We start from the raw sequence: 72,089 nt of genomic DNA, 5'->3' as shown, positions 1-72,089 counted from the left end.
GAATATCACCAAGAAAATGCAAATTCTGAGCACTCCAATCCATGGAGATATGCTTCTAAACCACAAGATGAGCAAGAGAATCATATGTAATATTTCCCACCACTACAAAATGATTCAAGTCATTAGTCTAATGGTGGTTGGGAGTATCACCAAGAATTGAAAGAGTATGAACACCTCCCAGAGCCACAAGATGACTCGTACTGCTATAACAACCACTCACATTGTGACTGGGAGGGGCAAAATCAAAGGGATCTTGATGATCCATACTTTTTTCATCAAGAAACATCATCACTGGAGTGTGCTTTCAATAAATTCATGCAAGATTGTCCCCCAATACAACAAGATGAACCATACTGTGATGAATTCCACAATTTTTCAAGTTGTAATTGGGAGGATCAAAATCAGAGAGCACTCAATATGTCATACTCCATGAATCAAGAGCCATAATCACTTGAGCAAAATTTCAATTTATTCATGCAAAATTGTCCAACCTCGCCTCCCAGTTTCTCATATAAAAATCCTTTATCACTTGATGATGCCTCAACACAAAGTTTCCTCCACGATCCATACCAACCACAAAATTCATTCCACAATTCACAAAATTCATTCACTACCACTCAAAACATCACCACAACACATCCATGCCCACAAAATTTCCTTTAACCTTCATCCCTTGAGCTAGCATTTGAACAATACCTACAAACATCCATAGACTCTTGGAAAGAACAAGAAGTTCTCCTTCAAAAGATGGATGAGCACTTAGAGAAAATAAAAAAACACTCAGAACTGCTAAGCAAGGAAGATGAAGACCAATTGGTGGATGTGAAGGAGGAAGCAGAAGAGCAAGATGAAGAAGTCTCTGTGTCAAGCAAATTTTCAATGAAGAATGAGGTGGTGGAGGTATTTGAACCTAAAAATGCACTTGAGATGACAAGAGAACATGAAAACTCACAACCCTCACAAACTTTCCTAAACCAAAACGTCTCAACACTTGAATCCATGATTGAAAGATATGAAGAGGAGATGAAGAAATCTTGGGAAGATCAATAAACCTCCTCCATGAAAGTACTATTAAGTCAAATATTGAGTGCAAAAGAGGAAGTAGAAGAGCAAGAAAGTGAGGAAGTCAATCAAGAGAATTCATACTCAAGTGAGGCAAAAAGCTACATAGAAGAAGGGCTCATTGAACCACCAATACAAGAAGCTTTTGATAAAGATAATACTCCAACAATCACATAGCAACCATGTCTTGATATCAAGGAAGTGACGGCAACCGAAAACAACACCGAAGAGAGGATTGTGACCCAGCTACCATTGAACATATCAAGAAAGAAGAGGGGTCAACCACAAGCAATCCCACCCCTGGACCACCAGCAAGAAAGCTCAATCAAGCAATTAAAAAAAGGAAGCTTGCTGGGAAAAGGCCAAGAAAGGGGGCATTGACTGGATCCTCTTTACCATTGAGGTCATTCCTCTTAACAAACTGGAAGATGAGGAAGAAAGTCATCAGCTACAGGTTAGTAGCTTTTCCTTTCTTAGATTATTTCAATAAAAGAATTAAGTAGATTTCTCTGTATTGCAAAGAGCTAAGTTTGGTTTTGCACACCAAAATAAATAAGGGGTGAATGTTTGATTCTAAGTTTGGTGTTCCACCAAAAATTTCATTAATGACACATTGCACCCTCAGCATGACTAATATCGGCTCCAAGCAATAAGAGAAACTACTTAATAATTGTCATATTTCTGGTTTCTAGTTTATTTTTTAGTTTATATATGTTTTCTAGTTCATGGTTTGATTTCTAGTTCATAGTTTATTTTCTTAATAAAAAGTACTTGACGTTTCATGCATGTATCCATTCTGCATATAGAAGTAGGTAAGGAACTAAGTTTTCTGTTCCCACACTAACTTAGGTTCAGAGAATTACAAGCATACATGCATGCTAACTGTTTCTCAAGTGCTTGGGGAACAAGCAACTTTCAATATCTTTTGTAGGAAGTCATTCAATCTCTTGGGGGGAAAGATACATCATCATGGACAAAGGAAGGACATGGAACATAACAATGATGATAGCACACAGAAAACAAATGGACTCCAAGAGGTTGTATTGTTCCCTGACTGACATTAGCTTAAATGTGCTAATTGAATGTGCAAATGTCCCCTGTTGATTAATGTCCTTTTAGATTTAGTTACTGTCTGTTTGTTTTCATGCTATTATGGCTTGCTAGTTTAAGTTCTTGATTCATTTTCATCTTACTTGAATTATATTCTTTGCCCCTCATGATTGAATAAAAGAAAAATAACTGTGAAATAGAGAAAGAGTAAAAGTCTGGTATGATATGAGACAGAATGAGGTTATGTGGTGGTATGTGCTGGTTCATTAGTTGATTTATAAATAAGGCTGAATGTTGGCATGACTTTGTGATATGAACTTGAGTTGCATTTCATGAGACTTGATAAATGAAAAAAGGTCCAAAATAAAAGAAAGAAAATGCAAGAGAAAGAAACAAAAAGAAATAAACAAGGCTGGGCACCAATGGCTGGAAACTTGGATAAATGCCTGTGATGTTCTTGTACAAAGATAAGCTTGGATAACTAGGTTCTAAAGGGTGCTTCATCACCCGGAAACTTAGGTTAACTAACCCGAGATTGCCAACTAAAAGTCCACCATCAAGAGCCACTTTGAGACAAAGCATTTAGTGACCCAAAGAGGTGCTGGGCATCAATTTCCAAAGGACAAAATAAAGCTAAATGCCTGTGATGTGTGTGTGCTAAGGAGAGGCTTGAGCAAGCAAGCCCATAGGGGTGTTTCAACACCTAGCATCTTGAACTAACTGGGGCGGGAACGCTGGGTGAAAGCTTACTCTAAAAAGCCGCCTTATCACATAACATTAAGCCTCAGCTAAACAATAAATCTCAATCAAAAGAAAGAGAGCAAGAAAAACTAAGGGCCAAGTAATAACAAGTCTCATTTTTTGTGTAATTCAAGTAAGGATCCAAAGGAGTGTTGATGTCTCAGCCACAGAATAAAAATCTCTAAGATACCATGCATGAAAACCCCATTAACCAGTATTGAATGTTTTGCAAATAAAGACTTATACTCTTCTCTGTCTTCATTCATTCTTATTCTGTTTTGCTACTTGCTTGGGGACAAGCAAGATTTAAGTTTGGTATTGTGATGACAAGTCATCTTAGGCTAGTTTCACAAGCCTATTTCATTAGTTTTCACTTGGTTTTCATGCATTTTTAGGCAAAAAGTAAGTGTTTGAGTGATAATTTCATGTTTGTCTTGATTCAATCAAACATTGGTAATTTTATGCATTTTCATTAGATTTCTTGCAAGATTTAGTTGATAATATGAATGATGCAAGATTTGATGATTATGCCAATGATTTGATGTATTTGTTTGGTTGATGATAGGTGAAACGATGAAGGAGAAGGAGCAATAAAAGAACTAAAAAAAGAATCACAACCCTAAGGTGGCAAAAGAGTGGAAACAGACTCAAGGAGGAGCAAAGGGGATTTGCAACCCTGACCTCTTTACACTCCAACAAGAATAACTTGAGCTAAAAAACTCCAAATGAGGTGATTCTAGTGGCATTGGAAAGTAGGAATCTAGAGCTTTCCAAGCATATATGGCACTGTATGGTGGACACTAAATCTAAGGGAGAAAACTTATCCCGAAAGTGAAAAAATGAACATAGTATCAACCTCCAGTAAGGCCAGCTGACCTCTTCCCCTTCCAACGAGGATAACTTGAGCTGTAGAGCCTTAAATGATGCGCTCTCAAATGAATTGGAAAGTAGACATCCAAGGCTATTAAACGATATATAATAGTATGGGGTGAACATTAAGTTTGGGCCTCAAAATCTGGTGTTAACTTTGGCCTCCAATGCAGCGTTCACTAAGTAAACGCCATGTTCACTAAATTGAACATTTTCGGCCTCCAAAATAGTGTGACCATGCCTCTTTCAAAGGACCATAACTTGAGCTACAGATGTCCAATTGATGCACTTCCAGTTGCATTAGAAAGCTAACATTCGGAGCTTTCCAACGATATATAGAAATCTATATTTAGCATGAAATTGAAGCACAAGTGATAGGCATCTTTAAGGACTAAGAACCACACTCAGCAACACTTTTGGAGTAACGTTCACTTCCAAAGTGAATGCTACGTTCACATTGTGACCTTTATTGTGGGTTTCAGCCTTGGGGAGGAAGCTCCTTGCCAAATGCACCACAGACACAAAGGGTAGCGCTCAAAAGCTTGAACGTAACATTCACTTTTGTGAACTTTATCGGGCACATTAGGCAAGGGAGCAAGGCGCACAAGTAAAGCACACAAAGGAAGCAACCAAAGGAAGCAAGGCGCAGCACTCAGCTAGGTAGCGTTCAAGGTTTTGAATGTAGTGCTCGAAGAGGGAGCACTAATGGGGCCACACACCAGCCACGTTCAAAGAGTGAACGTAGCGTTCACTACAACAACGCTATAGGAAGGCAATTGTGGCACGTGAGGAAGCATGCTTGGAGCAGTGAACGTAGCGTTCACTTAAGTGAACGGAACGCTTCCCTGGGAGGGAACAAAATGCACCCTGACCCATGCCACTTGAACCAAGCCATCCAGATCCACTCTCATTCAAAACCAAAGCAAGCAAAGTCCATTAACATGACTCAAAGGCACAAAGAGAAGCTAGATTAGGAATTTCATTTAAATTGTAATTTGTTTTCAATTTCATTTTCATTTTCATTTTGTAAAGCCTATATAAAGGCATCAATTTCATTTCATAAAGAAGGCTAGCTCTGCTAGAGAGCAATAGGAGTAGGAGTAGGATAGAATAGAAAGCTCTCTTTGATACACTTTTATTTTCTGCACTCTCTCCATATTTCATAATTCAATTCAGCTTTATGCAATTTCCATTTCTTACACCTCTCTGCTGCAATTTCCTCTTCTACAATTTTTCAATTCAGTTTACATTGAGCTTGAGTTTAAATTTTTTGTTCCCATTGCTTCCAATTTACTTTCATGCAATTTTAATCTTCTGCAATTGCTCTGAGATCTGATTTACTGCTTTCATTTAATTTTTCAGCACCCAGCCCTACTTTACATTTGATGCAATTTACATTCCTTGTTCTTTAAGGTTCTGTCAATTACTTCCTGCAAGTTAGATCTGATGCAAATTTACCTTTCTTGTCATTTAAGATTTTGCCAATTTACGTTTCTTGCAATTTAAATTCCCTGCAATTTACTTTCTGTTGCTTCAATTTCATCCAATTCAACACTGTTAGCTTAACTAGACTGATTACTCACTAAAGTTGTTTGATCCATCAATCCCTGTGGGATCGACCTCACTCTTGTGAGTTATTACTACTTTATGCGACCCGGTACACTTGCTGGTGAGTTTTGTGTGAAAATCTAATTTTCACCCATCAACTGCTCCCCCCTCCCCCCAGGTTTCCTTGTATCCACCCCTACATTTCAATTTTATTCTTCTGTTCCATTTAGTTGGCTAGTTAATTTGAATTCTATTAGCATTGGGATAGTTAAAGATGCATGTTCATAGTGGATTTTAGGTGGTTAGGTAGCTAGGATGTGGTTAGTGGATTTAGGTCTGATAAATGCTTCGTTTTTACTATCTGAAATAGTTAATTCCTCTCTATTTATGATGATAATTTAACCCTGTGCTATACTACTTTGCTTGATGCTGTTATATGGGTTTCAATTGTTATTCATGCTCTGTTAATGTTCCATTAATTTATTTTGGTGCTAGACTGGTTTATTGATGCTGTTGAGTCTCATCTGAAATTGTTGAGTTCTTACCTTCATTAATTTGGTTCCTTGATAGTGGATTCTTGATGTCTGATTTTAATGAAATTCAAATTTGAATTGCTATTGCTGTTGAAATCTCATTGCGATTTGATCTTCATTATTGATTCAGTAATCGTTAATTCTTTGAATCCATATTCTTTACTTATGATCGATTGTTGAATTTACTAAGAGAAAGCTGGCTGCATTATAGAATCATTGCTTATCGCTATTTTATTGACTCACTCACTTAATTCCTATGAATTTACACATGGTTATAGTATTTTTAATTGATAATAACTTCTTAGAAAATCCAAACTGTTTGATTGAGTTTAGGACTAGCCAACTGCTTTGCTTTGCTTTCTGCTACCTGATTTGTTTGATTTCTTGTTCTTCATGCTGCCTGACACTTACAGAATTCATATGGCTTGTTGATTCTGCTGTTTGTTTTTCCAGGAACGTTCCTTTTACTACCGGAATGCTGCCCAATTTTTCTGAAAACTATTTTACTTAACTTTCACTCATGAATTGACTTTAGTGCTTTTGAAATTGTGATTTATTTGGTTTAAACAAAAACCAATTCATGAGATGCTGGGCTAGCATTCCCATTCCTTTTGGTTCCCTTTCTACTTGAAATGCATTGTTAATGATTTTTATTCTTCTTATTGCTTCTTTCCTTACATGTTTTATCATCAATGATTTGCATTGTCTGCTTGAATGTGAGTTGTTTGTTCCTCAATCTTGTGAAATTCTTTTAGCTAGGAACTACAGTATCATGCCACTAATTTTAACTTACCTTTCTAACTCTTGACTTCATTGACTTCCTAACTTTTCTCTTAGTTTTACATTAACTCTTTTCAACCCCTTTCAAGGCATGTTTATCGTTGTTTCTTGACAAAAAAGCATTCTGAATTTCTTTAAATAGATTATTGGATTGTGATTTCTGATTGATTTCTTTGAATCCTACCTTGCATTCAGTCCAAAATTCTATATCTTTACGACTCACTTCTTGTTTTAGCTTTCATTCCTCTTTTGCCTATCCACTGCTTGTTATACTAGCCCATTAATTGCCTAGTTGTTTCCCCGCTTTATTTGTTAATCTGTATCCTAGAATTTCTATTTTTCAGGATGTCTGATCCAAAAGGAAAAGGAAAGGCTAAGGCCAGTTCTGGTAAGAGAAAAAGAGGACAGTCATCTGTCGCTCTGTCAGATATTCTAGGGGATGAATCCTGGCATGAGAAGAACTTCACTCTACAGGAAAAAGAAGATCAACTAGTGCCTGCGAGTGACCCAATCAAATTTGTAAATCGCTGCTGTAAACTAAAATTTTTGGTCTTTGCGGAAAAGAGGCACCTCTATTTGGAAAAGACTCTCAGAATACCAATTGAATTAGAGTAGTACAGTGCAAAGCAGATCAAACAGAGAGGTTGGGTCTTTCTGGAAAGGAATCTGATAGAGGTTAATGCATCCTGGGTCCGTAAATTCTACTGTAACTATTACAAGACAACCCTTGATGTTGTGCAGCTTAGAGGCAAGCAAATCTTGGTCACATAGGAACCCATAGAAGACATCCTCCACTTCTAACCTAAATCAGACGAACCAGATGGTTATCAGAAAGCTGAGGAGTCCATTAGATTTATGAGCTTTGATTGGGATGCTGTGAGGTGCACCATAGCCATTGATCCTGCTGTTCCATGGGCTATGGGTAAATCAATGGTGAATCCCAAGGGTATCAAGATTATATACCTCAATGATGAGGCTAGGCTATGGCAACAAATACTAAGTAACTATGTCATGCCTAGCACTCACGAGTCAGAGGTGCCGGCCGCTATGATTATCCTCATTTGGTGCGTTATGGAAGGAAACGAACTGTACCTTCCACGGTTCATCAGGAAGTACATGGCTCGAGTTCATGTCAGAGGTACCCTACCATTTTTGTACTTGGTCACCCAGCTGGCCCGCCGAGCTGAGGTGCCTTGGGAGCTTGCGGATGAGAAGCTACCGGTTGCCGAATGCAAAAGGATTACTCCACATGGCAAGCGGTTCGGACCCTTTGGCCACAGACCACCTTCTCTTACTACCTCTACTGATGCTACCACATCCTCTGCAGCACCTTCAGTGCCTGCCACACCTCCCACACCCACAGTACCATCATTTGCTTCCCAGCCCATCTACCTTCTTGTGCATTGCCTCTTTGAGCACCTAGATCGGATGGAGCGCCGCAACCAGCGGCGTTATGAGCGGTCTGAGCATCGCAACAAGCGACGCTATGAGCATCTGAAGCTGAAGATGAGGACAGGGCATACTGACATCCCCTCCGAGCCTGACACACCATCAGAGCACTCTGAGGATGAGGAGGAGGAGCAGGAGCAGGAGGAGGATGCCCAGGAGGAGGACCAGCTGTAGGCACATCACCAGGAGCCTCAGCTTGAGCAACCTGTAGGACCTCAAGCCCCTGTACAGCCAGAGCCCACTGAGCCAGCAGCACACCCTTCAGTAGGCGATGAACCTTCACACCCGGCTTGACTAGATCATCGAGGATGATGCTGTGATATAAGTGTGGGGAGGTCGCCATCTCTGGCGGATTCTATTTTGGTGAACTATTTCAGACTTTTTATCCTATTTTGCTTTATTTTGTATTTTGCTTTCTTTTATTTTATTTTCCTTTTAGTACTTGCACATTTTTATTTTATTGTACTTTCATTTATTTTTACTTTGTTACATTTTGCACTTGGGTCTGTATATATCTTAGATATTTAGCTTAGATTGCATTTTTAGTTTATTAGTTGTGATATGGAAAAACACGGATTATTTAGTTAGTTTATCCTCTTTAGCATATGAGAAATGGGATTAGTTGAAAAAAGGAGTAAACTAGAAATTTAGTTTTTCATAATCACAACAATCCATTTAGTATATATATATATATATATATATATATATATATATATATATATATAATAATAATAATAATAATAATAATAATAATAATAATAATAATAATAATAATAATAATAATAATAATAATAATAAATGTTAGTCAATTGATGAAAGTCTCAAGGAATATATTTATTTTTAGGAAGGGCATTTAAGATTCACATTGATTTGAGTTAAAATTTTTCTGTAACTTGCAAGATATATATAATTGGAATATGGTTTTTGAGCTAAAGAACACACAACCCGTGAGTTTTTTAGCTTAATTGCATGATTACACTATTTAACCATAATATTTTATTCTCCAAAATTATTAAAGAAAAAGTACTTGAGTAGGTGTGACAATAGATGCTAGCTCTTCTCTCCCTCTCAGGGCTACATTGAATCACAGCACCAGGTATAACAACACAAATTAATTAAGTTGGGTGTATACGTATCTATAATAAAGACATTCCAACTCCCATATATAGTCCAATAGTGGAAGTATATGTAGTGGAGAAACTCTTAAGAACCTTCCATTTTTAGTTTTTTTTTGTTATTATTTGATTAGTATAAATATTAAATTATTTTTAATAAATAAATTTTATTAATTTATGTGTATAAATTTTAAAAAAATATAGGTGCAAACAATATTAATTTATGTACGTAAAATTTTAATAAATATAAGTATAAATTATAATTTTTATGTATATTGTGTGTTTCTTCACTATGATTGCAGACTTTACTTTGTTCCATTCTATATGTCCATTGTTTAGTGTATTTATATGCATACACATGATTGAGGCCATCATTTGTTATTAGCTTACTTATCCCCAAACAGCCTACCACTTCAATCAACCTTGTTTGCCACCTTGAGCCTTTTAATCCTCATTTATTTTGTATATTACTACATCACTAACCTTAAGCGGAAAAACAATTTAATTACCCCAAATTGAATCTTTGGTTAACTTAAGTTAGAGTGTGTGTCAATTAAGTGTGGGGAACCGTGGGAACTTGGGTTGATAAAAAAGTGTTGAATTGACAAGATATCAGAAATTTGGGTGCATACTCATGTGAGACCCAAAAGACCATGTGCATTGATATGTTATGTTTATTTTTATTTCAAAAAAAAAAAGAGAACAAAAAAATTTAATAATAATTTAAATAAGGGGATAAAATAACCCCAATGTTAAGTTTCATAAAAGATCAATGCATATGTGGTGAAATTAAAGAAAAATTTGATACATGAGTATGTGATGCAAAAGTGGAAATTTTGGATAGCTAGGCATGATTTTAGAGTCATATAGAGTGTGTGTATGTTAGGTGAGAACTTGGGTTAGTCAAAGATTAAATTTACAGCTCACTTGGCCATACATATATCCTCACCTTTACCTTATCCCCATTACAACCTTGAAAAGACCTCATGATGTTTTTATTTGTGTACTTAATATTTGTTGATTGGTTAGATGAAGAACAAAGTTTTAGAAAGTGTGATTAGAGGAGATTTGAGTGTTTTAACCCCAAACACTGAGTGATTAGAGTGCATATACAAATCCAGTGAGGGTTCAATGGCTCATTTCTATATGTCCATAATTGATCATTGCTTATCTTGCAAGTTTGTGAACCCTTTTGATTAACTCAACTCAATTGTGAATGTGTTTTTATATGATTAAGTCCTCGATTGTGCATATATGATTTCATGGAAATTTGACTCAATTTGACCACATGTATGCTTATATATATATATATAGTAATTAGAATAGCATGATGCATGTAGGTAGCTCACATTTAAATAGGTTGCATTGCATAAGTTCCACCATTCTGCCTTCACTCTTTTATAATTTCTCATGAGTTTAGCATGAGGACATGCTAATGTTTAAGTGTGGGGAGATTGATAAACTACTATTTTATGGTTTATCTTGTGCTAATTTGAGTGGTTTTTATCAATCCTTTGCTCACTTATTCATATAATTTGTATGGTTTTATAAATCCTTCCTAATTATGTGATATAATTGAAAACATGTTTCCTAGGCCTTTAAACTGTTGATTTTAATTATCCTTTATTACCATTCGATGCCGTGATCTGTGTGTTGAGTATTTTCAGGCTTTATAGGGCAGGAATGGCTTAGAGGATGGAAAGAAAATATGCAAAGGTGAAAGGAACATGAGAAATGAAGTTTCGAGAAGTTAGCAGTGACGCGCACGCATGAGCGACGCGTACGCGTGCCTAGCGCAGAAGATGAGCGACGCGTACGCATGACTGACGCGTACGCGTGACTGACGCATATACGTGACAAGAAATTTCTCCAAACGACACACATGCGTGACCTACGCGTACGCATGATATGCGCCACGTGCAGAAATTGTGGAAAGCGCTAGAAGCGATTTCTGGGCTCCTTTTGGCCCAGTTCCAAGCCCGAAAAACACAGAATAGAAGCTACAGAATGGGGGAAACACAAAGAGGACGATTCACTTCTCATTCATAATTTTAGGTTTAGATGTAGTTTTCTAGGGAGAGGGGCTCTCTCCTCTCTCTAGGTTTTACGATTTTAGGTTTAGCTTTTCTTAATCTCAGATTTCTACTTTGCTTTAATTTAGTTTTCTTCTACTCTTATTTGTTCTAGTCCTTTAGTTTACTTATTTCTCTTGTTGATTTGTTTATTTCCCCAATTTGGTTTATGAACTCCATGTTAGATTCAATTTCTTATTAATGCAAGTTGAGGTATTTCATATTTATTGCTTCTTCCTTTATTTGTTATCATTGATGCTTGCAATTATTGGTTTTAGATTTTACATTCTCTATTATTTTTCTATGCTTTTATGTTGTGCCTCCCAAGTGTTTGATAAAATGCTTGGGAGAGTTTTAAGTTAGATTTTTTATATTCTTAGCTTGAATTGATTGGAGACTCTTGAATCATCAAAGTCTCTTGTTAGTTGGTGATTGAGACTTGCTAGTTGGCTTGAGCTTCACTAACGCTAGTCTTTGACTAGGACTTGTGAACTTAAGTTAAGTTTACTCACTTGACTTTCCTTCATTGTTAGAGGTTAACTAAGTGAAAGCAAAAGGCAATTACCATCACAATTGACAATGATAATGGGGATAGGAATTCCAATTATCAATCCTCGCTGAGACTTTTCTTAATTATTAGTTTATTTTCCTGTCATTTACATTCCTTGTTCAACCTTTCAAAAAACCCAAAAACATACTATCTCATAACCAATAGTAATATACTTCCCTGTAATTTCTTGAGAGACGACCCGAGGTTTAAATACTTTGGTTTAATTTTATTGGGTTTACTTTAGTGACAACCAAATTTTTGTATGAAAGGATTCTTTGTTGGTTTAGAAACTATACTAGTAACGAGAATTTATTGTGAATTCTTTACTGACAAAGGTCCGTTCACCAGTAATTAATGCATTTTTTTGTTAGGTGATGCTTGTTTATGATTGATTTTTATTTACGTCACCTAGTTCATGCATTGAGATTAAGAAATTATGAAATTGGATCGTAAGCTTACCTAGTGACATCTTTTTGAGCTTTCTAAGTTTTGTGGACCATGCATGCTATGTGATAGATTTCAACTTATATCCCTATTTTCCTAAGTTGCATAGCAACCATGCTTCCCACTTCATGTCAATTAGGTGATGCAAAATCAAATTCAAAATGTATCATTGATTAGTGTGTGAGTTTTATATTTTCTTTGTTGCATTGAATTCTCTTGCACATCAACAAATGTCCATTCAATATCCATTTCAAAATTGCTTGATTATTGCTTTAATGCTTTTATGCTTCTTTATTACTTGTTTGTTTCTCTTGACCTACAAGTCCTTTAAAGTACTTCAAGCACACTAGAATGAGTGAAGTGCATGCCTCTTTTGCGTAGTTGTGACACAGTTTTCAATGCTAGTGTGTGAGTTCTAAACCGCGCGCAACTTAGAATTCACACACTATTTTCATCCATGTCACACATTGATTTATTCACTTCATTTTAGTGACCATTACCTCATTCCAACAATCTATACTTCCTTGCTTTTACATTTAATCGTCTTACTATCTTGTTTTCTATCTTTTAGGAAGATTTTTCATAAGCAAAAATGGAAGCAAAAAAAATAACATATAACAGCCGGTTGATCCACCAGCTAAAGGTGTAGTCACCGTATGATAAACCACTATTTTATAGCTTATCTTATGCTCATTTGAGTGGTTTTTATCAATCCTTTGCTCACTTATTCACATAATTTGCATAGTTTTACAAATCCTTCCTAATTCTGTAATATATGTGAAAACATGTTTCCGAGGCTTTAAAACTGCTAATAACAAAAAGCGTGACATGCGCGATCCGCAGAAATAACAAAAAGCGCTGGGGGCAATATCTGGGCTTCTTTTCGGCCCAATTCCAAGCCCGAAAACACAGAATAGAGGCTGCAGAATGGGGGAATCACACACATTCATTCATCATTCATTCATTATTCACAATTTGAGGTTTTGATGTAGTTTTTAGAGAGAGATGCTCTCTCCTCTCTCTTAGGTTTTAGGATTAGAATTTCTTCGTCTTTTCAATTCCAGGTTCAATGTTCCTTTAATTTAACTTCTCTTCTACTTTTAATTGTTCTAGCTTTCTAGTTTATTTATTTCCTTTATTGATTACTTTATGTTACTATTTGGTTTATGAACTCTTCATGTTAGATTTGAATTTCTATTTAATGCAATTTGAGATATTTCAGATTTATGATTGTTTCTTCTATTTATATTATTGATGCTTTCAGTTTAATTTAGATTTCTCCCCTTTTGGCTTTGGTTGAGTAATTGGTGACACTTGAGTTATCAAACTCCTTTTTTGATTGATAATTGGAATTTGTTGGTTAATTTGGATCCCTCTAAAGCTAGTCTTTCCTTAAGAGTTGACTAGGACTTGAGGAATCCCATTGATTAGTCCACTTGACTTTCCTTTATTTAGTAAGGGTTAACTAAGTGGGAGCAATAAACAATTCTCATCACAATTGATAAGGATAACTAGGATGGAATTTCCAATTCTCATACCTTGCAAGGGTTTTCATGATTATTAATTTACTTTCTTGCCAATTTATTTCCTTGTTCCCTATTTCAAAAACCCAAAAAGATACTTTTCCATAACCAATAATAAATCATACTTCCCTACAATTCCTTGAGAGACGACACGAGATTTAAATACTTTGGTTATTATTTCTAGGGGTTTATTACTTGTGACAACCAAATTATTTTGTACGAAAGGATTCTTTGTTGGTTTAGAAACTATACTAGCAACGAGAATATATTTGTGAATTCTTCACCGACAGAAAATCCGGTTCGTCACTGTACCCCCTTGCTCATCTTTGAATACACCGAGGACGGTGCAACCTTTTTAAGAGTGGGGAGGTCTCCGACTAATCGGCCAATTTTTTGGTAAAAATTTCTAATCCAAACACTTTCACGTTTCATTTATTTTTCTTCTATTACTAGTTCTTTAGAATTTTTAGTTGCATTTTCTTAGTATTGCATATATATAATAAGCTTAGTCAAAATAATGAAATTTTTCAAGAAATTTATCTATAGGGCACCCCAATTGATTTGAGTAAAAAAAAGAATTTTTTTTCATTGAACTTGCTTGAACTGTATATTGTGGAACATGTTTTTGAGCTAAGAACACATAAGCTTGTGAGTTTTGAGCCTAATTGTGTGGTTACATCATATAACCACTATTTTTATTCTTGTGTGTATTATCCTCTTTCTATTATTGTAATCTTTGATTTGTTTGATTCTTTATGTCCATTATTTTGTGTATGAATGCATTTATATGATTGAGACCTTTATTTTATTTGAGCTCACTTACCCAAATAGCCTTACCCTTTTATCCACCTTTGTTAACCAATTTTAAGCCTATTTAATCCTTTTTGTTCTTTATTTTACCACATCACTACTAAGTGAAAAATAATAAATATTCTTAATTTGGATCTTTGATTAGCTCAGACTAGTGAGAGTGTCTATCAATCAAGTTTGGGAAATTTGGAGAACATTGGGTGAGATAAAAAGTGTATTTTATAGCTTTGTTGAAAATCTTAGGAATTGGGTACATACTGATACATTAAATGTTTAAACCATATGCATTGATACTTCTGTATATATTTCATTGCGAAAAGATAAAAAAAAGAAAAATGAAAAGAAGAAAAAAAAAGAAAGCAATAAAAAGGGGACAAAATACCCCAAAGTAAAGTAATAATAACAATGCATATGTGTTATGGTTAAAAAGAGAATGCATGAGTGTGTGAAAAAGTGAGAATTATGAATAGCTAGGTATTGTACTAGAATTGTATAGATTGTTATATGTGTTTGGTGAGAGATTAGGTTAATCAAAGATTCAAATTTCAAGCTCACTTAATCATATATATCCTTACCTTGGCCCTAGCCCCATTACAACCCTTGAAAAGTCCTCATGATATTTGTTTGCATACATTGAATAATTGTTGATTGTTAGATAAAAACCAAATCTTAGAAAGCATGATTAGAAGAGAATTGAGAGAATCAACCCTATACACTTGAGCGATTAGAGCGGATACACATTCGGTGAGGGTTCGATTGCTCAATTACATGTCTTCACCTATGATCATCTCTTATCTTGCAAGTTTGTAAATTTTTTTCAATAACACAATTCAATTGTGGATCTGATGTGATTGTGATTGCTTTAGCCCTTATGTTCATACAAGCTTTCTTGGAAATTGATTTATTTTGACCAAGTAGTTGCATGCATTTAGATAGATTGCATTTAGATAGTTTGCATTGAATAATTGTTGATAACCCTTTGTTGTATCTTTCTTGGTTTAGCATGAGGACATGCTTGGTTTAAGTGTGAGGAAGTTGACAAACCGCAATTTTAGGGTTTATCTTGTGTTGAATTTGGTTAATTTTATCAACTTATCCTACATTTATTCAATGAAATAGCATGGTTTTGTGATTTTATCCTAAATTTCACTTAAGAGTAAAAATATACTTTTTAGACCTTTAAATAGCTATATTTAATTCACTTTAATTCTACTTAATGTCTTGATGTATTTGTTTAGTGATTTCAGGCATAGGATGCAAGGATTGGATCAAAGAAGTAAAGAAAAAGCATGCAAGATGGAGAATTCATGAAAAATAAGGATTTGGTGAATGCAAGGCCGCGTGTACACGTGAGGAAGGAATTCGCCAAGCCACGTGTACGCGTGACATCCTACGTACGCGTAACACTTGTCACGTGACCTCATTAAAGGAACACGCTGGGGGCGATTTCTGATTTCATGGAGGCCCAAATCCAACTCAATTCTGAAGTATTTGAGGCAGAATTTAAGATGGAATAAGGGGAGAGCAATTAGGTTTAGTTTTAGAAACATGTTTTTGGTTATATTCTAGAGAGAAAAACTCTCCCTTCTCTCTAGAATTAGGATAGGTTAATATCTCTTAGATTCAAGCTTTAATTCTTGTTTTCATCTAGTTTCTTTTACCTTTCCTTGTTCTTTTGCCTTAATTTCCTTACTTTATCTTGTTAATTTCTCACTTGTGCCACTTTTTATATTCATGAATTCTTGTTACTTTTCATTTCCTTTAATGCAATTGATTACTTTTTATGTTTCTTATTGTTTAATTGAGTTGTTATTGTTATTTTCTTGCATTTCGTAGTAGTAGATTTTATTATTTTTGCAATTTAATATACTTTTCTCTTTATGCACACCAAGTGTTTAATAAAATGCTTGGGTTAGTTTTAGAGTAGATTTTGAGCATTCTTGGCTTAGAAAGAAAAGTTAGTAATCTTGAGTCATTAATACCCAATTCAGATTGGTGATCTAGAGTTGTTACTTAATCTTATTTCCATTGACATTACTTATAGATTGGGGTTAACTAGGCATATTTGACTTTCTTCCGATGCGAAGATAACGTAATAGGCTTAACTCTTGGTAATTGTTGTGTCATAATTAATTACTAGGATAGAAAACCTTGATTCTCAATCCTTGCCATGAATGCCTCTTTAGTAGTTGTCATCTTTAGTTGTTTGATTTATTTTCTTGTCATTTAGATCATTGCTTATTACCATCAACCCACCCCGTAAAACTCATAACCAATAATTAAGTATTCGATTGCAATTCCTAGAGAAAACGACCCAGGAGTAATACTCTCGGTTATTTTTATTGGGTTGAACTTGTGACAACCAAATTAAATTTTGATGGAAAATTTGTTGTTGGTCTAGACTATTCTTGCAATGAAATGATTCAATTATTTTGAGAAATTCTAGACCGGCATACATTCTATCATCAAATATCTTTTTGTAACTCCTAGAGATGGATCTCCAATAATAAACTCATGTGGATAGCTCTCAAGAACTTCCATTCTCTTGGTTTTGGTGAAGTGATCTCAAATTGGGTATGATTAGGTTCTGTACTATTGAGATTTCCAGAATTTTCTGCCTCAGTAAAAGACAAAACAGAATTTTTTTCTGCAATTTAGTCTGCAGAATCTAGAGCAACATTTTCCACAGTAGGTTCTTATTTATCTTCTCCTTGGATCCTTTCTAAATTTTGTTCAATTTCATTTCCTGCATCATTTTCTTCAATAACACCTGAAATTGTGTTTAATTCAAAAAAGGTAACATGTATGGATTCTACTGTAATTCTCTGTTTCTTGAGGTAAACTCTATATGCTTCACTAGTGGTTAAATAACCAACAAAAATACCTTCATAAGATTTTGGATCAAACTTTTTTTAGATTATCTTTTTAGTATTTAAACAAAAAATTTGCATCCAAAAACATGAAAATACTTAAGGTTGGGTGGTATTCCTTTCCAAAGCTCATTTGGGGTTTTCTTTAAGAATTTTTGAATGATGGTTTGGTTTAAAATATAACAAGCAGTGTTCACCGCTTCAGCCCAAAGAAATTTTAGAATATCATTTTCACAAAGTATTGCCCTAGCCATTTCTTAAAGGCTTCTATTTCTTCTTTCAACTACCCCATTTTGTTGAGGTGTTTTAGGACGAGAGAAATTTTGAAAAATTCCAAATTCATCACAAAATAATTCAAAATTTTGGTTTTCAAATTCTTTTCCATGGTCACTTCTTATGGAAACAATTTTTCAATCTTTTTCATTTTGGATGTTTTTGAATAGAGTTGAAAAGCTAAAAAAGCATCATTCTTATGAGCTAAGAAAAGAACCCATCCAAATCTTGTATAATCATCAACCACCACCAAGCCATTGTGTTTATCACCTAGGTTTTGAGTCCTAGTGGGACCAAAAAGATCAATATATTACATTCCAATTGTTTTTTGGTAAAGATGTCATCCTTGGGTTTAAAAGAGTTTTTAGTTTGTCTACCCAATTGACAAGCATCACAAGTGATGTCCTTGTCAAATTTGATTTTTGGAAGACCTCTAACCAAATTTTTTTTACAAGTTTAGAAATTTGAAACATGCTAGCATGTTCTAATTTCTTACGCGATAACCAATTTTCAGATTTAATGGAAGTAAAACAAGCTACATTTTGTTCTTTTAGTTCCTCCAAAGTGAGTCCATACACATTATTCGATCTTTTAGCCAGAAACAAATTTTTACTAGAATTTTCACAAACAACTAAGCATTCCAGCTTTTTGAAAATAACCAAATAACCTAAATCACAAAATTGGCTAATGTTTAGAAGATTATGTTTCAGTCTATCAATCAAGAATATATCATTAATGAAGGTAGAGAAACTCTTACCAACCTTACCTATGACTACTATCTTTTCCTTTCTGTCATCACTGAAAGTCACAAAGCCTCCATCGTACTTGTTGAGCTTGATGAAGAATGTGGACTTTTCGATCATGTGCCTAGAGCATCCACTATCCAAGTACCACATGTCTTTCTTCTTCTTGGATGCTAGGCAAAACTGCACAATACTTTTAAACGACCTTAGGTATCCAAATTATTTTGGATCCTTTAATGTTAAACCTTCTTGGTTTCCCAAGAGTATTGTATTTGTCAATCACTTTATAAACCTTATTACCAATCTTTCGTTCAAAGATGAAGCATTGAATAGGTAAATGACCAAACCGATTGCATGTATGACAAAAATTTTTGCTTGCTGATTTTTCAAAGTGATTTGAGTTTTGAAAGCTTTTGTTTTCAGACGTTTAGGCTTCATTTTCAAAATATGATTTTTTAAAAATAGATTCAGATTTTTTTATGATACCCCAACCTAGCCTTTGCAAAAAGAGGTCTTTGACTAGTTAATAATTTGTCCACATTTTCAAAAATTTGGGTAAATTTAGCTATGTCTTGATTTGAACCCTTAATCACTTTATGCAACCTTTCAAGTTTATGGCATTGGTTAAAAAAATTTCTAACTTTCTTAGTAAGATCATCAATCATTAGCTGGAGTTCTTCATTAGTGGGTTCAAGAAAGATTACCTCATCATTTTGACTATGGTCGGCCATTAAACATTTTTAAGAGTTGTGATCTGATTATTCATCCTCCTCAGTGTCGCTTTCCAAATCTTTCCAAGAAGCCATGAGCACTTCTTCTTGTCATTCCGAGACTTGTCTTCTCTCTTAAGCTTAGGAAAATCGTAATTGAAATGTCCAGCTTCTTTGTAGTTGTGGCAGATGACCTTACTGATATCCTTCTTTGGTTCTATTGAGCTACCTCCTCTGCTCCTTCATTTTAGTCTCATCAGCTTTTTAAGTTTTCTAGCAAAAAATACGATCTCTTCATGTAATAAACAGTCACTAGATTCATCATCCAATGATTCAACACAAGATTTAAGGGCCACTCCTTTCTTTTTTATGTCATTGTTCATGTGAGTGATTTCGTAAGCTAGCGACTTTCCTCTCAGCTCTTCATACGTCATTTGGTTTAGGTTACTGCTTTCAAAGATAACAGTAGGCTTGGTTTTCCACTCTTTTGTTAGGCTTATTATGACTTTTTTCACCAGCACTTGTTCGAAATAAGTAATCCCGATAGCATCCAAGCTATTTATGATGATAGGGAACCTCTCAAATATTTCATCTATTGATTCTCCTTCCTTCATAGTAAATATTTCATACTCTTTACTGAGCATACCAATCCTTGTTTCTTTTACTTGTGTGGTGCCCTCATGTGTAACGTGGAGCTTATCCCAGATTTTCTTTGCTGTTTTGTATCTAGAAACCTTCTGATATTCCTTGAAACTAATGGCGCAGTTCAATATGTTGATAACCTTGGCATTGAGTTTCACCTTTTTTTGTCGTTGTCATTCCATTTTGATTCTACTTTAGGATTAACAACTCCTTCAGTGTTTGTTTTGGTTGAAATTTGAGGACCATTCATGATTATATTCTAGAGGTTGTAATCTATTAATTGCACAAAGTTCTTCATTCTTTCTTTCCAGTAATTGTAATTTTTTTCAATGAAGAATGGAGGTCTGTTGTTGGATTTTCTTTCTATCAGAGTGTAAGCCGTTGTGTTGAATCCCATGTTGTTGGTCATCTGGATCTTTCCTCCAAGCTGTGAAGCTTGATCTCTTTGAGACCAAGCTCTGATACCAATTGATGGATATCAGTGGCTTAGAGAAGGGAGGGTTGAATCTAGGCCTCTTTTTATTTTACTTGAGTAATCTTACAACAGGATGAAACTTTTGGATTCTGTATAGTTGTCTTGAGTGAAAAGTAGGATATTCTTTTGTTTTATCTCTTCTGAAGGATGAGCCAAAACAGAAGTATGTGCAACGCATATAGCTGTGAAGTCTATTTGGATAGAATAAGTAAGAGATTATTTTGTTTTGTCTCCTAAAGTTAAAAACCAGAAACAGAGAAGAGAAACAGAAGTGGCACAGCCATATATCTTAGTTCATTTACCTAGTGCAATGTAGCCTACATCCAATCTCCATTACAATAATGAAGGAATTTCACTATCTTTTAACAAGATTACATACACTAATTTTTCCTAGGATTCACCCTAGCCTTTAATTACAAAGTGCTAGCTCAACTTGCAAGAAAATCTTCCTAGGATCATAAAAATAAAACAAAAAAATTAATAAAGGATTTTTGAAATAACATTGGCTTTTCTCCAAGTCTAACTCTCTCTGCCTTTTTTCACTCAATGACTTTTTTTTACATTCCTCATTGTAATATTTTTTACCATTGAAACAAAGAAAGATTAAACTGAAAAAACAGAATATTCAATAAGAACTATGAAGGAGAAGAGGGTAATAGCTCTGTCAGCTATGGGAATTCAAACTTTGTGTTCTCACTGATGAGCGGATAATTTATACGCTTTTTGGCATTGTTTTTAGTATGTTTTTAGTATAATCTAGTTACTTTTAGGGATGTTTTCATTAGTTTTTATGTTAAATTCACATTTCTGGACTTTACTATGAGTTTGTGTGTTTTTCTGTGATTTCAGGTATTTTCTGGCTGAAATTGAGGGACTTGAGCAAAAATCAGATTCAGAGGTTGAAGAAGGACTGCTGATGCTGTTGGATTCTGACCTCCCTGCACTCAAAATGGATTTTCTGGAGCTACAGAACTCAAAATGGCGCGCTTCCAATTGCATTGGAAAGTAGACATCCAGGGATTTCCAGCAATATATAATAGTTCATACTTTGCCCAAGTTTAGATGACGAAAACTGGCGTTCAACGCCAGCTCTCTGCCCAATTCTGGCGTCCAGCGCCAGAAACAAGTTGCAAAGTGGAGTTCAACGCCCAAACTGGCACAAAAGCTGGCGTTCAACTCCAAGAATGACCTCTCCACGTGTAGACTTCAAGCTCAGCCCAAGTACACACCAAGTGGGCCCCAGAAGTGGATTTGTGCATCAATTACTTACTTCTGTAAACCCTAGTGACTAGTTTATTATAAATAGAACTTTTTATCATTGTATTCGTAGTCTTGGTTACTCCGGTTCCCCTCTGGGGCCGAGACCAAGGAACTCCATTATCACTTATGTATTTTCAACGGTAGAGTTTCTGCACTTCATAGATTAAGGTGTGCAGCTCTGCTGTTCCTCAAAGATTAATGCAAAGTACTACTGTTTTCTATTCAATTCATCTTATTTCGCTTCTAAGATATTCATTCGCACTTCAACCTGAATGTGATGAACGTGACAATCATCATCATTCCCTATGAACGCGTGCCTGACAACCACTTCCGTTCTACAATAGATTGAATGAGTATCTCTTAGATCTCTTAATCATAATCTTCGTGGTATAAGCTAGATTGATGGCGGCATTCATGAGAGTCCGGAAAGTCTAAACCTTTTCTGTGGTATTCCGAGTAGGACTCTGGGATTGAATGACTGTGACGAACACCAAACTCGCGAGTGCTGGGCGTAGTGACAGACGCAAAAGGATAGTAAATTCTATTCCAGTATGATCGAGAACCTCCAAGATGATTAGCCATGCAGTGACAGCGCATCGGACCATTTTCACAGAGAGGAATAGGATGCAACCAACGACAAGGGTGATGCCTCCAGACGATTAGCCGTGCTGTGACAGAGTATTTGGACCATTTTCCCGAGAGGATTGAAAGTAGCCATTGGCACCGGTGACATCCTTACACAAAGCCAGCCATAGAAAGGAGTAAGACTGATTGGATGAAGACAGCAGAAAAGCGGAGGTTCAGAGGAACGAATGCATCTCCATACGCTTATCTGAAATTCTCACCAATGATTTACATAAGTATTTCTATCCTTCTTTTATTACTAAATTTCGAAAACTACATAACTATTTTATATCCGCCTGACTGAGATTTACAAGGTGACCATAGGTTGCTTCATACCAACAATCTCCGTGGGATTCGACCCTTACTCACGTAAGGTATTACTTGGACGACCCAGTGCACTTGCTGGTTAGTTATGCGAAGTTGTGAAGATATGTTTAAACCTTGGTTTTGTGCATCCGTTTTTGGTGCCATCGCCAGGGAATCAATTTCGAACAATAATTCACAACCTGAGTAACAATTTCGTATACCACTCACTCATTGAATCAATCTCTGGCTGTTCATCTCTTTAATAGAGGAGTGAAGCTTCCAAGACTTGAACCTTGGCTTGCACATGTTTGACTTCTTCTTCCCTAAAATCAATAGTAGCAGCTGCGTCACAGGTGAGAGATAGAGTAGTAGTAGTGACTGAATCATGCATACATCCATACCTTCTATTTTCTCTTTCATCCTTTTTCAAAGTGTTTTCTTGAATCTGAGTAGTGTATTTAAACTCTGGCTCTAAGTAACTTTTTATCTGTTGATTCTTTGCAAAGCTCCATGGCCTTCAATTCCTTGAGCTTTTCGATTCGGTGTATGCAGAGAGAAGATTTTTTTTCCACAAGCTTCAATGTTGCACAAAGATGAAAAGACTTTTCTGATGAGATTTTGGTTGTGATGTGTGCCTTTAGCCCTAGCTTCTTTGACTTCCTCTTCTTTCTTAGATTTAGTAACTCACTTTTTGTTCTTTGATTTCACCCTAACTCAGAGCTTCTCTTTTTTCTTGCTTTGCTTCAGAGTTTCACGTGGGTGAAGGAAAAAGAGAGGAGAGAGAAGAGAGAATTTAGGTTCAGTTGTGTGTTTTGGTTCAAATAAAAGCGAGAATCCTTTCTTTTGTTAGCTACCAACTAGAGGGCGTAAGTGCCTGGACTTTGATCACTTATTTAGACCGTATGCTTGTGTTTGGTCTGATTTTCTTTGCTTTACATCAGCCTTCCATATTTCTTTGGGCTTTAATAATTGTTGGGCCTGTTTTCTTGCTTCTTAGGCCTATTTGTATTAATTTAATTTCTTGCATACTTAAGTAAACTATTTACACACATAATTGACTTCTAAATCAATAATAATTTTTAGTCATCATCCGTAATATGTTGTTAGTTCTTCAAACTCAACAATCTATATATATAAACTATATCCTTGAGAAATTTAAAACTTATAACCATATCTATATATTTTATCATTTTTGTTCAAATCTCAGTAGGTGGGTGTAGCCTACATTTATTCACACTCTCCAACAAAATAGTTTTGTCACATGTGGGGTTGTACATATTCTAGTTAGTATAGTTAGATTATTCGCTTAAATTACTAAAATAACAACAAAAATTAAATTAAAATTTTAATTTCTAGCTAAAGTTAAATTTTATATTTGATTAGCGGATAATTTATACGCTTTTTGGCATTGTTTTTAGTATGTTTTTAATATATTTTAGTTAGTTTTTATTATGTTTTTATTAGTTTTTAAATAAAAATCACATTTCTGGACTTTACTATGAGTTTGTATGTTTTTCTGTGATTTCAAGTATTTTCTGGCTGAAATTGAGGGACCTAAGCAAAAATCTGATTCAGAGGCTGAAAAAGGACTGCAGATGCTGTTGGATTCTGACCTCCCTGCACTCGAAGTGGATTTTCTGGAGCTACAGAAGCCCAATTGGTGCGCTCTCAATTATGTTGGAAAGTAGACATCCTGGGCTTTCTAGCAATATATAATAGTCCATACTTTACCCAAGATTTGATGGCCCAAACCGGCGTTCCAAGTAAGCATAGAAATTCTGGCGTCAAAACGCCAGAACGGCCATGAAAGCTGGAGTTAAACGCCCAAACTGCCACAAAAGTTGGCGTTTAACTCCAAGAAAGGTCTCTATACGTGAAATCTTCAATGCTCAGCCCAAGCACACACCAAGTGGGCCCCGGAAGTGGAATTTTACACTAACTACTCTAGCTTACTCATTTTCTGTAACCCTATGTCACTAGTTTTATTATAAAAACTACTTTTAGTGATTCATCTTGTACCTCATTACACTCTACACGTTTTATATTGTATTTCTGATGGCATAAGTCTCTAAACCCCATGGTTGGAAGTGAGGAGCTCTGCTGTGTCTCGATGAATTAATGCAATTACTACTGTTTTCCATTCAATAACGCTTGTCTCTTCTCTAAGATATACACTTCTTCTTCAACTTGATGAATGTGATGATCCGTGACACTTATCATCATTCTCACCTATAAACACATGCCTGACAACCACTTCCATTCTACCTTAGATTGAGTGCATATCTCTTAGCCTCCTGATTCAGATCAGAGTCTTCGTGGTATAAGCTAGAATTATTGGCAGTCATTCTTGAGATCCGGAAAGTCTAAACCTTGTCTGTGGTATTCTGAGTAGGATCTGGGAAAGGATGACTGTGACGAGCTTCAAACTCACGAGTGCTGGGCGTAGTGACAGACGCAAAAGGATCAATGGATCTTATTCCAACATGAGTAAGAACCGATAGATGATTAGCTGTGCGGTGACAGCGCATTTGGACCATTTTCACTTAGAGGACGGATGGTAGCCATTGACAATGGTGATCCACCAACATACAGCTTGCCATGGAAGGAGCCTTGCGTGCGTGAAGAAGAAGACGGTAGGAAAGTAGAGATTCAGAAGACAGAGCATCTCCAAAACCTCAACCTGTTCTCCATTACTGCATAACAAGTATTTATTTCATGTTCTTTTACTTTTTACAATTAAATCTGAGAATTACTGATATCCTGACTAAGAGTTACAAGATAACCATAGCTTGCTTCAAGCCAACAATCTCCGTGGGATCGACCCTTACTCACGTAAGGTATTACTTGGACGACCCAGTGCACTTGCTGGTTAGTTGTGCGGATTTACAAAAGTGTGATTTTAATTTCGTGCACCAAGTTTTTGCCACCGTTGCTGGAGATTGTTCGAGTTTGGATAACTGACGGTTTATCTTGTTGCTTAGATTAGGAATAATTTATTTTTGTTAGTTTAGAGTCACTAAATTTGAGTCTTTTATTTGAGATTAGTTTCATATTTTAAGTTTGGTGTCAATTGCATGCTTTTATTTTCTTTTAATTTTTTGAATTTGCATGTTCTTAGTTCTTTCTTGATCTTTAAAAATTATAAGTTTGGTGTCTTCTGTGTTTTCCTTTAAATTTTCGAAAATTTGTGTTTGATTTTCTAAAAATTTTAAGTTTGGTGTGTTTTTGTGCTTTTATTTACTTAAAAAGTTTTCAAAAATTTGTTCTTGGTGTTCATCTTGATCTTCAAAGTGTTCTTGGTGTTCATCTTGACATTCAAAGTTTACTTGTTTGTTCTCTCTGTTTTGATCTAAAATTTCTAAGTTTAGTGTCATTTTGTTGTTTTTCTCTTTCCTCATTAAAATTCAAAAATTAAAAAAATATCTTTTCCTTATTTTACTCATAATTTTCGAAATTTTGCATTAAATTAGTCAAAGATTTTCAAAATCATATCTTTTTTTTAGTAAAGTCAAAATTCTAATTTCAAAAATTGATCTTTTCAAATCTTTTTCAAAAATCAAATCCTTTTAATTTCTTTAATCATATCTTTTCAATCATATTTTTTAAATTGCAATTATATCTTCTCAATCATATCTTCTTCAAAATAATTTTCAATCATATCTTTTTGATTGCTAATTCCAAAATCTTTTTAATTAATTAATTAATTTAGTTTTCAATTTGCTTTTATTTCATTTTCAAAAGTTTTATTTTATCTTCCATTTATTTTGTTTTATTTTATCTTCCATCAAAGCAAGCAGTTTTGAGCTAAATCCTCAGCTCATTATCATGGTGCAGCAAAATTGCCAGTATTCTGGTCTTCCACAGGAAGAACCTACTGAGTTTCTGGCACAGTTCTTACAAATTGCTGACACAGTACGTGATAAAGAAATGGATCAGGACGTCTACAAATTATTACTATTTCCATTTGCTGTTGGTGTGCGAAATCGTGATCATTCCTTCCTTGGTAACGGCACTAAAAACTCATTACGCACGTTCATGTTCTTAATTCTGTTTCACAACTTCGTACAACTAACCAGCAAGTGCACTGGGTCGTCCAAGTAATAAACCTTACGTGAGTAAGGGTCGATCCCACGGAGATTGTCGGCTTGAGGTAAGCTATGGTCACCTTGTAAATCTCAGTCAGGCGGATTCAACTGATTTTATGAATTGATAAGTAAAAGATAAATAAAATATAAAATAGGATAGTGGTACTTATGTAATTCATTGGTGAGAATTTCAGATAAGCGTATAGAGATGCTTTCGTCCCTCTGAACCTCTGCTTTCCTGCTGTCTTCATCCAATCCTTCCTACTCCTTTCTATGGCAAGCTGTATGTTGGGCATCACCGTTGTCAATGGCTACTTCCCGTCCTCTCATTGAAAATGGTCCAAGATGCTCTGTCACGGCATGGCTATTCATCTGTCGGTTCTCGATCATACTAGAATAGGATCCATTGATCCTTTTGCGTCTGTCACTACGCCCAACACTCGCGAGTTTGAAGCTCGTCACAACCATCCCTTCCCAGATCCTACTCGGAATACCACAGACAAGGTTTAGACTTTCCGAATCTCAAGAATGCCCATCCATGGGTTCTAACTTATACCGCAAAGACACTAATAACTTAGACTCAGTCCCCTGTATTAGATATCCAAGAGATATCCATTCAGTCTAAGGTAGAACGGAAGTGGTTGACAGGCACGCGTTCATAAGTTGAGAATGATGATGACTGTCACGATCATCACATCCATCATATTGAAGTGCGAATGAATATCTTAGAAGCGGAATAAGTTGAATTGAATAGAAAAACAGTAGTACTTTGCATTAATTCTTGAGGAACAGCAGAGCTCCACACCTTAATCTATGGTGTGTAGAAACTCTACCGTTGAAAAATACATAAGTGAAAGGTTCAGGCATGGCCGAATGGCCAGCCCCCATGATCTAAGAACTAAACGTCCCAAGATGAAAACTCAATAGTAAAAAGTCCTATTTATACTAAACTAGTTACTAGGGTTTACAGAAATGAGTAAATGATGCAGAAATCCACTTCCGGGGCCCACTTGGTGTGTGCTTGGGCTGAGCTTGAAGTTTCCACATGGAGAGGTCTTTCTTGGAGTTGAACGCCAGTTTGTAACGTGTTTCTGGCGTTGAACTCTACTTTGCAACTCGTTTCTGGCGCTGAACGCCAGACTGCAACATGGAACTGGCGTTCAACCCCAGTTTGCGTTATCTAAAATCGGGAAAAGTATAGACTATTATATATTGCTGGAAAGCCCTAGATGTCTACTTTCCAACGCAATTGAAAGCGCGCCATTTGGAGTTCTGTAGCTCCCGAAAATCCACTTTGAGTGCAGGGAGGTCAAAATCCAACAGCATCTGCAGTCCTTCTTCAACCTCTGAATCTAATTTTTGCTCAGGTCCCTCAATTTCAGCCAAAAAATATCTGAAATCACAGAAAAACACACAAACTCATATTAAAGTCCAGAAATGTGAATTTTAATTAAAAACTAATAAAAATATAATGAAAACTAATTAAATCATACTAAAAACATACTAAAAACAATGGCAAAAAAGCGTATAAATTATCCGCTTATCACAACACCAAACTTAAATTGTTGCTTGTCCCCAAGCAACTGAAAATCAAATAGGATAAAAAGAAGAGAATATACTATAAATTCTAAAATATCAATGAAACTTAGCTCCAATCAGATGAACGGGACTTGTAGCTTTTTGCCTCTTGAATAGTTTTGGCATCTCGCTTTATCCATTGAAGTTCAGAATGATTGGCATCTATAGGAACTTAGAATTCAGATAGTGTTATTGATTCTCCTATTTTAGTATGTTGATTCTTGAACACGGCTACTTTATGAGTCTTGGTCGTGGCCCTAAGCACTTTGTTTTCCAGTATTACCACCGGATACATAAATGCCACAGACACATAACTGGGTGAACCTTTTCAGATTGTGACTCAGCTTTGCTAAAGTTTCCAATTAGAGGTGTCCAGGGTTCTTAAGCACACTCTTTTTTTTGCTTTGGACCTTGACTTTAACCGCTCAGTCTCATGTTTTCACTTGACACCTTCACGCCACAAGCACATGGTTAGGGACAGCTTGGTTTAGCCGCTTAGGCCAGGATTTTATTCCTTTAGGCCCTCCTATCCACTGATTCTCAAAGCCTTGGATTCTTTTTATTACCCTTGCCTTTTGGTTTTAAGGGCTATTGGCTTTTTGCTCTTGCCTTTTGGTTTTAAGAGCTTTTGCCTTTTTCTGCTTGCTTTTTCTTTTTCTTTCTCTTTTTTTTCGCCATTTTTTTTTCTTTTTTTTCTGCAAGCTTTTTGTATTCACTGCTTTTTCTTGCTTCAAGAATTATTTTTGTGATTGTTCAGATTATCAAATAACATTTCTCCTTTTCATCATTCTTTCAAGAGCAAACATATTTAACATTCATAAACAACAACTTCAAAAGACATATGCACTGTTCAAGCATACATTCAGAAAACAAAAAGTGTTGCCACCACATCAAAATAATTAAACTAGTTTCAAGGATGAATTCGAAACCATGTACTTCTTGTTCTTTTGTAATTAAAACATTTTTCATTCAAGAGAGGTGATGGATTCATAGGACATTCATAACTTTAAGGCATAGACACTTAATTACTAGTGATCATGAAGACAAAAACATAAACAAACATAGAGCATAAAAATAAAAAAACAGGAAAATAAATAAACAAGGAGATTAAGGAATAAGTCCACCTTATTGAGGGTGGCGCCTTCCTCTTCTTGAAGAACCAATGGTGCTTTTGAGCTCCTCTATGTCTCTTCCTTGTCTTTCTTGCTCCTCCCTCATAGCTCTTTGATCTTTTCTAATTTCATCGAGGATGATGGAGTGCTCTTGATGTTCTACCCTTAATTGTCCCATGTTGGAACTTAATTCACCTAGGGAAGTGTTGATTTGTTTCCAATAGTTTTGTGGAGGAAAGTGCATCCCTTGAGGCATCTCAGGAAATTCATGGTGAAGAATTTCCTCATGCTCATGTTGAGGTCCATGCTCTCTTGTTTGCTCCATCTTTTTCTTAGTGATGGGCTTATCCTCTTCAATAAGGATGTCTCCCTATATGTCAATTCTAGCCGAATTGCAGAGGTGGCAAATGAGGTAAGGAAAGGCTAACCTTGCCAAAGTGGAGGTCTTGTCAGCCACCTTGTAGAGTTCTTGAGGTATAATCTCATGAACTTCCACTTTCTCCCCAATCATGATACTATGGATCATGATGGCCCGGTCTATAGTAACTTCAGACCGGTTGCTAGTAGGAATGATTGATCATTGAATGAACTCCAACCATCCTCTAGCTACTGGTTTGAGGTCAAGCCTTCTTAGTTGAACCGGCTTGCCCTTTGAGTCAATTTTCCATTGAGCTTCTTCCACACATATGTCCATGAGGACTTGGTCCAACCTTTGATCAAAGTTGACTCTTCTAGTGTAGGGGCATGCGTTTTCTTCCATCATTGGCAATTTGAACGCCAGCCTTACATTTTCTGGACTGAAATCTAAGTAGTTCTCCCAAACCATGGTGAGCCAAGGCTTTGGATTTGGGTTCACACTTTGATCATGGTTCCTAGTGACCCATGCGTTTGCATAGAACTCTTGAACCATTAAGATCCCGACTTGTTGAATGGGGTTGGTTAGAACTTCCCAACCTCTTCTTTGGATCTCAAGTCGGATCTCCGGATACTCATTCTTTTTGAGTTTGAAAGGAACCTCAGGGATCACTTTCTTCTTGGCCACAACTTCATAGAAGTGGTCTTGATAGACCTTAGAGATGAATCTCTCCATCTCCCATGACTCAGAGGTAGAAGCAATTGCGTTCCCTTTCATCTTTCTAGAGGTTTCTTTGGCCTTAGGTGCCATAAATGGTTATGGAAAAACAAAAAACAATGCTTTTACCACACCAAACTTAAAATGGTTACTCGTCCTCGAGCAAAAGAAAAGAGAAAGAAGTAGAAGAAGAAGAAAAATGGAGGAGATGGAGGGAGAAGGTGGATTCGGCCAAGGGGAAGAAGAGAGGGTTGTGTTGTGTGAAAATGAAGAAGGAATGAGGGGTTTATATAGGAGTGGGGAGGGGTTAGGGTTCGGCCATTTAGGGTTGGGTTTGGGAGGGTAATTATTTTGAATTTAAAGGTAGGTGGGGTTTTTGGGAAAGAGAGGATGGATGTGAGTGGTGAAGAGGTGATGGGAAAGAGTGATTGAGTTGATTGGTGAGGGGTATTTGGGGAAGAAAGTTATGAAAAGGTGTGAAGAGGAGAGAATAAGTAGGTGGGGATCCTATGGGGTCCACAGATCCTGAGGAGATCCTGTGGGGTCTACAGATCCAGTGGGGCCAAGGACTTTAATCATCCCTGCTCCAATTAGGCGTGTAAACGCCCTCTGTAGGCAATCCTGGCGTTTAACGCCAGATTGCAACATGTTTCTGGCGTTAAACGCCACTTCCATTGTTGTTTTGGGCGTTCAACGCCAGTCTGCAGCATGTTTCTGGTGTTGAATGCTAGTTTTCCTCTGGGTGCATTCCTGTCATTTAAATGCCAGAATGCTGCTTGTTTCTGGTGTTTAACGCCAGTTTCATGCTCTGTTTTGGCGTTAAACGCCAGCCAGATGCTCCTTACTGGCGTTTAAACGCCAGTAAGCCCTTCCTCCAGGGTGTTCTGTTTTCAATGCTATTTTTCATTCTGTTTTTGGTTTTTTAGTAGTTTTTGTGACTCCACATGATCGTCAACCTAATAAACATAAAATAACAAAGAGAAAATAAAATAAAAATGATTAAATAACATTAGGTTGCCTCCTAACAAGTGCTTCTTTAACGTCAATAGCTTCACAGTAAGCTCTCATGGAGCCTCACAGATAATCAGAGCAAGGTTGGGACCTCCCAACACCAAACTTAGAGTTTGACTGTGTGGGCTTTGGTTGACTCTGCAGTGAGAGAAGCTTTTCATGCTTCCTCTCCATGGTTACAGAAGGAGATCCTTGAGTTTTAAACACAAGGTAGTCCTCATTCAGTTGAAGGACCAACTCTCCTCTGTCCACATCAATCACAGCTCTTGCTGTTGCTAGGAAGGGTCTTCCAAGGATGATGGATTCATCCTCATCCTTCCCAGTGTCTAGGATTATGAAATCAGCAGGGATGTAAAGGCTTTCAACCTTTACTAACACGTTTTCTACTAGTCCATAAGCCTGTTTTCTTGAGTTGTCTGGCATCTCTAATGAGATTCTGGCAGCTTGCACCTCAAAGATTCCCAATTTTTCCATTACAGAAAGGGGCATGAGGTTTATCCCTGACCCAAGGTCACATAGAGCCTTCTCAAAGGTCATGGTGCCTATGGTACAAGGTATTAAGAACTTTCTAGGATCCTGTTTCTTTTGAGGCAATCTCAGTTGATCCAGATCACTCAGTTCATTGGTGAGCAAGGGAGGTTCATCTTCCCAAGTCTCATTACCACATAATTTGGCATTCAGCTTCATGATTGCACCAAGGTACTTGGCAACTTGCTCTTCAGTAACATCTTCATTCTCTTCAGAAGAAGAATACTCATCAGAGCTCATGAATGGCATAAGGAGGTTCAATGGAATCTCTATGGTCTCTAGATGAGCCTCAGATTCTTTTGGTTCCTCAGAGGGAAACTCCTTATTGATCTCTGGACGTTCCAGGAGGTCTTCTTCACTGGGGTTCACGTCCTCTCCCTCCCTTGTAGGTTCGGCCATGATGATAAATTCAATGGCCTTGCACTCTCCTTTTGGATTTTCTTCTGTATTGCTTGGGAGAGTACTAGGAGGGGTTTCAGTAATTTTCTTACTCAGCTGGTCCACTTGTGCCTCCAAATTTCTAATGGAGGACCTTGTTTCATTCATGAAACTCAAAGTTGCCTTAGATAAATCAGAGATTAAATTTGCTAGGCTAGAATGATTCTACTCAGAATTCTCTGTCTGCTGCTGAGAAGATGATGGAAAAGGCTTGCTATTACTGAGCCTGTTTCTTCCACCATTATTAAAGCCTTGTTGAGGCTTTCGTTGATCCTTCCGTGAGAGATTTGGGTGATTTCTCCATGAGGGATTATAGGTGTTTCCATAGGGTTCACCCATGTAATTCACCTCTGCTATTGCAGGGTTCTCAGGATCATAAGCTTCTTCCTCAGAAGATGCCTCTTGAGTACTGTTGGATGCAGCTTGCATTCCATTCAGACTCTGAGAAATCATATTGACTTGCTGAGTCAATATTTTATTCTGAGCCAATATGGCATTCAGAGTATCAATTTCAAGAACTCCCTTCTTTTGAGGCATCCCATTACTCACAGGATTCCTCTCAGAAGTGTATATGAACTGGTTATTAGCAACCATGTCAATAAGTTCTTGAGCTTCTGCAGGCGTTTTCTTTAGGTAAATGGATCCACCTGCAGAAGTATCCAATGACATCTTAGCTAATTCAGACAGACCATCATAGAATATATCCAGGATGGTCCATTCCGAAAGCATTTCAGAAGGACACTTTTTGGTCAGTTGCTTATATCTCTCCCAAGCTTCATAGAGGGATTCACCTTCTTTCTGTCTGAAGGTTTGAACATCCACTCTAAGCTTACTCAGCTTTTGAGGAGGAAAAAACTTGGCTAAGAAAGCCGTGACCAGCTTATCCCAAGAGTTCAGGCTATCTTTGGGTTGAGAGTCCAACCACACTCTAGCTCTGTCTCTTACAGCAAACGGAAAAAGCATAAGCCTGTAGACCTCGGGATCAACCCCATTGGTCTTAATAGTATCACAGATCTGCAAGAAATCAGTTCAGAACTGAAAAGGATCTTCAGATGGAAGTCCATGAAACTTGCAGTTCTGCTGCATCAGAGAAACTAATTGAGGTTTCAGCTCAAAATTGTTTGCTCCAATGGCAGGAATGGAGATGCTTCTTCCATGTAAATTGGAATTAGGTGCATTAAAGTCACCAAGAATCCTCCTTGCATTATTATTATTTTCGGCTGCCATCTCCTCTTCTTGTTCAAAAATTCCTGTAAGGTTGTCTCTGGATTGTTGTATTTTAGCTTCTCTTAGCTTCCTTTTCAGAGTCCTTTCAGGTTCAGGATCTGCTTCAACAAGAATATTCTTGTCCTTGCTCCTGCTCATATGACAAAGAAGGGAATAACAAAGAAAATATGGAGTCCTCTATGTCACAGTATAGAGATTCCTTTGTGTGAGTAGAAGAAGAAAAGAATGCAATGTAAAGAAGAGAAGAGGAAAAACTCGAACACAGAGAAGGAGGTGGTGTTCAAATTTTTGGATGGGAGAGAAGTGTTAGTAGATGAATAAATAGAAGGAGATGAGAGAGAGAGAATTTCGAAATTTAATAAAAATTAAATTTGAAAGTTAGATTTTGAAAATAAATTTTAAAAAGGAGTTGATGATTTTCGAAAATTAAAGGAAGAATAAAATTAAAATTAAAATTTAAAATAATTAATTAATTAAAAAGAAATTTTTGAAAAAGGAGAGAGGGAATTTTCGAAAATAAGAGAGAGAGGATTAGTTAGGTAGTTTTGAAAAAAGATATGATTGAAACAAAAAGATAAGATTGATTGAAAAAGTTTTGAAATTTGTTTTTGAAAAATATATGATTGAAATTTAAAAAGATATGATTGAAACAAAAAGATAAGATTTGAAAATCAATTTTTAAAAAGATTTTGAAATTGAATTTGAAAAAGATATAATTGAAATTTTAATTTGAAATAGATTTGAAAAGAAAATTAAAAAGATTTGATTTTGAAAACTAAAGTTGATTACTTGACTAACAAGAAACTAAAAAGATATGATTCTAGAGTTTAAAGATTGAACCTTTCTTACTAGGCAAGTAACAACTTAATATTTTTGAATCAATCACATTAAATGCAAAAATCATGAACTAAAATTAAGAAAAAGATTTTTGAAAATTAATTTGAAAAATTTTCGAAAATATTAGAAAGAAATTTTGAAAAAGATTTGATTTTTGAAAAAGATTTTGAAAAGATAAGATTTTTAAATTGAAAATTTGATTTGATTCATAAGAAACAATTAAATTTAAAAACTTTTTGACTAAATCAAATCATATTTTCGAAAACTTTTGAGTAAAATAAGGAAACGATATTTTTTATTTTTGAATTTTTAATGAAGAAAGAGGAAAAACATGAAAAAGACTTATAACATAAAAATTATGAATCAAAACACACAATGCATGCAAGAACACTATGAATGTCAAGATGAACACCAAGAACACTTTGAAGATCAAGATGAACATCAAGACTTATTTTTGAAAATTTTTAATGAAAGAAAAATATGCAAGACACCAAACTTAGAGATTTTCAAACTTCAGAAACTAACTAATTAAAAATGCATATGAAAAACAAGAAAAGACACAAAACAAGAAAATATGAAGATCAAACAAGAAGACTTACCAAGAACAACTTGAAGATCATGAAGAACACTATGAATGCATGAATTTTCAAAAAATGCATAAATTTTTAGAAAAAAAAATGCAATTGACACCAAACTTAAAAATTGACTCTAGACTCAAACAAGAAACATCAAAAATATTTTTGATTTATGATTTTATTAATTTTTTTGGATTTTTGTATATTTTTATTTTTATTTTTTTTTGAAAACCTATAGGGAAAAGGAAGAAATGAATTCAAAGTCCTCAATCAAGATTCCAGGAATCATACCAGGTTAGTCTAAAGCTTGATGGCCAGCCAAACTTCAGCATACCATTTTGAAACTTTAGAATTCATTCTTAAAAATTTTAAAATAATTTTCAAAAACAAAGGGAAAATTTTTTTTGAAGGGTTTTTGAAGAATTTTTTGTATTTTTCGAGAATTAAGAAATAAAAATAAAAAGGTTAAAATTAAAATAAAGTTACCCAATCTGAGCAACAAGATGAACTATTAGTTGTCCAAACTCAAACAATCCCCGGCAACGGCGCCAAAAACTTGGTGTGCGAAATCGTGATCATTCCTTCCTTGGTAACGGCGCTAAAAACTCAATACGTACATTCATGTTCTTAATTCTGTTTCACAACTTCGTACAACTAACCAGCAAGTGCACTGGGTCGTCCAAGTAATAAACCTTACGTGAGTAAGGGTCGATCCCACGGAGATTGTCGGCTTGAAGCAAGCTATGGTCACCTTGTAAATCTCAGTCAGGCGGATTCAACTGATTTTATGAATTGATAAGTAAAAGATAAATAAAATATAAAATAGGATAGTGGTACTTATGTAATTCATTGGTGAGAATTTCAGATAAGCGTATAGAGATGCTTTCGTCCCTCTGAACCTTTGCTTTCCTGCTGTCTTCATCCAATCCTTCCTACTCCTTTCCATGGTAAGCTGTATGTTGGGCATCACCGTTGTCAATGGCTACTTTCCGTCCTCTCAGTGAAAATGGTCCAAGATGCTCTATCACGGCATGGCTATTCATCTGTCGGTTCTCGATCATACTGGAATAGGATCCATTGATCCTTTTGCGTCTGTCACTACGCCCAGCACTCGCGAGTTTGAAGCTTGTCACAGCCATCCCTTCCTAGATCCTACTCGGAATACCACAGATAAGGTTTAGACTTTTCGGATCTCAGGAATGGCCATCCATGGGTTCTAACTTATACCACGAAGACACTAATAACTCGGACTCGGTCCCCTATATTAGATATCCAATAGATATCCATTCAGTCTAAGGTAGAATGGAAGTGGTTGTCAGGCACGCGTTCATAAGTTGAGAATGATGATGACTGTCACGATCATCACATCCATCATATTGAAGTGCGAATGAATATCTTAGAATCGGAATAAGTTGAATTGAATAGAAAAACAGTAGTACTTTGCATTAATCCTTGAAGAACAGTAGAGCTCCACACCTTAATCTATGGTGTGTAGAAACTCTACCGTTGAAAAATACATAAGTGAAAGGTTCAAGCATGGCTGAATGGCTAGCCCCCATGATCTAAGAACTAAACGTCCCAAGATGAAAACTCAATAGTAAAAAGTCCTATGTATACTAAACTAGTTACTAGGGTTTACAGAAATGAGTAAATGATGCAGAAATCCACTTCCGGGGCCCACTTGGTGTGTGCTTGGGCTGAGCTTGAAGTTTACACGTAGAGAGGTCTTTCTTGGAGTTGAACGCCAGTTTGTAACGTGTTTCTGGCGTTGAACTCCACTTTGCAGCTTGTTTCTGGCGCTGAATGCCAGACTGCAACATGGAACTGGCGTTCAACGCCAGTTTGCGTCATCTAAACTCGGGCAAAGTATGGACTATTATATATTGCTGGAAAGCCCTGGATGTCTACTTTCCAACGCAATTAGAAACGCGCCATTTGGAGTTCTGTAGCTCCAGAAAATCCACTTTGAGTGCAGGGAGGTCAGAATCCAACAGCATCTGCAGTCCTTCTTCAACCTCTGAATCTGATTTTTGCTCAGGTCCCTCAATTTCAGCCAGAAAATACCTAAAATCACAGAAAAACACACAAACTCATAGTAAAGTCCAGAAATGTGAATTTTAATTAAAAACTAATAAAAATATAATGAAAACTAATTAAATCATACTAAAAACATACTAAAAATAATGCCAAAAAACGTATAAATTATCCGCTCATCAGCTGTAAAAGATCAAGCTAAGAAGTGGTTAAATAACCAACCCACAGCAAGCATAAAAACATGGAGACAGTTATCAGACAAATTCCTGAATCAATTTTACCCTCCAAAGAGGATGACACAGTTGAGGCTGGACATCCAAGGCTTTAAACAAGAGGATCATGAATCCCTTTATAATGCCTAGGAGAGGTACAGAGGGATGCTAAGAAAATGCCCCTCTGAAATATTTTCAGAGTGGGTACAGTTAGACATCTTCTACTATGGGCTTACAGAAAGAGCTCAAATGTCTCTAGACTACTCAGCTGGTAGATCTATACACATGAGAAAGACGATTGAAGAGGCTCAAGAACTCATAGATACGGTTGCTAGAAATCAACATCTGTACTCAAGCAGTGAGTCCTCCATAAAAGAAGAGGCTAGGGCAGTAACTACTGATCCTAATCCTCAAGAACAGATTATTGAGCTTAATCGACAATTACTCCTTATAACAAAGCAAGTAGCAGAATTTAAAGAGATGCTCCAAGACACTAAAAATGCTAACAAGAATATGGAAGCACAATTGAATCAGACAAGACAGCAGCTATCTAAACAGATAACAGAAGAATGCCAAGCTGTTCAATTAAAGCACGGGAAGACATTGAATAAATCAGCTCAAAGTAGCAGAAATCCAAGAAAGGAACAACTGACAGAGGATGACCAAACCACTGCCCAAAATCCCTCTGAGGACAGCAAGAGCACAGAGAGGAATAATTCTGGCATTCAAATGCCAGAAAAGGGTGAAAGATTGGCGTTAAATGCCCAGTGGATGCCCACTTCTGGTGTTCAAACGCCAGAAAAGGGAGAAAAGTTGGCGTTAAACGCCCATTCCCTGCCCAGTTCTGGCGTTCAAACGGCAGAAAAGGGTGGGAAGCTGGCGTTAAACGCCCATCCAGCACCCTATCCTGGCATTCAAACGCCAATGAGGGATCAGACACCTGCAAGTGCTGATAGTAACCCCTCTAAAAAGGCTTCTCCAACCACCTCTGTAGGGAATAAACCAGCAGCAACTAAGGTTGAAGAATATAAAGCCAAGATGCCTTATCCTCAGAAACTCTGCCAAGCGGAGCAGGATAAATAATTTGCCCGCTTTGCAGACTATCTCAGGACTCTTGAGATAAAGATTCCATTTGCAGAGGCACTTGAGCAAATACCCTCTTATGCTAAGTTCATGAAAGAGATCTTAAGTCATAAGAATGATTGGAGAGAAACTGAAAAGGTGTTTCTCACTGAAGAATGCAGTGCAGTCATTCTGAAAAGCTTACCAGAGAAGCTTCAAGATCCAGGAAGCTTTATGATACCATGCACATTAGAGGGTGCTTGTACCAAGACAGCTCTATGTGACCTTGGAGCAAGTATCAACCTAATACCTGCATCCACTATTAGAAAGCTTGGCTTGACTGAAGAAGTCAAACCAACCCGGATATGTCTTCAACTTGCTGATGGCTCCATTAAATATCCATCAGGCATAATTGAGGACATGATTGTCAAGGTTGGGCCATTTGCCTTTCCCACTGACTTTGTAGTGCTAAAAATGGAGGAGCACAAGAGTGCAACTCTCATTCTAGGAAGACCTTTCCTAGCAACTGGACGAACTCTCATTGATGTCCAAAAAGGGGAAGTGACCCTGAGAGTCAATGAGGATGAGTTCAAGTTAAATGTTGTCAAAGCTATGCAGCATCCAGACACATCAAATGACTGCATGAGCACTGATATTATTGACTCTTTGGTGGAAGAGATCAATATGGCTGAAAGTCTTGAATCAGAGCTAGAGGACATCTTTAAAGATGTTCAGCCTAATCTGGAGGAATCAGAGGAAATAAAAAAACCTCTGAAAATTTCTCAGGAAGAGGATAAGCCTCCTAAACCCGAGCTCAAACCACTCCTACCATCCCAGAAATATGTATTTTTGGGAGAAAATAACACTTTTCCAGTGATCATAAGCTCTGCTTTAAATCCACAGGAAGAGAAAGCACTAATTCAAGTGCTAAGGACACACAAGACAGCTCTTGAGTGGTCCATAAGTGATCTTAAGGGCATTAGCCCAGCAAGATGCATGCACAAGATCCTATTGGAGGATGATGCTAAGCCAGTGGTTCAACCACAGAGGCGGCTAAATCCAGCCATGAAGGAGGTGGTACAGAAAGAGGTCACTAAGTTACTAGAGGCTGGAATTATTTATCCTATTTCTGATAGTCCCTGGGTAAGCCCTGTCCAAGTTGTACCCAAAAAGGGAGGCATGACAGTGGTTCACAATGAAAAAAATGAACTGGTTCCCACAAGAACAATTACAGGGTGGTGTATGTGTATTGACTACAGAAGGCTCAATACAGCCACCAGAAAGGATCATTTTCCTTTACCATTCATAGAGCAGATGCTAGAAAGACTAGCAGGTCATGACTATTACTGCTTTTTGGATGGCTATTCAGGTTACAACCAAATTGCAGTAGATCCTCAAGACCAAGAGAAAACAGCATTCACATGTCGATATGGAGTATTTGCCTATAGAAGGATGCCTTTTGGTCTGTGCAATGCACCTGCAACCTTTCAGAGGTGCATGCTTTCTATCTTCTCTGATATGGTAGAGAAATTTTTGGAAGTCTTCATGGATGACTTTTCAGTATTTGGAGACTCATTCAGCTCCTGTCTTGACCATTTAGCCCTTATTCTAAAAAGATGCCAAGAGACCAACCTAGTTTTAAACTGGGAAAAATGTCACTTTATGGTGACTGAAGGAATTGTCCTTAGGCATAAAATTTCAAACAAGGGAATAGAGGTGGATCAAGCTAAAGTGGATGTAATTGAAAAATTACTACCACCTGCCAATGTCAAGGCAATCAGAAGCTTTCTAGGGCTTGCAGGATTCTACAGGAGGTTTATAAAGGATTTTTCAAAAATTGCAAAACCTCTGAGCAATCTGCTAACTGCTGACACGCCATTTGTGTTTGACACAGAGTGTCTCCAAGCGTTTGAGACCCTGAAAGCTAAGCTGGTCACAACACTAGTCATCTCTGCACCAGACTAGACATTACCATTCGAACTAATGTGTGATGCCAGTGACCATGCCATCGGTGCAGTGTTCGGACAGAGGCATAACAAGCTTCTGCACGTCATTTACTATGCTAGACGTGTTTTAAATGATGCACAGAAGAATTACACAACCACAGAAAAAGAGTTACTTGCAGTTGTTTATGCCATTGACAAGTTTAGATCTTATTTAGTAGGTTCAAAAGTGATTATGTATACTGACCATGCTGCTCTTAAATACCTACTCACAAAGCAGGATTTAAGACCCAGGCTCATAAGATGGGTGTTACTTCTGCAAGAGTTTGATATAGAAATAAGAGACAGAAAAGGGACAGAGAACCAGGTAGCTGATCACCTGTCCCGGATAGAACCAGTAGCAGGGGCGTCCCTCCCTCCTACTGAGATCTCTGAAACCTTTCCGGATGAACAACTCTTCACCATTCAGGAAGCACCATGGTTTGCAGACATTGTGAATTATAAAGCTGTGAGGTTCATACCCAAGGAGTACAGCAGAGTGCAAATGAAAAAACTAATTTCTGATGTAAAGTACTACTTATGGGATGAACCATATCTCTTTAAGAGATGTGCAAACGGAATGATCCGCAGATGCATACCCAGAGAAGAGGCATAGAAGATCCTATGGCACTGCCATGGATCACAATATGGAGGACATTTTGGAGGAGAGCGAACAGCCACTAAGGTCCTCCAATGTGGCTTCTACTGGCCTACTCTCTATAGAGATGTCCGAGAATTTGTGCGTAACTGTGACAGTTGCCAAAGAGCTGGCAACTTGCCCCATGGTTATGCCATGCCTCAATAAGGGATCTTAGAGATTGAGTTGTTTGATGTATGGGGTATTGACTTCATGGGTCCCTTCCCACCAGCATACTCAAACACTTACATTCTGGTGGCAGTAGACTATGTATCTAAATGGGTAGAAGCAATTGCCACACCCACTAACGATACTAAGACCGTATTGAAATTCCTCCAGAAACATATCTTCAGCAGATTTGGCGTCCCCAAAGTATTAATCGGTGACGGGGGCACTCAATTCTGCAATAAACAGCTGCTATGGTCCGATATGGAATTAGCCACAAAGTAGCAACTCCATATCACCCACAGACAAATGCGCAGGCTGAAGTCTCTAATAGAGAACTAAAAAGAATCCTAGAACGGACTGTAATTGCCCGTAGAAAGGATTGGGCAAAAAGCTTGGATGATGCTCTGTGGGCATACAGAACAGCATTCAAAACTCCTATAGGAACCTCTCCATACCAGCTTGTGTATGGTAAGGCCTGTCATCTGTCCGTGGAACTGGAACATAAGGCCTATTAGGCAACCAGATTCCTAAACCTGGATGCTAAGTTAGCTGGAGAGAAAAGATTGCTCCAGCTGAATGAGCTAGAGGAATTCAGACTCAATGCTTTTGAAAATGCTAAAATTTATAAGGAGAAAGCAAAAAAGTGGCATGACAAGAAACTGTCATCTAGAGTCTTTGAACTAGGACAGAAGGTTCTGCTATTTAACTCTAGGCTCAGACTATTCTCTGGAAAACTGAAATCCCGGTAGAGGAGACCACATGTGATTACAAGTGTATCACCATATGCATATGTTGAGCTTCAGGATATTGACTCTGACAAAAAGTTCATTGTTAATGGACAGAGAATTAAATATTATCTTGAAAGAAATTTTGAGCAAGAATGCTCAAAACTGAGACTAGAATAAAGCTCAGTCAAGGTCCAGCTAAAGACAATAAAGAAGCGCTTATTGGGAGGCAACCCAATGTTCTTTAATTATATATATTTATTTTCCATTATTATCTTATGTTTTCTGTAGGTTAATGATCATGTGAAGTCACAAAAACAATTGAAAAAGTAAAAACAAACTGAAAAACAGAATGAAAAATAGCACACCTTGGAGGAAAAGCCTACTGGCGTTTAAACGCCAGTAAGGCCAGCAGAATGGGCGTTAAACGCCCAGTCTGGCACCATTCTGGGCGTTTAATGCTAGAAATGGGCACCAGACTGGTGTTTAACGCCAGAAAAGGGCAAGAAGCTGGCATTAAATGTCAGAAATGGCCAGCAACCTGGCGTTTAACGCCAGGATTGGCAGCAAAGGGCGTTTTGCAAGCCTAATTGGTGCAGGGATGAGAAATCCTTGACACCTCAGGATCTGTGGACCCCACAGGATCCCCACCAATCTCAACTCACTCTCTCTCTTCTTTAGACCTTTTCATAATACTCTTCCCCAAATACCCTTCACCAATCCACATCCATCCATCATAAATTCCACCTACCTCACCATTCAAATTCAAACCACTTTCCCTCCCAAACCCACCCATACATGGCCAAACCATACCCTCTCCCTACTCCTATATAAACCCATCTTCACCCCTTCATTTTCACACATCTTCAACACTACTTCTCCCCCTTGGCCGAAATACTAACCCCCCTCCATCTCCTCTATTTCTTCTTCCTCTACTCTCTTCCTTCTTCTTTTGCTCGACGACGAGCAAACCTTCTAAGTTTGGTGTGGTAAAAGCGTTACTTTTTGTTTTTCCATAACCATTTATGGAACCTAAGGCCGGAGAAACCTCTAGAAAGAGGAAAGGGAAGGCAAAATCTTCCACCTCCGAGTCATGGGAGATGGAGGGATTCACCTCAACGGATGCATTTTCCTCCACAAAATTATTGGGAGCAAATTAACACCTCCCTAGGAGAATTAAGTTCCAATATGGGACAACTAAGGATGGAACACCAAGAGCATTCTATCCTCCTTCATAAAATTAGAGAAGATCAAAGAATCATGAGAGAGGAGCAACAAAGGCAAGGAAGAGACATTGAGGAGCTCAAGCACTCCATAAGATCTTCAAGAGGAAGAACTAGCCGCCATCACTAAGGTGGACCCGTTCTTTAATTTCCTTGTTCTTTATTTTCTGTTTTTCGAATTTTTATGCTTTATATTTATCTATGTTTGTGTCTTTATTACATGATCATTAGTGTCTTAGTGTCTATGCCTTAAAGCTATGAATGTCTTATGAATCCATCATCTTTCTTAAATAAAGAGTGTTTTAATTGCAAAAAGAAAAAGAAGTACATGAATTTTGAATTTTAAAACAGATTAATTATTTTGATGTGGTGGCAATACTTTATGTTTTTCTAAATGAATGCTTGAACAGTGCATATTTTTGAATTTGTTGTCCATGAATGTTAAAATTGTTGGCTCTTGAAAGAATAATGGAAAAGGAGAAATGTTATTGATAATCTAAAAAATCATATAATTGATTCTTGAAGCAAGAAAAAGCAGTGAAAAGCTTGCAGAAAAAAAATATATATGCGAAAAAAAGAGAAAAAAAGAAAAAAAAAAGAGAAAGAAAAAGAAAAAGCAAGCAGAAAAAGCCAATAGCCCTTTAAACCAAAAGGAATAAAATAAAAAGGATCCAAGGCTTTGAACATCAGTGGATAGGAGGGCCTAAAGGAATAAAATCCTGGCCTAAGCGGCTAAACCAAGCTGTCCCTAACCATGTGCTTGTGGCATGAAGGTGTCAAGTAAAAAACTTGAGACTGAGCGGTTAAAGTCGTGATCCAAAGGAAAAAGAGTGTGCTTAAGAGCTCTGGACACCTCTAATTGGGCACTTTAGCAAAGCTGAGTCACAATCTGAAAAGGTTCACCCAGTTATGTGTCTGTGGGATTTATGTATCCGGTGGTAATACTGGAAAACAAAATGCTTAGGGTCACGGCCAAGACTCATAAAGTAACTGTGTTCAAGAATCAACATACTGTACTAGGAGAATCAATAACACTATCTGAATTCTGAGTTCCTATAGATGCCAATCATTCTGAACTTCAAAGGAAAAGGTGAGATGCCAAAACTGTTCAGAAGCAAAAAGCTAATAGCCCTGCTCATCTAATTAAGACTGATCTTCATAGATGTTTTTGGAATTCATTGTATATTCTCTTCTTTTTATCCTATTTAATTTTTAGTTGCTTGGGGACAAGCAACAATTTAAGTTTGGTGTTGTGATGAGCGGATAATTTATACGCTTTTTGGCATTATTTTTAGTATGTTTTTAGTATATTTTAGTTAGTTTTTATTATGTTTTTATTAGTTTTTAAATAAAAATCACATTTCTGGACTTTACTATGAGTTTGGGTATTTTTCTGTGTTTTCAGATATTTTCTGGCTAAAATTGAGGGACCTGAGCAAAAATCTGATTCAGAGGCTGAAAAAGGACTGCAGAAGCTGTTGGATTCTGACCTTCTTGCACTCGAAGTGGATTTTCTGGAGCTACAGAAGCCCAAGTGGTGCGCTCTCAATTGCATTGGAAAGCAGACATCCTGGGCTTTTCAGCAATATTTAATAGTCCATACTTTGCCCGAGATTTGATGGCCTAAACCGGCGTTCCAAGTCAGCATAGAAATTCTAGCGTCAAAACGCCAGAACTGGCATCAAAGCTGGAATTAAACGCCTAAACTGGCATAAAAGCTGGCGTTTAACTCCAAAAAAGGTCTCTATACGTGAAAGCTTCAATGCTCAGCCCAAGCACACACCAAATGGGCCCGGAAGTGGAATTTTACACTAACTACTCTAGCTTACTCATTTTCTGTAACCTTAGGTCACTAGTTTTATTATAAAAACTACTTTTAGTGATTCATCTTGTACCTCATGACACTTTACATGTTTCATATTGTATTTCTGACGGCATGAGTCTCTAAACCCCATGGTTAGGGGTGAGGAGCTCTGCTGTGTCTCGATGAATTAATGCAATTACTACTGTTTTCCATTCAATAATGCTTGTCTCTTCTCTAAGATATACACATGTTCTTCAACTTGATGAATGTGATGATCTGTGACACTCATCATCATTCTCAGCTATGAACGCGTGCCTGACAACCACTTCCGTTCTACCTTAGACTGAGTGCATATCTCTTAGCCTCCTGATTCAGATCAGAGTCTTCGTGGTATAAGCTAGAATTATTGGCAGCCATTCTTGATATCCGGAAAGTCTAAACCTTGTCTGTGGTATTCCGAGTAGGATCTGGGAAGGGATGACTGTGACAAGCTTCAAACTCACGAGTGCTGGGCGTAGTGACAGACGCAAAAGGATCAATGGATCCTATTCCAACATGAGTGAGAACCGACAGATGATTAGCCGTGCGGTGACAGCGCATTTGGACTATTTTCACTGAGAGGACGGATGGTAGCCATTGACAACAGTGATCCACCAACATACAACTTGCCATGGAAGGAGCCTTGCGTGTGTGAAGAAGAAGACAATAGAAAAACAGAGATTTAGAAGACAGAGCATCTTCAAAACCTCAACCTGTTCTCCATTACTGCATAACAAGTATTTATTTCATGTTCTTTTACTTTTTACAATTAAATCTGAGAATTACCGATATCCTGACTAAGAGTTACAAGATAACCATAGCTTGCTTCAAGCCGACAATCTCCGTGGGATCGACCCTTACTCACGTAAGGTATTACTTGGACGACCCAGTGCACTTGTTGCTTAGTTGTGCAGATTTATAAAAGTGTGATTGTAATTTCGTGCACCAATATTCTTACTATGTAAATAAAATTGATCATAAATTATTAAAATATTTTAATCGTTAATCAGCGTATTTTAAAATTGGAGACAATTTTGATATATTATAAAAAAAATAGATTGCTGAAGGAAAGAGTGAAAGACTTGAGTTTTGACCCTAAAGATTATATTATATGAATTATAATCTATTAATATATTTAAATCATTTTTTTAAAAAGTAATCATCCAAATTAATTTTGAAAATTTTAATATGTTATTGATAACAAGAATTGTTGTGGGTAAGGAATTTCACAAAATATTTACGTTGCAAGTATAGATCCAAACCAACAAACAACTCTCGCATCAAATTAAATTTTAGGTTGTCACAATTAACAATCCCCAATAAGAATTAACCGAAGCATTAAGACTCCGGGTCGTCTCACGAAGAGTTACAATGAAGTGGTCAATTATTGGCTATGAAAGGGGTAAAGGGGGGTTTGGTTGATAATTGGGAAAGAAAATAAAAAGAAAAGAAAAGTAAATTGAGCAAGTAATTAAAGAAAGCAAGTAATAAAGAGAGACATTCATGGCAAGGATTGAGATCATAGGCTTTTTATCCTAGTCATGCATGATTAATTCATCTTATTTAGTTAATTCACACATCGGGAGAATGTCAAACAAGACTAATTAATCATATCACAAATATAAACAAGAATTTATCTCATTATGTCAACTCCAACAAATAGGGAGAAAGTCTAACGAGACTAGCTAATCTCAATCCAAAAGTCCTAACCAACTTACTAATTAAATTAGCAAAAGATTAGCGTCAATAGAAACAATATTCCATAAGTCCTAATCAACTCACTAATTAAACTAGCAAAAGATTAGTGTCAATGGAAATAATATTAGCTAACAACTCTAGATCACCAACATAAGTTGGGTTTTCATGACTCAAGATTACCTAATTACTCTTTCCAAGCCAAGAATGCTCAAAATCTACTCTAACATTCTTCCAAGCATTTTATCAAACACTTGGAAGGCATAAAAGGAAAGCATAATAAATGGCAAGAAATAGTAAATTATACCAACTACAATTTGCAAGGAAAGTAAATCAACAATTCAAATTAACAATAAAAGAACATCAAACATAAAATTGCATTAAAAGAAATCAAGATCCAACAAGATTCATGAACATAAAAGCAACAAAATAAAAGAAATGAACAAATAAAAACTAGAAGAGTAGAGATGTAACAACAAGAAATTAAAAGGAGAAACTAAATCAAAACAAGAATTAAAAGTGAGTTTCAAGAAAATTAAACCTAAACTACCCTAAATTCTAGAGAGAAGAGAGAGCTTCTCTCTCTAGAATTCTACCCTAAAACATGATGAAAACTAAAACTATGACTACTTGATTCATTCCCCCTTCAATCCTTGGGTTCAATAGCATCAGAAATGGGTTGGATTGGGCCCAAAATGAGGTGCAAAATCGCTGGGGGCGATTTCAATAAAGTGGGCCATGGACAGCATCGGCGCGCGCGCAAAGTGCGCGTGCGCGCCCCTGAACACGAAGCAACATATGGTAAAATTTATATCATTTTGAAGCCCCGGATGTTAGCTTTCCAACGCAACTGGAACCGCCTCATTTGGACCTCTGTAGCTCAAGTTATGGTCGATTGAGTGCGAAGAGGTCGGCTTGACAGCTTTACGGTTCCTCCATTTCTTCATGAGTTCTCCCACTTTGCATGCTTTTCTTCATTCCTTCCATCCAATACTTGCCTTATGAACCTGAAATCACTCAACAAACATATCAAGGCATCGAATGAAATTAAAGTGAATTAAAATTACCAATTTTAGGGCCTAAAAAAACATGTTTTCACATTTAAGCACAAATCAAGGGAGAATTGCAAAACCATGCTATTTCATTGAATAAATGTGAGAAAAGGTGATAAAATCCCCCAAAATAAGCACAAGATAAACTACGAAATTGGAGTTTATCAGTTATCTTTAGGGTTAAGTATTTTTTTCGTCCCTAAGGTCTGGGGTGAAAATCAAATTCGTCCCCGACCTTTTTTTGTTATTAAAATCATCCTTAACGTTACAAAACGTTATAAAATCGTCCTTTCTCTAATTTTTGGACATAACTACCCTTCATTTTAATTTCATCATTTACCTTCATTTCTTCTTTTTCTTTCCACAACACAAACAGAGAGGAGGGAGAGCAAGAAATGAAGAAAAGTAGAGACTCAGAGAAAGAGAGAAAGAGAAGCAGAGACTCAGAGATAAGGAAGCCTCGCCGCGCCTGGCCTTCGCCCTCGCAGCATCGTGACTCCCGCTCGCCACGCCGCGACTCCCCCTCGTAGCAACGCGCCTGGCCCTAGCCCTCCTCGCTCTCTCTCCGCGCGTGGTCTCTCTTTCTTCTTTCAATGATGGTGGCAGCGGGATTGAGTGCCACTGTCGCCGTTGAAGAGTAGCGGTTTCAGATTCACCGAACATGGAGTCTCCTTACCGGTCCTGTCACCCTCTTCGGCGGTATAGTCACCACCGCCACCGCCAACTTCATCCTTGTCAAAAATGTAAAATCTTCTCCTTTTTATTAATTCCCTCTTCTTTTTTTTCATTAAGTGACTTTCGGTTGTTTTAGATCTTCCTTCTTCGAAAGGAACAATTTTGATTCGTTTCTATGGAATCCAAAGCTGAATCATGATCTGGGTTCATAGAAAATTTTCAATTTTTTTGTTTTGTTCGTGGCAGTTTCTGAGTTTTGTTTATGCATTTGGGGCTAGTTTCTGAGTGTTGTGCTCATGCTTGAAGGGGTTATTGATGTGCTACTTCCTTCTTGCCCAACTTCTAATTCCATGTGACAAAAGAATGTTACTGTTGCTGCCTCCCCTGAGTTGATTTATTAAATATAGTTATGTGCATTGTTGCTGCATTCTTTAGTTTGTTTTTATTGTTGATTCTCTGTTGGTTTTGTTTGATTTTTTTGAAATTAAAAAAAAGTTGGTATTGTTGTTGTTAAAGATTTGGGTGGAGACTGGAGAGAGTGGAGTATGGAAAAGGCTGAGGTAAACAGTGGAGTGAGGAGGTTAAGGGAGAAGGATGATGATGAAGGATATTTTAGTTGCTGTTGCCATTGTTGATGTTGTTTGGTGAAACTGTGGCCGTTCAAGGTGATTCCAGGTCCGGACGACAAGCCCATGATCGTGGTGAACTATAAGAGAGAGGAAAAGCAATTCTCCGCTGAGGAAATCTCCTCCATAGTTCTCATGAAGATGAAGGAGATTGCAGAAGCTTACTTAGGCTCTATCATCAAGAATGCCGTGGTCACTGTCCCTGCTTACTTCAATGACTCCCAACGTCAAGCTACAAAAGCTGGAAGCAGCGGCAAAAAAAATGTTTTAATATGGTGTTATAGTGGGTTCAGATTAAAGAGTGGTGTGGTAGTGGTGATGACTGATGATGCAGGGGATTAGTGGTGAGGATGGGGAGATTTTTTTTTTTGTTTAAGGGTAAAATTATCCAAAAAATGTTATTTATGGACAAAAGGATGATTTTATAACGTTTTGTAACGTTGATGATGATTTTAATAACAAAAAAAGGTCGGGGACGAATTTGATTTTCACCCAGACCTTAGAAACGAAAAAAAATACTTAACTCTTATCTTTATTAGCAAAAATATTTTTTTTAAAATTAAAGAACAGGAAAAATATGTTTTGAGATTTTAAAGAGAATAAATTTAAAAATTTTTCTATTTCTATTAAATAAAAGCCAAAGTTGTGATTTTAATATTGTTAGACATTGTTTATCCTTCCTCATCTTATCTTAGATATAAAAAAAATAATTGAATAAATCCTTTTTTTTTTCTGTTTTATCTTCTAAACCGAAAACCAAAAATTTAATTTTTTATCTATTTTTTTCCTACATTTTCTTTTCACTCATATTCCTTCGAACCAAATTATGGGTATAAAAAAAAAGACTTGCGCAAATGTTGACTAGTGATATTCTAGATAGTGAGAGATAGTTCCTTAGTTTTCTTCATTCTTCCCAAATAAAAAATTTAAATAAAAATTAAAACCTAGCGTAAACATTTGCTACCCCTTCTGCGCGTTATTCCTCTCTTCGTTTCAAGTAGCGACCATATCCTCTTTTCATTTTTATATCGCAATTCGATTAAGCCAAATAATACTTTCATTCCATAATTATTACCAGGATTTCTTTGAATTGCAGATTCAATTGCTGCGATCTCCATTCTTCTCCCATGGCTTACGTTGAGGGAGGTATGTTCGTCTTACCGCTTTCGCTCTTAATTCTCATGTTTTCTTTGCTTTTCTTCGTTTCCGTTTAGGTTCGCTTTCTGATCCAGTGGATTTATAAAGACCGAAATTTTTCTACCTTTCAGGATCAATCGTCCTATATTTCTAGTTTCATAGGTTAATTTTTTAAGATACCCTTTGAGTTCTTGAATTTAAAACATCCAATCTGCAATCTGAATGATAGCAGTAGTATATATTTTAGAATCATAATTATGCTGTTTCCTGTGGTCAAATACTCAAATTATGAAAATATTTTAACATATTTTTATTCCCCCCCCAAAAAAAACCCATTTTAAAAAAAAAAAAAGGGTTTATTATTGTTTCCCCTGAATTTCCATTTTTATATGCAGCCAAACGTTTACTATCGGGTCTCCGGCCACATTCTATCCGTTTTCCAACTAGTATATGCAAACTCTGAAAAATTTTTAAGAAACTTTAGCACCGGAGGATATTAGTCACAAACAAATTCTTATGTTTATGTAGATATCAATGAATGTTGATAGGAAGGGGAACATTGTATAGTACAAGAAATTATTTTAGGTTCCAAATAATAGTCCATTTGAAGAGAAAAAAAAAAAAGGGGGGGGGGGGGGGGGACGATAACATTAATTAATATTTTGCATCATTTATCCTATTAAATTAAGTAGAGAAAATGAGTAGAAGAGAGGGAGGGTAAGAATGAGAGGAAAAAGAAATAGTAAGGGGAACTTTTAGAAACATTTTAATTTAGTTAAAATAAAGTTATTTTCAATCATTTCCATAATCCATGTGCATAATTAAAGCTGGACAATCTTTTGGCACCGCAGAAAGTAATAGCTTTCATAACTCAATCCGTTTAAGTTACCATCCAGTGTAAGTTGCTTGATGGTTCTCTTGTTCGGATTAGCATTTTTAAATCACATTTGCAGCTATTCGTTACAATGAAGAGTCCCTTAAATCTCCACAGGACAGCAGTCAACCAATATTTGGCCTTCTGTTTTGTTAGAGTATTGCCATTCTCTATGTTTAGATAACAATTTGTTCATTGAAGATAACAAATGAACACCCATACTTTTTCCATTGCTCTTTATGATCCTGCAACAAACCTTTGGTGTATTCCAACTCATTAAGGAGAGTAACCCTTAGAGCATGATAAGTGGGAGTAAACAACATAGGAAGATTCGAACGGCTCATAACATATTCTTGAACACACTTCAGCCTAACTAGGTTTATTGAAATTTCAGCTTGATAAAACCACTGATTTATATATTGATAAACTCTATGAATTGCTTTTTTATTACATGCTTCATTACACTATTGAGTGAAACTCAATATCTGGAATATCTTGAGCTTTTTCTTCAGATAGATCCAAATTTCTTGACGTTACAAACTTTTATATGGCTTTATGCTGAATAGTAACTACAGCTTGATGCAATTTTGTGCAGGTGTCGTGAAATCAAAGCGATCACTATGGCGACTCAAAACAATAACTGATTTTTTTTGGGCCATTGTTAACATTATAGGCGTGTTTTTTGCTACAATGTTTTCGGTAATACTTACGTGCTTCTTGATTCATATTACATTTTATGGGGAATTACCATTTAAAAAACCTAGTTTGCTCATGATGCTTTTAATCACAGATGGAAAAGGCCGATGCCTACAGGAAAGGTGCCGCTTCTGGTAAGAAATGGGATGGCGGTGCTCCTGGAGGTCCGGGTGGAGGTGGTGGGGGACCATATGGCGGTGGTCCACGTGGCCCACCTCGTGGTGGTCTTGACAATGTTCGTGGCCTAGATAGTATTAGGGGGCGTGACCATGGTAAGTTTAATTGTCTCTCTTGCTTCTAGATTTGATCATGATGATTTCTGGTTTTTTCTTGCTAATTTATTTTCTGTGTGTGTTTTCTTTAATTTCTTCCGTGAACTTACAGCCTCTCTTCCTGCCTGTGGCTCCTGCTGTGGTTGAGTGGTTGGTATCCAATCTACTTATTGCATTGGTCGGCTAAATTTGTATTTGGTGTTCATGGATCAAAGCAAAAGAAAGTTAGGACTATGTTGTTCATACTTTTATAGTTTGTTTTTCTAGCACAGGCTTGAGACAATATCAGTAAACTTCTTTATCAAAAAAATAAAGTACGAGAGGAAGTATATGAATATGTGTGCGTGTATTTTATTTTTCCTATTCACTTCTAAAAATGGGAGGTATTGTTCGAATGTTACGATATAAGGGAAACTGACAAACCGATGGCTTGCTCATAATATCATTTGAAAAAGATCCAATTTATTTTGTTCATAGCATGGGCCGGAGAAACCCGACCCACACCAATAAAGAGAACCCAGATACAACTCCCAAATCACTACCCACAAAAAATACAACTACCCAAACTGAATTCCTCTCGCACAACTTCTAAAACACATCTCCAATTTGAATTGAGGGAATAGTGGCATCTGATCAGATTCATGGATACATCTCTTCATGGTGACTTGTTGGCAAATATGGCGTTGGCGGAATAAGGAGATTTTTACTCCCCAGTTCAAGAGACCAAACGAAGGGAATTTACATAATTTTTCCTCTAGTTAATGACAGTGCAGCAGTGTTCTTGAAGGAAGAACTCTTCACAGAAAAGAGGAAAAGAATTGAAGTGCAAGTGGCGTGGAAACCTCCAATGGAAAATTGGGTAAAAGTGAACACGGACGGAGCCTTGATGGGAACCCGGGGCAAGCAGGATGTGGGGGTGTGGTGAGAAATGAATTGGGGAGGTGGGTGGCTGGCTTTGTGGCAAATGTACTGTATTGCGTTCCAGACAAAGATTTGGGGTATATACTATCTATGCTTCAACTACGACACGAGAGTTGGGACTAAAAAGTTATAGTTGGGACAGATTTCAGAGCTGTATACGAGATTATGATCCAAGAAGATAAAAGGGAGAAACACCCTACTTCAGTTATTAGAAACATAAATCATTGGGTGAAAAAGCAATGGCAGTTCAGGCACAATCGAAGAGAGGAAAATATAGTGGCCGATTGGCTTGTAAAAGAGAGTTTAAAAAAAGATCCAGGGTATCATTTCATTGACACATCACCTGCAGAGATAAGAAACTTTTTGTCTGATGATTGCAGAGGGGTTGCTAACTTGCTATACCCCGCTTAGTGTCCACCTTGTAAGTTTGTGTTCTTGTTTTCTCTGGGCTGTAAGCCCGGCTTTAAATATATTAAAAAAATAGTGGCATCTGATCATCCTCGGCAAGTTCATAGCTAATTAACCATGAAGCAGAACAAGTGCAAGTCGTACCTTCTTCCAAATTCAAGGCCTGTGGCGTCAAATTTTGAGGATTTTTTTCTTTTTTTTTTTTTGAATATCGATTGAAACATGAGCTACTCCCCCGTTTGATTTTTCCCTGATTAGTGGGATGTTTTGAAATTGGGTTGTTCTACTATCTAGAGAGAATAAAGCTTCAAGCACAAAGAGCTGCTGTAGTTCAACTTATCTCCTGTGCAGTCGGAGGCTTGTAAGGGCGGATTCTAATGGAGATAGGTGGCAGATGAAGAGCTTTGACCCGGACAGACATGACCCCTGATCGGTTCTGGTTGCAAGGGAGCCTTCGTCTTCGTTGGCTTATTGCAGATTTCTCTCGGTATTCGACGCACTTTACTTCTCACTAACTACTATCATCCCTCAACTTCAGCAATGATGTGTCAATGGCAAATATCAAGGCTATAAAGGTTCTCTTTCCTAGTTCAAACTATTGATATAAATGACTACTCGCTTCAAAAGGAGGGTAGTTATGTGTACAAGATGTCTCTGGTACGGGTTGAGGGATGGATCGGGAACTTGCGGGTCGAGGCGGATGCCGGATCACTTGATTGGAGCAATGGGGGGAGGTACCTGCAAAGACACTCCGACGCTCAAGTCAGAATGGATCTGAGAGGTATGACGTGTGAGGAATGAATGAATACCTGGAGGGACCGAGGTCCTCTATTTATAGGTGATGGTGAACATCTTATCTTATCATATCTGGCTAAGATAAGGGAGACGTTTGAATTCGAAAGTTGGTTAGGAGCTTCAGCGGGCCGGTTCCGGGCCTTCTAGAAGGGCGAAGCGGGTCGAACCCGGGTAACCGGGTTCGAAGACCGTTCCGGGTATAGGATCCGTGGGCTGGATCCGTAACAGTTGTCCCCGGAGCGAGAGAGTGAGGTTGCTCGGTCTCATCGCTGGAGGAATCTTTGTTGTCTGGTTCTTTCAGTCGAGGTCGACAATTTGGGGAGTTTCTGGCTGTTTCATGGTCAGGCGAGGAGCGTGTTATTTGGGCGTTTCATCACATGCCGGGTTTGATGACCGTAACGGTTGCCTCCGGAGCATGAGAGCGAGTGAGGTCGGTCTGTCGCTGGGAGATGTGGGTTCGACCGCGAGTTAGGTCGGTTTGTCGATAGGGAGATGTGGTTCCGACCGCGAGTCAGGGGAGTTCGGTGTGTCGGCCCTGGTCTTTTAAGGTCGTGGCGACGTTTCGCCTGGCCTTTTTTGGTTTGACGCGACTCTTCTGTGTCCATCGTGCCTGTTGCGTTTTTCGAGGCGTACTTTACTGGTTTCTTTTTCGAGGGGCATTTATTATCAGGGGACGTTTTTGGGTGTTTTTCCTCTATTGCCCCTGTGCGTCATATTATTGCTCAGGGCCATTTGCGTCTTTCTGCTTTCTTTTGAAACCGTTTTGGTTTTCCTTCTTGCTTCCCTCGTCCATTTTCCTTTCCCTTCGTTCTCTAATCTGAAAAATCTCTTCCTCTGTTGCGTTTTTCTGGAGTTGAGTTTCTGCCTCCCATCTCCGTTTTCCAGGCTTGTTTTCTGCATTATCAGGTTGGTTTTTCTCTGCTCTTCCTTGTTTTCACTTTTGTGATCTTTTGTTATTCTATATTTGCCATGCATTGTTCTGCCATTTCCTTTTTTGTACTGCGTATTGTGCTTTGGGTGGTGGTGTCTGTGTTTTAAAGGGGTTGAGCACCGCTGTGTTGGGTTGGTGGTGGCAGTAGGGTTTCGGTTGTCTTCCTTGCTTCTGCGTAGGGTTAGTAGGCTGATGGTGGTGCTCCTCCCTGTTTTAGGTATGCATCGGCGGAGGAGTGAGGGTGTGGGTACTCCAATAGCCCCCTCTAGGGGCGTCCCCGCTCGCTATACCTGGGTGACTAGCGACGTGTGGGGCGTTCCGTCGCGGATGACAGAGGCCGATCTTCAACGCCTCCGTGATCAAGGGACAATTTGTGGTGGTGGCGATATGGAGCGGCAGTATGAGCTTGCCCTCCCAGACGCTGACGAGCGCGTTTGCTATTTGAACCTTGATTCGCCCACTGTTCTGGACTGGATGTGGGTTTATGAATCAATGTTTACTCGGCTCGGCGTGCGGCTTCCTTTTTCGTCGTTTGTTCAGGAGCTGTTGAGTCGGTGTTCCGTGGCACCGTCTCAGCTTCATCCGAATAGTTGGGCAGCCGTTCGAACTTTTGAGCTTGTGTGTCAGTATCTTGATCTCCCGGTTTCTGTTTCTGTCTTCCTTTTTCTTTTCTTATGTACTCTTCCGTCTAAGGAGGGGAAGCATAAGAAAGGGTATATGTCGTTTCGGGCTCAGCCTCATCGCCGTATTTTTGGTTTGTTTGAAGACTCTTTTCATAGTTTTAAGAGAGAGTACTTTAAGGTGCGCCCCGTCCAGGGGCATCATCCATTTTGGTTGTCGTTAGAGGGCGTGCGCCGGTTTCCGACCTATTGGAATTTCCGTGCCGGACCGTCGGTTTTGACTAAGGTTACTTATGATGGTTTGTCTCCCGAGGATAAGGACATTGCCAGTGTCTTGTGGCATTTGTTTGGCGAGTGCCCGTTAAATCCTCGAGACGTCATGGGGGATCTTGAGGCTTGTCGGACGTATATTGGTGTGTGGCTGTCTCTTTTTCGGTTTTTATGTTTGTTTTCCCGTTTTTGTAACTTGAATTTTCTTTGGTTTCTTTCAGTTGAGATGGCTGGTGGTTTGACTTCCCTGGCGCGGCTGAAGGCGGCGATGGGTTGGGAGGAGGGATCGTCGTCTCCTGCTACCCCTGTCTCTAATCCCGCCGTGGACTCTCAGGCTGTTTCTCAGGGTCGGGGGTGAGGGCCGACGCTCGGGCTTCACTTGGTCCCGTGAACTCGCCTGAAGTCGTCGTGGTCACGGCTGCCGAGGCTTCTCGGAAGAGAAAGAGGCCTGAGGAACCTAGCAGCGAGACTTTTGAGGAGGAGGGTGCTGTGTCCAGTGTGATGGATCGACGTTTTGATGCTTCGGGGTTCATAGATCAGCACTTGATGCCTGGCACAGAGCCGTTTTTTGATAATTGTGATGTTTCGTTCCAGGCTATGTCGGTGTATCGTGCCCTCCTCCGATCTGCTGTTGTTGTTCGGAAGGCTGAACCCGTGATGGCTCAGGTCGGTTTGTTGGACAAGAAGCTCCGTCATTCGCAAGCTGAGGTGGCTAAGTTGAAAGAGCAGCTTGAGGCTGCCGAGGTAGCGAGGGAGAAGGCAGTGAAGTCTTCCGAGGAAGCCGGGGCGGAGATCCTTCGTCTTTCCGAGGTCGACACTTCGCTTCTTTCCCAACTGGGCGAGGAGCGGCAACGGGCTTCCGACGCGGGTTCTCAGGCTGCCGTGCTTCTTGGCGAGCTGGAAGTTTTGAAGGCCGAAGTTGCTACCCTGAAGAAAGAGAAGACGAAGTTGTTGGCTGATGCTAAGGGTGCGATCGTTGCCACCGAGGAGACGATGAGGGCTCAGGCTTTGGTGTTGGCTCCGGGTGTGGACGTGTCTGTGATGGGGGCTTTCAAGACCGTCCGTGACGGCCGAATTGTTGACCTTGAGTAGTTTTATATCTTGTAATTTTAGTTTGCTTTGAACTTGGTCTTTGTTTTGGATATTTGGTTGGCCGTGGGCTGTGTATTTGGTATGTTTTGAACTCTGGGTTGTGCCATATAAAAAGTATTTTACTTCTCGTTTTAATCCATTTTTATCTAATCTAATTATATCAAAATTCTGAATCTTTTTAAAAATGAATCGGTAGGGGAGCGTTCCGCCTTAGAGGAAAGGACCCGCGCGAGTAGTGGTGGACGAAGCGGAAGCGAGAATGTCGGCTTGAGTAACGCAAACGTTGGTGAGAATCCAATGCCTCGAAAACCTAAGGGTTCCTCCGCAAGGTTCATCCACGGAGGGTGAGTCAGGGCCTAAGATCAGGCCGAAAGGCGTTTATTATCCTAGGTCAGAACAAGTTGATAGGAGCTCTTTCTTTTTTTTTCGCCCCATGTCGCCATACGAGGGGGGCGGGTTATTCACATTTCATTTGATGGTCAAAGGTGAATTGAAAGCTAAGCAGTGGTAATTCTAAGGATTGGATTCTTCGGGGCCCGATTTTTCCGATTTTTTCCATAGAAATTCAAGAATTAAGTTAAACACAAAGTAACAAAAAAAAAAAAACATTAAGATCATTATTAAAAATCAAGTTATTGAATATTTGAAACAAATCCCAAAAGCCGCTTATAACTTGCTTTCTTTTTAATGACTCGTGTGGCCGTTCGGGCCTTATGTTTATTTTGAGCCGTTATGTCTTTAAGCCGTCGTGACTTAGGACCTTTAGTAGGCCGCTTAGTGTTTGGGGATATCTGTTTGTCAGGCTCCGAGGGTGATCAATTCTCGGTGTTTGTGGCTGTGTTTCTATTCCGTTTTGGGAGGTAGAAGGGGGAAGGGTAGGACATAGTGGAATTTTATTTAGGCCTCGTTAAAACCCTCCGTGATGGCGGGAAAGAGTACCCGGGTTTAATACTTTAATTTAAACAAGGAAAACAAATGTAGTAAAGAGGTAAAATCTGAGTAAAAGGAAATTAAAAAAGACAAAGGGGATCTATGGCGGTCAACCTAAGTGTAGTAGCGTCGCAAATTGGTGGCGTTCCATGTTCTCGGAATTTCGTCGCCGTTAAGTCGTTCGAGCTTGTACGCTCCCCTTCCGATTGCGGCTTTGATTCTGTATGGTCCTTCCCAGTTGGGGGTGAGTTTTCCTTCCCCTGGGGTCGGGGCTCCGATGTCGTTTCGTCGTAGAACGAGATCGTCGGACGCGAATTCTCGTTTGATGACGCCGTGGTTGTACCTTAAGCTGATTCTTTGTTTAAGGGCTAGCTCTCTGACATGGGCTATGCTTCTTTCTTTGTCGATGAGGTCTCGTTCAGCTTCCTCGTCGTTACCTCCGACCGTTTTCCTTGGGCTTGGGTCTCCTATCTCTACTGGGACGACGGCCTCCACTCCGTATGTTAATCGGAAAGGGGTTTCCCCTGTGGTCGTTTGAGGAGTGGTTCAGTATGACCATAGGACCGATCCGAGTTCGTCGGCCCATAGTCCTTTGGCTTCGTCGAGCCGTTTCTTGAGTCCTTTGACGATTATTTTGTTTGCGGATTCCACCTGTCTGTTTGTTTGGGGGTGTTCTACCGAGCTGAAGCGGTGGGCTATACGTAGTCCTTCTAGGAATTTTCTGAATTTTTTGTCAGTGAATTGGGTTCCGTTTCTGAGATGACGATCTCGGGGATCCCAAATCGGGTGATGATCTGTCGCCAGAGGAATTTTTGGCATTGGGTTACCGTGATGGAGGCCAAGGGCTCGGCCTCGATCCACTTGGTGTAATAATCAATGGCGACAATGAGATATCGGAGTTGACCGGGTGCCGTAGGAAAGGGTCCGACCAGGTCGATCCCCCAGGTGCCGAATGGCCGCTCTGCCGATATGATGTTGAGCTGGTGTGGGGCGGCCTGGTGAATGTTGGCGTGCCTTTGGCATTTATCACAGTTCTTTACTAACTGCATGGAGTCCCGGTTAACCGTGGGCTAGAAGTAGCCGGCCCGGATGATTTTCTGGGAAAGGGTTTTGCCTCCGATGTGGTGGCCGCAGCATCCTTCGTGGATTTTGCAGAGTATGTACTCCGTGTCCCCGGGTTCGACGCATTTGAGTAGGGGTTGCGAGAATCCGCGTTTGTATAGTTGTCCTGCGATGACTGTGTAGTTGGCGGCTTCCCTTTTTGTCCGTTTTTCCTCCCTGGGGTCTTCAGGTAGCGTTCCGTCGAGGAGGTATTGTAGGATAGAGTAGGTCCATGATCCTTGGCTGGGGAGTGTCAGGTAAGCACTAGCCGTTGTTGATATGGATGGTGATTTAACGACTTCCTGAATTAGCGATTTATTGCCGTGTCCTGGTTTGGTGCTGGCTAGTTTGGAGAGGAGATCTGCTCTTGTATTTTGTTCCCTGGGAACGTGCCGTATGGTGACGCGATCGAACCCTTCTTTCAGTTTGTTTACCTTAGCGAGGTATTGTTGGAGTAAAGGGTCTCGCGTTTGGTAGTCTCCGTTGATTTGGGAGCTGACTACCTGAGAATCGGTGTTTACTTCCAGGATTTTTGCTCCGACGTCCTTGGCTAGGGCTAGGCCCGCTAGGAGGGCCTCATATTCTGCTTGATTATTAGAGACTGGGAATTCGTATCGTACTGACTGTTCGATTATGACCCTGTTTTGGCTTTCGAGTATGACCCCGGCACCTCCGAAGGTGGCGTTTGACGAGCCGTCGACGTGCAGCTTCCATGATTTGGGAGCTTGGTTTCCCGGAGTCATTTCGGCGATGAAGTTGGCCATGGCTTGCGTTTTGATTGCGTTTCAGGGTTCGAATTTGATTTGGAATTGGGACAGCTCGATGGACCAAGCTAGCATTCTTCCTGCTAGGTCGGGTTTTTGTAGCACCTGTTTGACCGCTTGCTCGGTCCGGACCGTCACGGGATGGGCCTGAAAATATTACCGTAAGCGTCGGGAGGCCGTGAGGAGCGCGAAAGCTAGCTTTTCCAGGAGTGAGTACCGAGCTTCCGTGTCTTGTAGGACTTTGCTTATGAAGTATATGGATTTTTGTTCTTTCTTCTCATTTTTGCGGATAAGTGCTGTTGCGAGTGCCTCTTCCGTTATGGAGAGGTATAGGTAGAGGGTCTCCCCTGTTTGGGGTTTGGCGAGAACTGGTGGTTCTGCTAGTACTCTTTTGAAGTGTTGGAATGCCTCTTCACATTTTGCTTCCCATCTGAAGGGGGTTCCTTTCTTCATCAGTTTGAAGAAGGGGATTGCTTTTTGTGCTGATGCTCCGAGGAAGCGGGATAACGCCGTGAGTCGGCCGGTGAGCTTCTGGATGTCGTGGAGGTTTTTTGGGCTTGTCATCTCAAGGACGGCATGACATTTTTCCGGGTTTGCTTCAACTCCGCGTTGGGTGATCATAAAGCCAAGGAACTTCCCTGCCTCCATTCCGAAGGCGCATTTTGTCGGGTTGAGTCGCATATGGTGCTTTCGCAGGGTGTTCATTATGACCTTGAGGTCGCTTATGAGTTGTTCGCCGGATTCGGTTTTGGCGAGCATGTCGTCTATGTAGACTTCTAACTTTGTTTCGGAAAGGTTCTGGAATATTTTGTTGACGAGCCATTGGTACGTGGCTCCTGCGTTCTTTAGGCCGAAGGGCATGACTGTGTAGCAGTATGTCCCGTCGGGGGTGATGAATGCTGTTTTCTCCTCGTCGGGTTGGTGCATAGGTATTTGATTATAGCTGGAGTATGCGTCCATGAAGCTGAGGTACCGATGTCCAGATGCGGCGTCTACCAATCTGTCGATGTTTGGCAGGGGAAAGGCGTCTTTTGGGCAGGCTTTGTTGATGTCTGTGTAATCGACGCACATTCGTCACTTCCTGTTTGACTTCTTTACTAGTACGACATTTGCCAACCACGTCGTGTAGGGTAGTTCTCTGATGAAATTTGCTTCTAGTAGGGCTTTTACTTGTCTTTTGACCTCGGCTGCCCGGTCTGGGGACATTTTTCGTCTTCTTTGTGCCACGGGTTTGGCTTTGGGATCTACGGCCAATCGGTGGGACATCAGGTCGGGGTCTATCCCGGGCATGTCGGCTGGTGTGAAAGCGAACAAGTCTTTGTTCTGCTTCAAGAATTGGGAAAGGTCTTCTTTAAGGTCGAATGGGAGGTTCCTGTTGATGAAGGTATATTCGTCTCTGGTTCGCCCTACTTGTATTTTTTCCATGTCGCCTTCTGGTTCTGGCCTGGGTTGGCTGTCTTGTCGGGCGTCCAAATCGGCTAAAAAGATTCCGGCCGCGTTGCGAGATTTTTTCCGTAAAGCTAGGTGATGACAAGTCATCTTAGCCTAGTTTCACTAGCCTTTTTCTTTTGTTTTCACTTGAATTATGCACTTTCTTGAGCTCTAAGCAAGCTAATTGGGTAGATTTTCATGTTTCCTTTGATTTAATCAACCATGTATGAATTCATGCTATTTCATGAGGTTTTATACTATAATTGTCACATATTATGAAAGAATGAAAATCTCATGATTTTAAGCATAGCTTTGATGTGTTTGGTTGATTAATGATAGGTGAAGAAAGCTTGGAGAAAGGTTGAAGCAAGAAGGAATAGCTAGGAGTAAAGAGAGGACAATGGAATAAGTGAAATTGAACCAGGAAGCAAAAAGCTGGACCTAAAGTTAGCCTCAAACTTTTGCACAAACTTTTGGGTGAAAAGTTAGCCCCAACGTTAGCCCCTAACTTTTGGGCTAACGTTGGAACTTGAAAATCACTCCCTGGGCACCAAAAGTTTGCGCCAACGTTAGCCCCTAACTTTTGGGCTAACGTTGGCACATGAAAATCACCCCTGGGCACCAAAAGTTTGCGCCAACGTTAGCCCCTAACTTGGTGGCTAACGTTGGCATAAGAAAAACCTCCCTGGCCACCAAAAGTTTGCGCCAACGTTAGCCCCTAAATTTTGGGCTAACGTTGGCACATGAAAAATACAAGGGGCAAAAGTTTGCGCCAATGTTAGCCCCTAACTTTTGGGCTAATGTTGGCGCCATAAGTGCACTAAGGAAGGCCAACGTTGGAGCAAAAGTTAGACCCCTAACTTTTGCACCAACGTGGGTATCAGCAAAATATGGGGGTTGATATGAAAAGTTAGACCAAAAGTTTGCCTCAAACTTTTGGTCAAACTTTTACTCCAACTTTTGCAAAACTCCAACCCGGTTCATTTGGTTCACTTTGGTTCTTCTCCAAACTCCAAGAGCAATCAACCAAGGCCTCTTTCAACCCAATTCCACCAAGAGCAAAGGCCCAACTCAAGGCTTGAAGATCATTTGAAGAAAGTGTATAAATAAGATAGAATTCAAGTTCTTCGGGGAGCTTTCCCTTTGAATTTTCATAATAGTTTTCGGAGAGCTTTGGATATTGAGTGATCTTTAATTTCTTAGTTTCGGGGAAGGAGAATTCACTTCTCTTCCTCTTAGTTATTTGCTTTCAATTTCAATTACACTTGTCTTGGATCTTGGGTTGAAGAATTGAAGGAATTCTGTTTCAATCTCATCCTTGGATCTCTCTGTTTATTTACTGCAATTGAATTTCCGTTTCTGTTACTTGCTTCTCATCTACTTTCCTTGCAATTTACAATTCCCTTGCAATTGTTCTTGTTGGATCTAGGAAGGCATTGAGATCTAGACTTGGTTTTCTAGTCTCTGGGTCCTGAGATCTGAATTCCCAATTTACATTTTGTTTCTTGCTTTTAATGTTCATTTACTTTACTGCTTCAAGATCCGATTCAACCCAGACCTTCTTTCACTCTTTTGTTTGATGCAAGTTACTTTTCTTTGTTTAATTTCTGCAAATCCAACTCCCAATCCCCTTTACATTTCGAGCCATTTACATTTCTTGCACTTTAAGATTCCGCAATTTACATTTCTTGCACTCTAAGTTTCTGCCATTTAATTTCTTGTTCTTTAAGATTCAGCAATTTAATTTCCTGCTCTCTTTAATTTCATGCAATTTAAATTCTGCAAATCACAAATCACCCAACCAAATCTTGATTCGCTTGACTAAATCAACCACCAAACTAAAATTGCTCAATCCTTCAATCCCTGTGGGATCGACCTCACTCCCGTGAGTTTTTATTACTTGATGCGACCCGGTGCACTTGCCGGTTAGATTTGTGTGTTTTGGGAGAAATTCATTTTTCCACCAAAATACTCATCACTAGGCTGGTGTTGTCGCATTCCGCTGCGACTTCGCGGTCTCCGTGGATAGTGCCGATGGAGCCGTCGTCCGTTTTGAATTTCATAAGGAGGTATTTGGTGAAGATGATGGCGGATAAGTCATTGATTATTTTTCTCCCGAGGATGACGTTATAGGTGGTGGAGTCTTTTTGGACCACAAATTCGGATAGAATTGTCTTCCTTTGGTTGCTTGCCCCTATGGTGAGGGGGAGGTTGATGGAACCGTCCAGTTTGAGAAAGTTGTCCCTGAGTCCCGTGACGCCGTTGTGGTGTGTTTGGAGATTTTCGTTGCGGAGTCCGAGCTTGTCGAAGGCCCCTCGGAAGAGGATGTTGGAGACTGCGCCGGTGTCCACCAGTATTCTTCGGACTAGTCCTGTTCCGATTCTCGCCGAGAGGACGAAAGGTGCGTCTTCGGCCAAGGTGCCGTGCTGGCAATCCTCAGGTAGGAAAGTTATCGCTTTGTCGACTGTGATAGCTGGGGCTTGGTCTCTGATGGCCAAGACTTTGAGGTCCTTTTTTAGTGTTAATTTTGACTTGCCTGACACATCTTTGCCCGTGATGACGTTTACTATTATGGCCGGGTCGTCTTCTGGGCTTTTGATGAGCGGATATTTTATACGCTTTTTGGGGTTAATTTCATATAGTTTTTAGTATGTTTTAGTTAGTTTTTAGTTTATTTTCATTAGTTTTTAGGAAAAATTCATATTTCTGGACTTTACTATGAGTTGTGTGTTTTTCTGTAATTTCAGGTATTTTTCTGGTTGAAATTGAGGGAGCTGAGCAAAAATCTGATTCAGGCTGAAAAAGGACTGCTGATGCTGTTGGATTCTGACCTCCCTGCACTCAAAGTGGATTTTCTGGAGCTACATAACTCGAAATGGCGTGCTTCCAATTGCGTTGGAAAGTAGACATCCAGGGCTTTCCAGCAATATATAATAGTCCATACTTTACTCAAGGATAGATGACGTAAACTGGCGTTCAACGCCAGTTCTCTGCCCAATTCTGGCGTCCAGCGCCAGAAAAGGATTAAAAGTTGGAGTTCAACGCCAGAAATGGATCCAAACCTGGCGTTGAACGCCCAAAATGGCCTTATGTATGTGAATTGCTTAAGTCTCAGCCCCAGCACACACCAAGTGGGCCCCAGAAGTTGATCTCTGCACCATCTATCATAGTTTACTCATTTTTTGTAAACCTAGGCTACTAGTTTAGTATTTAAACAACTTTTAGAGACTTTTTTTGGATCTCATAAAATTTTTTAGATCTGAACTTTGTACTCTTTGACGGCATGAGTCTCTAAACTCCATTGTTGGGGGTGAGGAGCTCTGCTGTGTCTCGATGAATTAATGCAAGTATTTCTGTTTTCCATTCAAACACGCTTGTTCCTACCTAAGATGTTCATTCGCGATTAACTGTGATGAAGGTGATGATCCGTGACACTCATCACCTTCCTCAACCCATGAACGTGTGCCTGACAACCACCTCCGTTCTATATCTGATTGAATGAGTATCTCTTAGATCTCTTAATTAGAATCTTCGTGGTATAAGCTAGAACTGATGGCGGCATTCATGAGAATCCGAAAAGTCTAAACCTTGTCTGTGGTATTCCAAATAGGATTCAATGATCGAATGACTGTGACGAGCTTCAAACTCGCGAGTGCTGGGCGTTAGTGACAGACGCAAAAGGATGAAGAATTCTATTCCAGTATGATCGAGAACCGACAGATGATTAGCCGTGCCGTGACAGAGCATGTGAGCATATTCTTCACTGAGAGGATGGGATGTAGCCATTGACGACGGTGATCCCCTACATATAGCTTGCCATAGGAGGACGTGCATGCGTGAATCAGAAGATAGAGGAAAGCAGAGATTCAGAAGACAAAGCATCTCCAAAACTCCAACATATTCTCCATTACTGCATAACAAGTAACCTTTAATTTATGCTCTCTTGGTTATTCGCAATTCAACTGATAAACATAACTGACTTCCTGACTAAGATTTACAAGATAACCATAGATTGCTTCAAACCAACAATCTTCGTGGGATTCGACCCTTACTCACGTAAGGTATTACTTGGACGACCCAGTGCACTTGCTGGTAAGTGGTACGAGTTGTGAAAAGTGTGATTCACAATTCGTGCACCAAGTTTTTGGCGCCGTTGCCGGGAATTGTTCGTGTTTGAACAACTAACGGTTTATTTTGTTGCTTAGATTAGGAAAAATTTCTTTTTTTTGTTTAGAGTCTCTTATTATTGTTGTGTTAAAATTTTAGAATCCTTATTTTCTTTTTAAAATAGTTTTCAAAAATAATTTCTCTATTAAATCCTGTGCCAAACCTTAAGTTTGGTGTTTTCTTGTTGATTTTCCTTAAAATTTTCGAAAATTTATTCTGGTTTTCTAAAAATTTTAAGTTTGGTGTTCTTCCTTTGTGTTTTTGTATCTTGTGAATCTTCAAAGTGTTCTTGAGTTTTCCTTGTGTCTTGATCTTAAAATTTTTAAGTTTGGTGTTCCTTGGTGTTTTTCCTCCAAAAATTTTCGAAAACAAGGAGTATTAGATCTAAAAATTTTAAATCTTGTGTTATCTTATTGTTTTTCTCTCTCTTCTTAAAATTCAAAAATATCTTTTCTCTCTATTTTAAAGCATCTTTTTTGAAATCTATTTCTAAAATTCAGATTTTTAATTAAAAATTTAAAACCTTTTTCAAAATTCATCATATCCTTTTCAAAATCTCCTAACCACTTTCTCTCTCCTCACTTTTTCGAAAATCTTTCACTCATTTTTATTTATTTTATTTCGATTTATTTTATTTTCAAAATAAATAAATAAATAAATAAATAAAAATAAAACTATTTTTTTTATCATCTCCCTTTTTTCATCATGGACCTAAGCGGAAATGAACAGTCCAGGAGGACTCTAGGGTCATATTCTAACCCCTCTACTGCTTCATATGGGAGTAGCATCTGCATACCCTCCATTGGAGTCAGTAGCTTTGAGTTGAATCCTCAGCTCATTATCATGGTGCAGCGAAATTGCCAGTATTCCGGTCTTCCACAGGAAGAACCTACAGAGTTTCTGGCACAGTTTCTACAGATTGCTGACACAGTACATGATAAGGAAATAGATCAAGATGTCTACAGACTATTACTGTTTCCATTTGCTGTGAAAGATCAAGCTAAGAGGTGGTTAAATAACCAACCTAAGGCCAGCATAAGGACATGGAAACAACTGACAGAAAAATTCCTGAATCAATACTTTCCCCCAAAATGGATGACACAGCTAAGGCTGGATATCCAAGGCTTTAAACAAGGAGATAATGAATCTCTTTATGATTCCTGGGAGAGATACAGAGAGATGCTAAGAAAATGCCCCTCTGAAATATTTTCAGAGTGGGTTCAGTTAGACATCTTCTATTATGGGCTTGCAGAAGGAGCTCAGATGTCTTTGGATTACTCAGATGGTGGATCTATCCACATGAGAAAGACAATTAAAGAAGCCCAAGAGCTCATTGATACAGTTGCCAGGAATCAGCATCTGTACCTAAGCAGTGACCCTTCCATGAAAGAAGAGGTCAAAACAGCAACTGCTGAACTCAGTTCTGTAAAACAAGCTGTTGAATTCAATCAGCAATTGGACTTTCTAACAAAGCAGTTAGCCGAATTCAAAGATAGACTACAAGAGACAAGGATGGCTAATATACATATGGATGAACAGTTTAAGCAAACAAAGTAGCAGCTGTCAAGGCAAATAGCAGAAGAATGCCAAGCAGTTCAACTAAGAAGTGGGAAAACATTAAATACCCCACCTCAAGGCAACAAAAAGCTAAGAAATGAGCAAACCACCCAAAATTCACCTGAGGACAGTAAGATCCCAGGGAAATGTAATTCTGGAACTAAAACGCCAGAAAATTGGTGGAAGGCTGGCGCTGAATGCCCAGACCATACTCAGGACTGGCGTTCAACGCCAGAAACAAGGCAGGACTGGCATTCAACGCCAGAAATGGGCAAGGATCTGGCGTGAACGCCCAAAATGGGCAAGATCTGGCGCTGAACGCCCAAAATGGGCACAAATCTGGCGTTCAAACGCCAGGAGCAGACAAGGAGCTGGCGTCCAGTTTCACTCCAGCTTCTAACTCTGGCACTCAATTGCCAGTGAGGGATCAGACACACACAAATGCTGATAACAACCCCTCTAAAAAGGCTTCTTCAACCACTTCTGTAGGCAGTAAATCTACAGCAACTAAGGTTGAAGAATATAAAGCCAAGATACCTTATCCTCAAAAACTCCGGAAAGAGGAGCAGGATAAGCAATTTGCTCGCTTTGCAGATTATCTCAGGACTCTTGAAATAAAAATTCCATTTGCAGAAGCACTTGAGCAAATACCTTCTTATGCCAAGTTCATGAAAGAGATCTTGAGTCATAAAAAGGATTGGAGAGAAACAGAAAGAGTTCTCCTCACTGAAGAATGTAGTGCAGTCATTCTGAAGAGCTTTCTTGAAAAGCTTAAAGACCCTGGGAGTTTTCTGATACCATGCATATTAGAAGGTAATTGCACCAAGACAGCTTTATGCGATCTTGGGGCAAGCATCAACCTAATACCTGCATCCACTATCAGGAAGCTTGGCTTAACTGAAGAAGTTAAACCAACCCGGATATGTCTCCAACTTGCTGATGGTTCCACTAAATACCCATCAGGCGTGATTGAAGACATGATTGTCAGAGTTGGGCCATTCGCCTTTCCCACTGACTTTGTTGTGTTGGAAATGGAGGAGCACAAGAGTGCTACTCTCATTCTAGGAAGACCCTTCCTAGCAACTGGACGATCCCTCATTGACGTCCAACAGGGGGAAATAACCCTGAGAGTCAATGATGATGAATTCAAGTTGAACGCTGTCAAAGCCATGCAGCATCCAGACACATCAAAAGACTGCATGAAAGTTGATCTTATTGACTCTTTGGTAGAAGAGATCAACATGGATGAGAGTCTTGAATCAGAGTTGGAAAACATCTTTAAAGATGTTCAGCCTGATTTAGAGGATTCAGAGGACATGAAAGAGCCTCTGAAATTTCTTCTGGAAGAGGAAAAACCTCCTAAACCCGAGCTCAAGCCATTACCACCATCCTTGAAATATGCGTTTCTAGGAGAAGGTGACACTTTTTCAGTGATTATAAGCTCTGCTTTAAATTCACAGGAAGAGGGGGCACTTATTCAAGTGATAAGGACACACAAGACAGCTCTTGGGTGGTCCATAGGTGACCTTAAGGGCATAAGCCCAGCTAGATGCATGCACAAAATCTTATTGGAGGATAATGCCAAACCAGTGGTTCAACCACAGAGGCGGCTAAATCCAGCCATAAAAGAAGTGGTGTAGAAAGAGGTCACCAAATTACTGGAGGCTGGGATTATTTATCCTATTTGTGATAGCCCCTGGGTGAGCCCTGTTCAAGTCGTCCCAAAAAAGGGAGGCATGACAGTGATTCATAATGAAAAAAATGAACTGGTTCCTACAAGAACAGTTACAGGGTGGCGCATGTGTATTGACTACAGAAGGCTCAATACAGCCACCAGAAAGGATCATTTTCCTTTACCATTCATAGACCAGATGCTAGAAAGACTAGCAGGTCATGATTATTACTGCTTTTTGGATGGCTACTCAGGCTATAACCAGATTGCAGTAGATCCTCAGGATCAAGAGAAAACAGCATTCACATGTCCATCTGGAGTGTTTGCTTATAGAAGGATGCCATTTGGACTATGTAATGCGCCTGCAACCTTCCAGAGATGCATGCTCTCTATTTTCTCTGATATGGTGGAAAAATTTCTGGAAGTCTTCATGGATGACTTCTCAGTATATGGAGACTCATTCAGCTCATGTCTTGATCACCTGAAACTTGTTTTGAAAAGATGCTAAGAGACCAACCTAGTTTTAAACTGGGAAAAGTGTCACTTCATGGTGACTGAAGGAATTGTTCTTGGGCATAAAATCTCAAACAAGGGAATAGAGGTGGATCAAGCAAAAATAGAGGTAATTGAAAAATTACCACCAACTGCCAATGTTAAGGCAATCAGAAGCTTTCTGGGGCATGCAGGATTCTATAGGAGGTTTATAAAGGATTTTTCAAAAATCGCAAAACCTCTAAGCAATCTGCTAGCTGCTGACACGTCATTTGTGTTTGACACAGAGTGCCTGCAGGCGTTTGAAATGCTGAAAGCTAAGCTGGTCACAGCACCAGTCATTTCTGCACCAGACTGGATGTTACCATTTGAGCTAATGTGTGATGCCAGTGATCACGCCATTGGTGCAGTATTGGGACAGAGGCATGACAAGCTTCTGCATGTCATTTATTATGCTAGTCACGTTCTAAATGATGCCCAGAAAAACTACACAACCACAGAAAAAGAACTACTTGCAGTGGTTTACGCCATTGACAAGTTCAGATCATACTTAGTAGGATCAAAAGTGATTGTGTATACTGATCATGCTACTCTTAAATATCTACTCACAAAGCAGGATTCAAAACCCAGGCTCATTAGATGGGTGTTGCTTCTGCAAGAGTTTGATATAGAAATAAGAGACAGAAAAGGGACAGAGAACCAAGTGGCTGATCATCTATCACGGATAGAGCCAGTAGAAGGGACGCCCCTCCCCTCTCTTGAGATCTCTGAGATGTTTCCAGATGAGCATTTGTTTGCCATTCAGGAAACACCATGGTTTGCCGATATTGCAAACTATAAAGCTGTAAGGTTCATACCCAAGGAGTACAACAGGATACAGAAGAAAAAATTAATTACTGATGCAAAGTACTACTTGTGGGATGAACCTTATCTCTTTAAGAGATGTGCAGACGGAATTATCCGTAGGTGTGTGCCTAGAGAAGAAGCACAGAGGATCCTGTGGCATTGCCACGGATCTCAATATGGAAGCCATTTCGGAGGTGAGCGAACAGCCACCAAGTTCCTCCAATGTGGCTTCTATTGGCCCACACTCTATAAAGATTCCCGAGTGTTTGTACGTAACTGTGACAGTTGCTAAAGAGCTGGTAATCTGCCTCATGGTTACGCCATGCCTCAACAGAGAATCTTGGAAATTGAGTTGTTTGACGTATGGGGAATTGACTTCATGGGACCTTTCCCACCGTCATACTCAAACACTTATATTCTGGTAGTAGTTGACTATGTATCAAAATGGGTTGAGGCCATTGCCACACCCACCAATGATACTAAAACAGTGCTGAAGTTCCTCCAGAAACATATCTTTAGCAGGTTTGGTGTCCCTAGAATACTCATAAGTGATGGGGGCACTCACTTCTGCAATAAACAGCTTTACTCTGCCATGGTTCGGTATGGGATTCGCCACAAGGTGGCTACTCTATATCATCCACAAACCAATGGGCAAGCTGAAGTCTCTAACAGAGAATTAAAGAGAATCCTGGAACGGACAGTAAATACCCGTAGAAAGGATTGGGCACGGAGCTTGGATGATGCTCTGTGGGCTTACAGGACAGCATTCAAGACCCCTATAGGGACCTCTCCATACCAACTCGTGTATGGTAAGGCATGTCACCTGCCCGTGGAACTGGAACATAAGGCCTACTGGGCAACCAGATTCCTAAACTTTGATGCCAAATTAGCAGGAGAAAAACGAATGCTCCAGCTAAATGAGCTAGAGGAATTCAGATTCACAGCTTTCGAAAATGCTAAGCTTTATAAAGAGAAATAAAAAAAATGGCATGACAGAAAGCTGTCATCTAGAATCTTTGAACCAGGATAGAAGGTCCTGTTGTTTAACTCTAGACTCAGGCTATTCCCCGGGAAACTGAAATCCCGGTGGAGGGGACCATACGTGATTACAAGTGTATCACTATATGGTTATGTGGAGCTTCAAGATATTGATTCTGATAAGAAGTTCATTGTCAATGGACAGAGAATCAAGCATTATCTTGAAGGCAACATTGAGCAAGAATGCTCAAGGCTGAAGCTAGATTAAAAGCTCAGCAAGGTCCAGCTAAAGACAATAAAGAAGCGCTTGCTGGGAGTCCACCCAGCCATGGGGCAACAATCCTCTAAGCATTTTGCCCTATTTTTTATTTTTATTTTTATTTGTTTATATAAAGTTCACTGACACTAAGGTGAGGAATCATTTACAGAAGACCTCGGCACACAAAACAGAGAAAAAGAGCTCACTGGCAAGAAAACGCCAGTAATGGTAGCAATCTGGGCGTTCAACGCCAGAAAGGGGCACCCACTGGGCGTTGAACGCCAGTAATGGCAGCAGCTGGGCGTTGAACGCCCAGGAGAGCAGCAATTGGGTGCTGAACGCCCAAAACAGGCAGTGTTTAGGCGTTCAAACGCCAGGATGGCAGGGAGGAGACAAAACTCATTTTTATTCAAAATTTTTCATTCCAACCTTGATTTTCTTACTTCAATTCATGATTTCTTACATGAACATGTTAAGAACCCTGATTTCTAAATTCCATAATTTCTAAAAACCCTACCACTAAAAATATCAAATGTATTTTAATCCATAAGCACCAGGCATCTTTGCAAATTCAATCCAACTCTTTTCAAAATTTTTTTTACAAATCTATCTTTTTCAACTCATCAATATCTTTTTCAAAACCTTCACTTTATCTTTTTCAAAAATTAAATCTATCTTTCTCAAAAATCTTTCATATCCTCTCAATTTTAAACTATATCTTCTATCTTATCTTTTCCAAATAAATCTTTTTATCATATCTTTATCTCTTTTTTTCGAGAAACCCACCCTCCCCCCTTATAAATTTGAGTTCGGCCTCCCTCCTCTCCCATCAACAATTGCACCTAGCTCTCCTTCTATCCCTCTCCTTTCTTTTCTTTTGCTTGAGGACCAGCAAACCTCTAAGTTTGGTGTGTTTATCTGCGATCACTAAGATCATGGCCCCCAAAGGAAAACAACCCACTCCAAGAGGCAAGAAAGAGAGCGTTCCAAAACCACTTTGGAATCAAGGGAAGTTCTTATCTAAAGAAC

At 38.8% G+C, this 72,089-nt stretch overlaps 3 protein-coding genes, 1 non-coding gene and 1 pseudogene across 4 annotated transcripts; 3 read left to right on the top strand and 2 right to left on the bottom strand.

The window, feature by feature from the left end:
* Positions 1-22,678: 22,678 nt before the first annotated feature.
* Positions 22,679-33,237, bottom strand: LOC148580887 (uncharacterized; annotated as a pseudogene).
* LOC148580888 (small nucleolar RNA R71) lies at positions 32,998-33,105 on the top strand. Its single transcript, XR_015899113.1, has one exon. It is a non-coding gene; the product is annotated as a small nucleolar RNA R71 (small nucleolar RNA).
* Positions 33,238-49,709: 16,472 nt separating the features above from the next.
* On the top strand, positions 49,710-52,161 carry LOC107623992 (glycine-rich protein). The gene is made up of 5 exons (XM_016326413.3): positions 49,710-49,844; positions 49,944-49,993; positions 51,454-51,557; positions 51,649-51,826; positions 51,939-52,161. Exons 2-5 carry the CDS (start codon positions 49,975-49,977, stop codon positions 51,971-51,973), a joined length of 336 nt encoding a protein of 111 aa, XP_016181899.1. The 5' UTR covers positions 49,710-49,844; positions 49,944-49,974; the 3' UTR covers positions 51,974-52,161.
* A 3,928-nt stretch (positions 52,162-56,089) lies between these two features.
* Positions 56,090-56,863, top strand: LOC148580886 (uncharacterized). Its single transcript, XM_088492104.1, has one exon. It carries the CDS (start codon positions 56,273-56,275, stop codon positions 56,861-56,863), a length of 591 nt encoding a protein of 196 aa, XP_088348230.1. The 5' UTR covers positions 56,090-56,272.
* A 1,044-nt stretch (positions 56,864-57,907) lies between these two features.
* LOC148580885 (uncharacterized) lies at positions 57,908-59,658 on the bottom strand. The gene is made up of 2 exons (XM_088492282.1): positions 58,908-59,658; positions 57,908-58,317 (listed from the first exon to the last, which is right to left on the bottom strand). Exons 1-2 carry the CDS (start codon positions 59,656-59,658, stop codon positions 57,908-57,910), a joined length of 1,161 nt encoding a protein of 386 aa, XP_088348408.1.
* Between the last annotated feature and the right edge of the window lie 12,431 nt (positions 59,659-72,089).

This window comes from Arachis ipaensis, chromosome B10, assembly GCF_059453495.1.
Source record: "Arachis ipaensis isolate K30076 ecotype BB chromosome B10, ASM5945349v1, whole genome shotgun sequence".
Taxonomy (NCBI): Eukaryota; Viridiplantae; Streptophyta; class Magnoliopsida; order Fabales; family Fabaceae; genus Arachis; species Arachis ipaensis.
Note: the sequence above shows the minus strand (reverse complement) of the source record. Positions and strands in the feature narration are given on the sequence as shown.

What these genes read in the sequence shown, in the direction of transcription:
- LOC107623992 (XM_016326413.3), top strand. An exon ending in TTTTTGCTACAATGTTTTCG is followed by an intron (nt 51,558 to 51,648) that starts GTAATACTTACG and finishes TTTTAATCACAG; the next exon opens with ATGGAAAAGGCCGATGCCTA. An exon ending in TATTAGGGGGCGTGACCATG is followed by an intron (nt 51,827 to 51,938) that starts GTAAGTTTAATT and finishes GTGAACTTACAG; the next exon opens with CCTCTCTTCCTGCCTGTGGC.
- LOC148580886 (XM_088492104.1), top strand. Translation starts at nt 56,273, where the DNA reads ATGGATCGACGTTTTGATGCTTCGGGGTTCATAGATCAGCACTTGATG.
- LOC148580885 (XM_088492282.1), bottom strand. Translation starts at nt 59,658, where the DNA reads ATGGCCAACTTCATCGCCGAAATGACTCCGGGAAACCAAGCTCCCAAA. An exon ending in CTGCGGCCACCACATCGGAG is followed by an intron (nt 58,318 to 58,907) that starts GCAAAACCCTTT and finishes AAACGACCACAG; the next exon opens with GGGAAACCCCTTTCCGATTA.